Here is a 72089-nt window from a genome sequence, read left to right as displayed (position 1 = left end):
GAACTGCATCTAGTAACCCACACCTTGATTCAAGAGCTAGGGAAGCCTCAGTTGTAAGGAAGCATAATACAGGGACAGACTTTAGTAATAGTTCCATTAAAATAGAGCCTTCTGTATTCACAGCTGCTCCTAGTAACAGTGAGCTTATTCGAATAGCTCCTGGAGTAGTTACAATGAGAGACAGCAGGCAGCTTGATCCTGATTTGGTTGAGGCCCAGAGAAAAAAATTGCAGGAAATGGTTTCTTCTATCCAGGCTTCGATGGACAAGCATTTGCGGGATCAAAGTACAGAGCAGTCACCATCTGATCTTCCTCAAAGGAAAGGAGAAGTTGTGAGTTCTTCTGTGAAGTCTGGGAGTCTTCAGACTGGCTTACCTGAATCTTTTTCTTTAACTGGTGGCACTGAAAATTTGAGTACAGAAACAACTGATAGCTGTGTGACAGAGGCCCTGGGAACAGCATTTGCCACAAGGTCAAAAGCACAAAAGGGAAATTCAGTGGAGGAGCCTGAAGAGATGGATAGTCAAGATGCTGAGATGACAAACACAACTGAGCCAATGGATCACTCTTGATTTAATTAGAGGCTAATAAAGGCAGAATGTTTATTGTGAATATGTAACATTTGTTGGCTGGGCCACATAACTTGATTAGTCATAAAAATCTTGTACGTATATAATTCAAAGATTCTATCTTGTTATTCAGTGCATGACAGCAAGTGTGTGACTGGCAATAGCTTTTAATATACTGCTGCCCAGGCTGGCTCTGAATTCCTATAAATTAGTTATTAGATCTGCTGAGATGAGTTTCTTCCATATATGTGGTTCATTGGAAGTTTTTTGTAATTTTAATTCCATGAAAGTCTTAAATGTTTCAAACATGAAAATTTTCTTGCTAATGTTTGTTTTTCTGAAAAGGCTAGAACTGGGGGGGAATGAGATTTTGCTAACATTGATATCATCAAGTCAAAAGACTTATGTAAATTTGAAGGTTATCAGAACTAAATTATATCTTAAAATTCATCGACGGATTTATTAGATACTGGGATCCTGATGTTTCCGTGAACGTAAACACATTCATAGAGATACGTATTCTTGGTGAAAATACCTAGAGAATAGAGTGTAATGATATAACATTTTGCTGATTTGAGCAAGGCTAGGGGGAAAATATCTATTCTAAAATGATAAAGTCAATGTGATTCAGTAATGTTGCTGTCTGAGCCAACACAGCCAATTGTGTGCTCTGTTGTTGATAATATGTTACCATTATTTTTTTAATCCTGGCCTGGTCAAGTACCACTGAATTTTTTTTTTTCTTTAATCTTGCAGAAAAGTTGATTGTAAAGTGTGGTAGAAAATTTAAAAATAATGGTAGCAGTAGTTAATCTCTAATTTTCAGAGTCTGTCAGATTCACAGAGAATTTATATGTAAGAATTTATCTTTATGAATGAGTTACATTGTTCTACAATTTTGATCAATGGTATTTAAGCTTGTATATGCTAAGTGTCTTTGAGCCCCTTTGAACCAAAAATGTTTCCTTTTTTCCTTAGCATCCATAAGATTTTCTTTATCTGTTGGCTTCACTTGGATTTGGATGCAAATGTTACTGCATCAGACCCTGATCTACTGGGCATTTGCTTAAATAGTGTATTCATCAAACCTTTAGTGCCAGTTTCCTCAAAAAGCAGCTCTCATGCTTATTATCTTAAAGACAAAGAATGTTAACCTGAGATTGGTATTGCACTATTTTATCCTGTTCTGCAAATCTGTATTCTGAAATGTACAATTCAATCCATCTTTTTCCTTTGTTCACTGAAATTAAGTTGAATTTGAATGGATGAAAGACAAAATGTATGTTAATACAATCTCTTATCTAGAGCATTTAAAGCCTGGCTGTCTCTGTTTGCACATGTAACAGATGCAGAACTGTGTTTGCAGTCTAAGAAAATGTACATCAGAGAGTATATTATCAGGTTTCAAAATTTCAGTCTGTTGATTCATAACGAATATTAGACAGTACTTTGACTTGTGTTTCCAAAGGAGGGAGGTTTTGGATTTCTTTCTAAGAAAGTCTCTCTGACTTAATCCACTTACTAAATGAAGTACTCCATTTGAGTAAGGAAAGAATGGAGAATCTAGACACTCTGCAGGTGATACCTGAGCAAGATAGATATTTAGGTTAATTTTATCACATCACATTTTAAACCATATTTTATTTCAATTCTTCTAAATTTACTTTCAATTATCTTAATATCTAAAGAGCAGGAAAATTTAGGACTTTAATATTGTGTGTTTTGCATAAAGAACTGCAGCTACCAAATAATAGTTCCCATTTAGTTAGTATAGGTGGCTTCTGTGTATTAAACTAAAAATTACAAATACCACTAACCACTATAATTATTTTTGGCTTTTTCAGCCACTGAAACTGACTTTTCTTATTAAATTAAATACAGGAAAACTGTTTAACAAGCAAATGTGCTGCTTTCAGATAAATGATATAATCACCTTTTCTTTAACAAGTATTTTCTTCACCTGTGGCTTGGCATGTTTTGTTAATAACAGACAACTATACTCATAGCATATAGAAAAATATCAGAAATTTTATCTTCCTATTATATTAATACTTACATTTAGTCAAATTAGAGTGCACCTGTGAACATTAGGAGAAGGGCTTAAATCTCTGATAACACTATTTCTCTTGCCACAGCAATGCTATTTAGAAGCTGGTTAGGTGTGAATATTATAATAATAATTTGGGTTCTCCCTTGATAAAGAATAAAAGGCTTGATTTTGAGAATGGTCAGATTTCTTGAAATTATTTTAAATCTGCTGAAATTTGGTTGGAGTAATTAGTAGTTTTTGAGAAGTGAGCCAGGTATCATCTTCACAAAGAAGTTTTAGAAACAATTTAAGTTCTTAATTTTCATCCTTTATTGTTTCATATGGTTATCATAATCAGATAGATGACTGTAGAATTCTTATTTTTCAGTACTGCCATTTGTGATCACCACAACTTTGAGTTCAAGCTAGAGATCATAAATCAGTTAAAATATTATTTTAGCCTTAGATGTAACATAAATATAGCTCAATCTTATTATTCTGTTTGTGATGTTTCACTGAAACTTGAAGTAAAATTGTAAATTTTTTTCTTCAGTAATCCACTTTGTTAGGTAATCATACCAAGTTTGAATTGATGACCCAAAGTCTAGGTAGAGTTTGAAGGTGGTGTATGTCTAGAATATTAGTCATGAGAAACTGGCTGAAATTGAAGAACACAAGACACTGCCAAATATTATGAGCTAGAATTTAATGAACGCCAAGGGAATGGTTACTCAGGAACTAGTTAAAGAGCAAGCCCAACACCTATTTTTTTCCCCTTTCACTATGTTTCAAGTATTTTATTGGAAAATGTTAGGATAAAGACTGAGAAATTTAGCAAATGCTATTGACTGTGAAATTTGCTTTATATCTTCTGATGATTTTTAGTTTGATTTTTACAATCAAGCCTACTGCTTGCAATTAAGATACCAATCTGAAATGCATCTGTGAATCCCAGCCACAGGTCCTTATTGCCATTATTTTTAAGTATCTAATTTGGTTTGAAATGAGCAGACTTTTGCATATGGTCTCTTACCTCAGGGAAGATCACTTGCTAGCAACTCATATATTACTAATGACAGGTTTTTGAGAATTGTACTGACATCACATGTTAGCAACTAAATGCAAAATTTATAACAGTATTATTTTATGTAGTTGCCTACTAATACTGGCTGCTAGTGAACATTTCTTTAAATATTTAGGACTCCCGAATAACTAGTGTTTAGGTATGAAGTAAACTCACAATTTCTGTCATTAATTATGCTTTGGTCAATATAATGACAATATCATACTATGTTTGTTTTAGAATATCAGTACAGTTTTGTCCTCATTTTTCTATAGGAATTTCAGTTGGCCCACACTTAAAATACTGCAGAGTAGATTTTGAGAGTTTCATGGTTCCCAAAACAAGGTCTCCATATTAGGATTTTCATAAAAAGCCTTTGCAAAATTGAATTAAACTCCACTCAGTATGAATTTTAAATGACCTTTTATCAAAGCAGTAGTGAGATACATACTCCATATAAGTTGGGTAGCTATATCCTGCAGTTCAAGGTTATCATATAATTTAACAAAATTGTACATCCTCAGAGCTCTTCATAATTAATATAAGAAATTAATTTTCAAGTCAGAACTACTCACTTGAAAACATGCCATAGTAGAATGCTTACTGAAATAAAGTAACAAAGAGGAGCTACTGTAAGATTTATAGTTAACTGTTAAGTTCTGCCATTCTTAATAATTCTTTGAGATGCTAAGTGTTTCAATTCATATTTAATGATAATTAAATCGTGGAAATTTTAACGTTTGTTCCAAAATAGCAGAAATTGTAAAAATTGTGAATTATTGGAGAAAATGCCATTACTTGTATATCTGACATTTAATTTTTTAAATTATGGAGTCTACATGCTTTTGTAGTATAATATTAATACAATGATTATTCTCTTGTAAAAGAAAAGGAAAACTAGTAAAAAAAAGTTCTAGTTGATGTTACCTGCTTGTGAGTATCAATTACTTAGTATTAAAATTTGAAGGTATTGCGTACTTTTCTTTAGAATGCACAAGTCCCTTCCTGAGCCTTTATGCCTGTGGTGGGGCAATAAAAGACTGAAAAGGTTATCAATATTTTCAGGTTTATTGGACTTTAAGAGTTAGTGCCAAGAGCTGGAGAGTCTACTTTTTTGGAGGGAAATGCTCTTTAGAAAATATAAAAATAAGTGGTAATGTAAATATTTAGAAAAATTACATAGCAAGTGCTTTAACTGCTCAGTTAAGTAGTATAAATGTTCCATTATCCCTAAGGCACTGGCTGTTACCCATTATTTTCTGATTTTGTTGTTGCTGTATATATTACATTTGAGTAATAAATAATTGATAATAGTGTATTATAACTATATAGTGTTCTACAGCACACCTCACTGTACAGTATTTGAAGTTTTCTTTTATATTAATAAAACTATAAGTTAATACATACTGATTTTCCCCTCGACTTCTCCACAATAGCTTTTAAAAATAATTTTTATTCTTGAGTTTCCTGGAATTATACTTCAATATAATGCATGAAAATATAGATTAGTTTTATAAGGGAATTCTTAACTCCAATAAAGGTCTTTTTTAAACTTCCGTTAGTGGGACGTCATATAGGAACAGGAATTTCTCCTCTTTACTGTGATCTCAGTGTAAATGAAATTGACTCAATTAGAAAAGAATTAGCAAAATTCCTTTAGATGTTTTATGTAATTGGGTTATGTAATGCTTACTGAATTTTTTTTTTAAAGATTTTATTTATTTATTTGACAGAGAGAAATCACAAGTAGATGGAGAGGCAGGCAGAGAGAGAGAGAGAGAGGGAAGCAGGCTCCCTGCTGAGCAGAGAGCCCGATGCGGGACTCGATCCCAGTACCCTGAGATCATGACCTGAGCTGAAGGCAGCGACTTAACCCACTGAGCCACCCAGGCGCCCATGCTTACTGAATTTTTAAAGACGAAACAGACGTTCTAATAAAGAGAGAACTTAGTTTTGTGCTGATTTTTCAAAAATACTGGTTAGAGATGAGGGGATGAAGGGAAATACAGAAATAGTAACCACTTCTATGGCTTAGCAATCAATATGACATATTTGCTTTTACGTTTTAATGTGTATGCTTAATATCTATTCTGTTAGAATAGACTTGTTTAACTTAGAGCAGAGTCTCAGACACTAGACTCCTAGAACTGAATCTTGGCACACTGCTTACTGTGTGATCTGTCTGTGCTTCAGTTTCTTCTTTAGTAGGATGATGGAGGCATCTCCTGGGGTGGTTGTGAGGATTAAATGAGTTAACACATATTTGATTATTAAAACAGTGCCTGACATAGAGTAAACACTTGAATGTTTATTGTTACTTACATATCAAAATATTCAAGAGTTCAGTTGACATTAAAATGGATAAATCCTCATACATAGGGCACACATTATTTAATTTGTTTTATTAGGTTAAAACCTGCTTTATTTGTGATAGTTAATAGCTAAAAAACAATGGTTTCTGTGTTCACATATTCATGCAACAGCTTTATGACCACATGCAATACTGAAAATCCAGAGAACTAATATTCTGTGCTTTGTGACTAACTTGTTCTGTGACCTAAGCAAGTCATGGAGCTTTTCAAGGCCTCAGTTTCTACTATAACCTTTTGGTTCTTTAGTTACCCCCTTGTTCTGCCGATCATGTCATCATGGGCTCACTTGCTCTTGGCATAGTGCTGATGGGACAAATGACATTGGTGTGGGCTCCAAGTAAACTAAACATAACTAGCTTTGCTGTATGCTTTGGCTGGTTATATTTGTCCCAAACTTGGACTCAAGGTCTTGTACATGAGTCTCACTGGTCATATACCATATAGTTTGGAGCTCTCAAAAACTTCAGTGACTAAAATAAGACAAACATCCTACTAATTGACAGTTCAGTATGGATTTTGTTTTTATTGACTGGCTTTATCAGACCCCAGTAACTGCATTTATGAGCGCATAGCTGATTGTTTCTAATCATTAAAAATGTATACAGAAAAATTGAAGTCTTTAATTGATTTTCTAAACTATATACAGTATACAAAGGTGAAAAACTTACAGGCTCTTTAAACTTGTGCTCTTTCCTAGTTGGAACTAAACCTGTCTTTGGTCCACTTGTCATACCACATGGAACAGAAGCTGGGCTTTTGATCAGTGCTTAACAAACACTGAATGATTCAAGCATAATATTGATTCGGTCACATACTAGGATTCACAGATCTTCACCTGTAACCCCAACCCCTTTCCTGAGGGGAAACAAAACAAAACAAAAACAAAAAACCTCCCAAAATTCAACATATCTCCTGTTCTAGGAACGGGGGAAATAGTTCTAAATGAGACAAATTCCATGTAGCTTTTAGAGCTACATCCCAATAATGAAGACAAGCAATAAACACCTTCATAATAACTCATTTAGTGACCATTTTCCTATATCCAGATACCTATGTGAAACAACATGCAATAATTAGTTTAACCCTCAAAACAACTCTTTGTGGTTGGGTAACATCATTGTTTTCATCTTTCAGGAAGCAGGCTCAGGTTGGTAAGTTACCCAAATTCTGGACTTAATAGATGGAACTCCATAGCTAGAAACAGATACCAGTGGGCTTTATTTCTGTCATAAAATCTTGAGCTGAGTAACCCTCAGTGATGTGATTTTTCTAAAATGGAGAATGAAATAATCATGGAGAAAAAACTCTTGGTTAAGTCTGAACAAAATAAAATACAGTCTTCCCCTGGTTTACATACGATGTATTTCTGGAGATAGTGTATATTTTTAACAGAGGACTTATTTGAGAGAGGGAGAGAGAGATCACAAGCACAGGGGAAGGGTAGAGGGAGAAGCAGACTTCTTACTGAGCAGGAAGACCACTGTGGGGCTCCATGTGGGTCTCAATCCAGAGACTATGGAATCATGCCCTGAGCTCAAGGCAGATGCTAAACTAAGCCATCCAGGCACCCTGCAAATAATGCATTTTAAATTGCAAAACAAAAACAGCCCCAACATTTGTGCACTTGTGTTTACAAACTACAAGTTTACACGTTAAAGTGATTTGAGACTTAGCATTTTTTTCACTTACATTACTGTCTGATTGAATGTTGGATGGAACACCGGATAATTCTTCCTTGTGCAGGACTGTTTCAAACTTTACAAGAGTCTTCTGTTCTAGAAATGGCACTTCAAATGCCAGTACTGACCTTCAATAACCACAAATTCCCCTAAAATCTTGCAAATTCATTGTGCCCTTTGGGAGTGCCTGGATGTACTAGGCCAGGAGAGAAGGGGAGGCTGGGGGAAAAAAAAAAAAAAAAAGACAAGATACTATTCCTGATAATGTAGAAGGTGATAAAATTGAAAGTAAAGGTAGAAGGCTTAGAATTAAAAAGAAGCACATACCTTCATATCTTGGCACAAATTGTGTTTCCCACAGATGAGTGAGTCCTGCTTTAGGGATTTTGTGGTATTCTGTAAATTATTTCTTTTGTTTAATGCCCTGAGTGCCCACCCTCTCCCTTAATGTGGAGTTCCTATCCTTCATTTTGAATCTTCAGTTGGTAGGCTTATTTGTTGTAAAGAGGTGCTAAAATTTGAACACTATAGAAGATCACCTTTAGAAGAGAAAGCACTTCTTTTATCATCACAGGCCAAAAATACTGAAAATTTCAGAGAAGGCTGTTACCTATTGTTGCTGTAGCAAATTACCACAAACTCTGGCTTAAAACAATACAAACTTAATATCCTAAAGTTCTGGAAGTCAGAAGTTCAAAGAGAATCTCCCTGAGCTAAAATCTGAGAGGAGAATCTGTTTTCTTGATTTATTTAATAGCTTCTACAGGCTGCCTGCATTCCTTGGTTCATGACCCTTTTCTCCATTTTCGATACTAACAGTATAGCGTCTCCAAATCTGTCAGGCTCCCCTGCTACTCTCTTCCATTCTTAAGGACTTTTGTGATTACATTGGGTCCTCCTGGATAACCCAAACTAACATCCCCATGTCAAGATCCTTAATTTAATTATAACTGCAAAGTCCCTTTTGCCATTAAAATATTATATTCATCGGTTCTGGGAATTAGGACATGGATATCTTTGGGGTGGGCCATTATTCTATCTACTACAAAAGAGTAGAGCAAAGAATATTGGTTTGAATTAGGGACACTTTCTTTTTTAAAAAAAGTTTTTATTTAAATTCCAGTCAGTTAACATGCAGTGTGATATTAGTTTCAGTTGTGCAATATAGTGATTCAACACTTCCATATGACACCTGGTGCTCATCACAAGTGCACTCCTTAATACCCATCACCTATATAGCCCATACTCCCCACCTGTGTCCTGAAATAGGGAGACTTTAAAACATTTTTGTCTCTTACAGTTTTTGTTTTTCCTGGCAGATCAACCACTCATTTTTACCTTTAAAAGCCAAAGTAAGAATTTTATAACTGCTTATGACAGTATGATTTCTATTTATAATTTCCATCAAACTTAAAATAATATCCTAAATGTAGAGATTACCAAAATACATTGGTGGTGGGGAGAGGCTGAAACAGATATTTATGTATCCAAGATATAATTCTAAATCTGATTTTTATTCTCAGATTGAGCACATAATATATGGTTTCACCATTTCTGCCAAAGCATATTTATTTAGCATTATCAATGCTGGGGCAAGTTTTATATAACATGCTATTTCTTTCTATTTCCAGCTCATTTAAAAAATTTTATTTCATTTTTAATTTCTTTAAGATTTTACTTATTTATTTGAGAAAGAGAGAGCATGAGCAAAAATAGGGAGGGAGAGAGGGAGAAGGAGATCCCTTGCTGAGCAGGGATGACACCCCAACATGAACTTGATCCCAGGACCCTGAGATCATGACCTGAGCTGTAGGCAGACAACTGACTGAGCCATCCAGATGCCCTTGCAGTTCATTTTTTTTCAAATTAAAAAAATAAACAAGAATTTATGCTTTAAAATATTAAATAATACAAAAATACACAGGATAAAAAGTTAAAGCCAGCCCTGCTCCCATCTCATCTCTCCCTCCAAAGTAAAACACTGCTAAACAGTTTGGTGTGCAGTCCATAGACCATTTTCTATAATGTTAGACACATACCCACATATACATATACCTGAGACCTTACGTACATAAACAACATATTAAGCATACAGTTCTGCTACTAGCTCTTTGCTCTACACCGTCCTATAGTACATCTATACTATACTGATAGTTGAATGTTCATGGATATTAGGGTAGTAAAGTGAATGTGAATGTGAATGTTCCACTGAGTGTGGAACCCAATGTGGGGCTCCATTCCTGGACCCCAAGATTATGACCCAAGCTGAAACCAAGAGTCAGACACTCAAACAACTGTACCACATAGGTGTTCCAAATTACAGTATATTGTGATAAGATGTCCATCACAGGCTATGCACATCTTTACAGCTTTTGCTTGGTGTTGCTTTCCAAAGGGATCATACCGGTTTCAGTGCTAACATCGAGGAATTATTCAAACTTTTGACAGAGTTCAGAAATATTTTGCTACCTTAGTAGTCATAAAATGGTACTTACACTTTAAAAAAATTTTTTTTTAGATTTTTTAAATTTATCTGACACAGAGACACAGAGGGAGTGAGCACAAGCAGGGGGAGCTGCAAGCAGAGGAAGAGGGAGAAGCAGGCCCCAGTGAGTGTGAAACCCAACGTGGGACTCCATCCTAGGACCCCGGGATCATGATCAAAGCCAAAGGCAGATGTCCTACCGACTGAGCCACCCAGGCCCCCTAATTTATACTTTTTATGAACATATTTTTTCATGTGCTTATTATTTGCCTTTGTTTATTCATTGTACAGTGATTGTATTTGAGCATATTGATGTATTACTATTCTAGGGACTGGGATTCTAGCAATAAACAGAACAAACAAAAATCTATGGGAATGATAGATATGGCTCTATTAAAAGTATAGCCTCTCAGGTACTATATTAAGCCAGCAAAAGCTTTTCAAACAACATAAGCAAACCTTGGGAGTATTTGGCCTTTGTGGGAGAATAAGTTGGTATAGCCATGGGAAGGATGAGCACGGTGCACTTTACCGCTCATTTGTTTAATAATAGTGAAGCAATTTATTTAAAGATTCGGAGTAAGAAACTAAATTAGTACATACTTTTAAAATAATTTTAAAATCATTTTTATAGGGGTACCTGGCTGGCTCAGTAGGAAGAGAATGTGACACTCTTGATCTCAGAGTTGTGAGTTTGAGCCCCACGTTGGGTTTAGAGATTACTTAAAAAAAAATTTAAAAATATTTTAAAAATAATTTTTATAATTAAAAATAGGAATATATTTGTCATGGAGTAGAAAGAAAACTTTATGAGTCCTTAAAGGTAAAATAGTTTTTAAAGAAATTTCCAGCACTTGTCCCCAATCATTTTCCCCTTGGTATTCATTCAAGTTCTTCTCAGGAAGAACTTGAGAAGCTTTAACAGGCTATTTAAAACCAACTCTTAGGGAGTGAGAAGTGTGGTAATGAGAAGAACATTCTTTTGAGTGTTTTCAGTTTTGGGTGATTACAAATAAAGCCACTATAAACATTTGTTCTCCAAAGTGTCCGTCCATCTGCATTTCTACCATCAATGCACGGAAGTTGTGTTTGCTTAGCATCTTCACCTTTACCAACACTTGTATATCAGTCTCCCCCCTCCCCATCCTAATTACTGTGTGGTGGTATCTCACTGTGGTTTTGATTTGCATTTCTCTAATGATCAAAGATGTGGAACGTCTTTTCATGTGGCTTATTTGCTATTTGTCTATCTTTTTTTGGTGAAATGTCTGCTCTAACCTTTTGCCCATTTTTTCATTGCTCCCCCCACATAGTTGTTTTAAGAGTTCCTTATAATACTCTGAATAAAAACTCTTTTGAAATGTATGTTTTGCTTTAAGGAAAAAAAAAAAAGCCCAGCTCTCAATTACATTCGAGTGTGTATTCAAATAACTGTGAAGCACTTTCATGGCACACTTTGTCTCTTTATAAGCGATTTATATGAATTTACAATGTGCTCTTTCTGGGGAATTATGTTTTTCTCTGTCTCTAAAATGAGGGGTATTTAGTGTAGTGTCAAAGTCTAAAATATCTGCTTTCAAGCTCTAAATAAGTATTCTGTATAAAAAGCCTAATATAGAGGAGAAACTCTGCTTCCTGCTTCCTGTTAGAATATAAGTAAGTAGAGTAATGTATGACCCAGGAGTAAATCAGAAATCAGTTTTCAAATGACATTACTTTCTCAATTAGGTTAAAAAAAAAAAAAGTGAACGAGCAACACAATAAGGAATGAAATAAAAAGTGTTTCACCTTCCCAGAACCCATTTCTTGAGAAAAAGGAACTATAAAAAGGCGTTTTTTTTTTTTAAAGATTTTATTTATTTATTTGACAGAGAGAAATCACAAGTAGATGGAGAAGCAGGCAGAGAGAGAGAGGGAAGCAGGCTCCCCGCTGAGCAGAGAGCCCGATGCGGGACTCGATCCCAGGACCCTGGGATCATGACCTGAGCCGAAGGCAGCGGCTTAACCCACTGAGCCACCCAGGCGCCCCTAAAAAGGCGTTTTAAGTTTTGAAACTAGAGCATGCAAAACCCTCTTCAATTCACATTTGCACCTGCATCTCTGATTTGCAAAAATTGACGCGTAAAACTTCAAAATAGCAAAATATAAGTTTGTTATAATATTAACATGTGGTTTTAGTGCTCTATGCAGTAGAGCATGTTACCTTGCAAATTTGGATTCTTTACCATTTGTAATTGTTACTGTAAACTACTTCAATGTTATTTGATCCCAGCAGTTCGTAGTTTTCACACTTGAAGCTTCTAGAGTAGTTACAACAACTGGAAGCTCCTTCCGTGCAATTCTCCCTTCCTCTCGTCTCTCCTGCGAAGGAAGGTCACCTTCTACAGTTGACTACCATACTGATTCATCTAGGCAAAATTTCCAGTCCGCTCCTGTCTTCGTACATTGTTCTCCTGCATCACGGTTCAATTATTTCCCGTAGAGCGAGCCCAGGGATGATCAGACCGACACTTGGGCTTGTTTCCTTTTTCTGTGCCAAACACGACTCTAGCTAAAAACTTTTTCACCTGTCAGTCCCGCTCATTCTTGATATTCGTTTTCCTACCACAGTCTTCGCTATTACAGTAGCTCTGATGTCTGGGCAAAATAAAGCTCACATTTTTCTTAAACAATAACGGCCGCACAAATTTTATGGTTAGATTTGTCCCAAGACCGAAGACCGCGTCTCCTAACTAATGAGGCGGGATACACACGAGGAATTAGGAGTGGAGGAGCGGTAGCTGAAAGGAGGCTGCGGGGACGCGCCTCGGCGCAGCCGCCCAACCCCCAAAGACCGTGTCCGCGAACCCCGGGAAGTTTGGACTCGCGCCGCAGCTTCCGGACCCACCTCTAGGCGACCACCGGAACTCGTTTTCCCGGCAGGCCCCGCGCGGTGCGGCGCTCGGCGCGCTCCGGGTCCTGTCAAGGCAATACCCGCGAGCCCGCCCTGCGGCCCCACCCCCTGACTCCTAGCTCCTTCCCCGACTCCCGCGAGTTCCAGTCCCGACTTCCAGCTCCCCAGCCCCGCCCATAGTCGCGCGCGCTCTCTCCGCCCCGCCCTCGTCCCCCCGCGTGCGGCCGCTACAGCCAATGAGATTCCGGGCCGCGTGCGCAGATTCAAACGGCGGCTCTTGAGGGAGGCTGGGCGCGAGATTCGGCGGTGCGGACAAAACCCTGCAGGAGGCTGCGAGCCCTGCAGAGCTGCTCGCTGCGGGTTGAGGGCGGGGGTCGGCACCCGCCGCGGAGCTGAGCAGGGACCACTGCGTAGAGGCTGAGAGGCGGCGGGAGGGGCCGGCGGAGGGCGGGAGCGCGCCTGCTGACATGTTGGGGGCATCCCTGACCGGGCCGGGCCGGGGCTAGGAGCTGCACTGCGAGCCGGGGGAGGGTCGCGGTCCGCCCCTCCATCCTGCCCTGCCGGGGACGTGCGTTCCACTCTCGGTCGCCTCGGAGAGGGAGCGAGGGGGAGCGGCTGGAGGGTCGGGGACAAGGAACATTCGCTTGAGGCTGGAGGAGGCTGAACTGCGTCCCCGCCCAGCCCGCGCCTATGCGGTACTTGAAGGATGGCGAAGAGGTCGCGCAGGTGGGTGACATCTCTTTGACTTAGGCCTGTTGGCAGTGTCTCGGCTCACATTCTTTCCCCTTTCCCAATGCTTCCCCGTCAGGCCCTCCCCAGCGGGGGCCAAGGTTTTCCTTCCCGCTGCCCCGCAGCCCTCTCCGGCCCGGCTGGCCCCATCGCAGCCGTGACGTGTGGAGAGTTGGGGACCCATGTGTTTAAGGCGCAAAAAGTGAGTAACAAATGCCCAGATTGCTGTAAGGAGTTGATTCTCCCCACAGCGCACATCCAGACTTCAGCCTCTCACAATCCCCTCTTGGTCGGAGTTTCTTGCCAGGTAAGTCCGCGCTTTCAGGGAGTACTCCACGCACATAAAAGTGCTCGTGGACAGCCCCGAGGAGTCGAAAATGGTGTTCAAAGAGATTCTTTTTTTCTGAATTACGGAATCAGTTAAAGTAGGAACTCTGTGATAAACCTGCGCTGGGACCCCTCTGCCATCTTTGCTGCCTTGACAGGTATGGAAAATCCTCTGAGGGATAGCTGAAGAGAGAGAGGACCTTTTTGATGCTTTCTGTAATTACCATTCCCTTGTTCTCAGCTGTATGTGTGTATTTTTTGTATCTTATGCTGGGAGTTGTTACACTGTTACTACCAGTAGCTTGATCTTAAAACAATGTTTGATTCACTGAATATTTTTAGTGCCCGTGTTTGGCTGTGTCTGTAACTAAGTCTTGCCCAGAGAGGTAGGGCATAATATTTGTTGGAAAACTTGCTAGGAGGAATTTACTCATCTAATTTTTATTTACACGTTACTATAGTAGCTACACCTAAATTGTGTGTAGTAACCCCTTAGATGACAAAAAATGAGGTTGTCTTTTGTTAGTAGTATTAAATAAACCTGAAAAGCTGTTTGGCAGGATTTCCAAGTAGTTTTGTTTATCTAGGTTCACAGCCTTAAAGTCTTGACTAGAGAGGTATTTCTCAAGTTGAAATTTAGTACTAAGATTCATTCACTGCGGATTCCTGTTAAAAATTGGCAATAATTACACATAACATTTGTTGCTTTATTAATTTATTAATCATCTTCTGTATGTAAGGTATTTTTGCAGAAAGCAGCATAAAACAAGTCCTTTTTAGACTTATTTTGTGGCAACTGCAGTATAGGTCAGACTCCTCAGATGTAACAAATACACACGTACACTCCTGTAGACCCACCTCTCTACAACAGGGTTTTCAACATTGTTACTACTGATATAATGGATTAGATAATTCCTTGTAGTGGGGGGCTGCCCTATGCTTTGTAGTATGTTTAACAGCATTCCTGGCCTCTGTCTAGTAGATGCCAATAACACCATTTCCCTGAGTTATGACAATCAAATGTCTCCAGACATTACCAAATGTGTGTTGGAGGGGCGGGGCAGAATCACTCAGGTGAGAATAATTGTTCTAATTAACTCCCTAATCTTCAGAAAAGATAGATATTAAAAGCCCCTATAATTATAATTAGTGAGGTACTGATTTAGGCCTTTTCTTGTGCATTTTTAAATATACAGAATTTTTAAAATAAAATAACTTCATTAAGCAAAGTGACAAATGACTTTGTCAACTCAAAAACAAGTTTGTTTATATTCATTGTGTGGCATTATCTATCAGTATTGATGTTAATCTTATTTGAAAGAATGTCTTACCTAATGTGATCATCATTTAGTTATGATTAGACATGGATGCTTGAATGTCAGAACCCTTTCTTCCAATTGATTTTTTCTGCTCATTTTATAGTTTTTGATTGCTTCATAATAATAGACTAAGAAAGGAGAAGTGATTTAATGACGAACTTGCCTGTGTACATTATTTTCTTTTATTCACAATACTGTGAGCATTGAGATTTAAATATTAATTGTACTGTTCATTTTTGTTCCTTGTCAGCTGTATGAATTAAAATATATTATATAATGATTTAAAAGGCTGGAGTAATTAAATGCGGTGGGGATGAAACTATGCTCCGAATAGAGGTAGAGGATGTGGTGAGAAATTATCATCTCTAAATGCTGTATTACATAGGGTCTTTACACTTAAATGTGTTTCAGGCTCTAAATTATATTTCTTGTATATGAAAATATGTTATATTTATCTTAGAATGTAATAGAATGTGAAATGTTTTGAGGGTGAAGTTATTGGGCAAAGTCTGGTCTCATGCCTATTGACTAAATGGCTTAATAATAAATATGAACCTAATTTATAGTTGAGAAAGGAAATAATTTAGTCAATTTAATATCTCTGCTATACAACTAAGTATTTGAGTGAAAACTGTAGTTTGCTGTATAAAAGTTTTGCATAAGACTATGAGCATAAATCCTGTAATATACTTTTTTCTATATGATATGGAAAAAAAAAAGTAAAAAAACTCTGATACCTCAGGTTGAAACAACTGGAGGATGTTGGCTCTTTTGATTTTTAAGATAGCTGTAGTATCTCTGACCTAGATTTACATAAAGGAAAAGGCTCATTTAGTGTTGTCACTTTAAATAGTTTAAGATCTCACTGGGGGTTTTAATGATATAATTTACAGGTAGTATCAAAATTGGTATATGTTATTAACGTGTATTTGATTTTTAAGCATATTTATGTATTGAGTAATTAATTTTAGTTTTTAAAAGCTAGATCTACCCTTAAAAATAAACTTTGAAAAATGTCATTTAGAAACTAGAAGACCTGTTTTAAGTTGTAACAGATTCAGGTATTTACACTTGGCATCTGGTGACTACACTAAATTGGAAAGCTAAAAGCCAGCTTTTTCATTGGAAAATGTTTTACAGTGGGTTATATGTGTGTATGGGAAGCAATTTTACTATGTTATTTCCAGCAAAATGAGTGTTACGGGTGAAAGAATACTGAAAATGAGAACTGACTTTTTTAGTCAGCTTTGTCATTAACTAGCAACATTGTTTTGGAAAAGCAAGTAAATTCTATATCCCAGTTTTTAAGTCTGTTAATCTAGGCATTTGGATTTTAGGATCTGTAAATTAATGTCTAGATTTAATATCCATTTCCCGTTTTGAACCTTTTTGTAATCATCTTTGCTCATTTAAATATATATCTACAAATGGAATGAAATAGAAAAGTTCAGTGATCATTTTTGTTTACGAGTAGGTAGGTAGAATTCCTTAAGTATTTATTTCAGTATTGCTATTCATACTGGTCAAATGAAGTAAAATTTGTCTTACTGTAATGTTGCTAGTTTGCAGTCCAGGTTTGGAAATAAAATATTCATGTATGCAGTACATAATATTAACCACCGGGTGGCCTGATTTCACTTTTTTAAATCAACCTGGTAAATTTTCATACCTTGATTTTGAATGAACTTTAAAAAAAAATAGAATTACCCTATCAAAACAGGTAAAATTAAAGATGTAATTTTGGATTTTGATAAAAATTTCAGATTTGATAATAGTTTCTGAGTTAAAATATGATCATATTGAAGTGATTAGTAGAGCAGATTTGATAGAACTGTTGATATGTCTTTAATTTTGAACCAGTGATTCTTTTCAAATAAAAGTAAATTTAAAAAAATTCTCAAATTTTTCCTTTCAGTACCCCATATTACTCTTTTTACATGGAATAGTTAGTATCCTTTAAAATTGAACTTCTTAAATGTTTTATCTTAATATAGTCAAGTATGAATTGTTTGTGTATTATTTCACAGGGTAAATTATGACTGTAATATCCTATTAGCTTTCACCCAGTGTAAAGTTTCTTTTAACTATTTTCCTGGCCTAATGAGTCATAATATTTGTGTGTGTGTGCATGTGCGCGCGTGCGCACGCACTTCATTTTGCTGTTTCATAATCACCCTAATCACTTTGTTCGTTCATAATCTTTAGAAAAAAACCTTTTCATTTGAAAGTAGTGCTTAGTTTATATATGAGACAGTTATATTCTTTGACTTAGATAAAACTGGCAGAGGTATTCTAGTAACCAAGTTCTGAATGAAGATTCAGAAACCAAATTCCTTTATATTTTCACTTTGTGACTGGCAAAATAATTTCACCTAACTGCTGTCTTCTAGATCAGTCATCCTAGATTAAAAATAACTTATTTATGTAGTAAGGAGTTGATTTTATTTAGTTATTATATATTATCATCACTGATTGCTACAATATAAAAATGCTAAAAGATGATATGAAAAAGCAGATTTGTTTTGATGGTGCCTAACCATTATTAAGCAGTGGTGAAAGTGGAATATTGGTGAGATTACTGTGGGGTTTTATCCCTTCTCTTTTTTCTTGGCAAATTGTTCACATTCTCAGGCATCTTTCTGTTACTAAGGATACTGATAATTTTCTAGGATCTTATTCTGTCACACGTATTTCCAAGTTACATCATTCTTTCAACAATTACTTAACCAATATAGAAATAACTTCTGCTAAAACTAAGAAGTAGCTAGGTGGATAGACTCCAGGAAAGTCCCAGTGGTAGATGATTCTAAGAATTCTACTTTAATCCTCCCTCATACTCACCCACTCAAAACACCCAGCTTCCTGAACATTGACTGGGCTGTATAACTCTCTGAAACTGATGACCATGCTGATGCAAAACAGAGAATGAAACCTCATGTAGAAATAGAAATTTCTCACACATCAAGTATGAGGTTAAAAAATAAAGCTGAATTTTAAAGTTGAACAAGTTTTCAGGAAAATTGCTCCTTGGAAACTAGTCTTTTGGCCAAAGTGACATCTTTGGACTCATATCCTTAACTTAAAATAATTTGATAAGAATCTACAGTGAATTTTATACAGATTAGATGTGATATAGATATTTTTTTTGAACACTCAAGATTTATATAGGTAAGTCCCCAAATTAAACATTGTTTTGAACTGGAAATAACCTAATTTTTAAAAAAAGATTTTATTTATTTATTTGACAGAGAGAGATCACAAGTAGGCAGAGAGGCATACAGAGAGAGGGAAGCAGGCTCCCTGCTGAGCAGAGACCCTGATGTGGGGCTTGATCCCAGGACAGGGATGATGACCTGAGCTGAAGGCAGAGGCTTAACCCACTGAGCCACTCAGCTGCCCCATAATAACCTAACTTTTTAAAAGCAGTCTCAACTATGCTGTGAAAGTTGTTGGGATCTGAGGGGAGGGAATAAGAAGGGAACTTGTGAAAACCACAACTGAGGGATGTTTGGGATGGCAGAAAGTGGTAATGTTGCTGGGGACTGTTCTAGGAAAAGCTAGGCAATATTAGTAGACACACCAAAGAACCTCTTCTGTACTGAATATTTTGTTTGTTTGTTTCAGCAGGTTATGCTTCTTAAAATTCTACCATTTGGAGGTGCATTTGGATTTTGAAAGTCCTTTTTAATAAATGAGAATGTCTTTCCCCTTCTCCTAGAGGTATTTTCATTTGTTAAAAAAATGTTTTCTCTCATATCCACTTGAGAACAGCTGTATTGAGGGAGGTGGACATTTCATTGGGTTGGAAGAGAGGGTAATATTTTGGAATACAGAGTACTTGGAGGAGGTAATAAAAGAGTAAGGAAGATAATTCACTGATCATTAATTTTACAAATATTATAGGTACTGTGCTTGGTGCTGAGAGCTGAATGTGTCAGATATGTTCTTTGCATTCCTGAACTTACTATTTGCTTGGGAAGGTTGGTATGTGTGATGAGCATTAAAAGGGAATGATAGACGCCATGAGTACATACAGATTGGGCAGGAAGCCTCAGTATGGTGTTTTTTCTGATTTGGTAGCCTTCTTAGAAATTTATTAAGTTGGGGCATCTGTGTGGCTCAGTCAGTTAAACATCTGCCTTTGGGTCAGGTCATGATTCTAGGGTCCTGGGATTGAGCCCCGAGTCAGGCTCCCTGCTCAGTGGAAAGCTTACTGCTCCCTCTTCCTCTTCCTGATACTCTTCTTGCTTCTGCTCGCTCGCTGTCAAGGAAATAAATAAAATCTTTAAAAAAAGGAAATGAAAAATTTATTAAGTCATTGGATCATGAACCATCTCCATTTTAACTATTTAATCTTGGGTAATCAGGTGGATATTTCTGGTAGCTGAAGATGGCAGCAAATTACAGGTGTTTATTTATTTAAACTTGTGTCTTTATTTCCAGATTAGTTCAACAAAACAAGCATAGGACTGGCAGATTATTGTTTTAGGGAGCGAGCATTGGAATGTTAAAATGCACTGAACTGAAGCAGATAGATAGTTTATATAGGTAGGGGAGTTGGGGATCTTTGTGTCTTGCTTGGTTAGATATGAAGAACTTTGGTCCCAGGGGATGCCAGTCTGGCTCAGTTGGTAGAACATGTGACTCTTAATCTCAGGGTCATGAGTTCAATCCCCACATTGTGTATGGAGACTTCTTAAAAAAAAAAAAAATTGTTCCTATAGAATTGACGAATCAAGGGAAATCAGAAGTTCCCGTAAAGGATCTATAGAGAGTATTAAATCTAGACCTTCATTTTTCAGTTTTGTAAGAAACTATATGTAGGTATTGGGAACTCTCCACATGTTCCAAATATATTACATTAGAGGTTAATCATCAAACTTGAGCTGCTTGAAATCAGAGCGTATTTTTAGAAAAGAGTTGGATATAATAAAGCAGAAATAATCTTGAATGTTGGACAGTCAGCCTATGCATATAATACTAATATTGAGCTACCTCTTTGTGCTATGTGCTATATGAGGTGTTTTATATGTTTTTTCATTGAATTTTATCCTTAAAGATGCACTATAAGATAGGTAGTATTAGTATATTATCCTTATTTCACAAACAGGTAAACTAAAGCCCTAAGAGGTTAATATGTACAGGGATGCAAAATAAGTAGTTAAGTTATAACTAAATCTTGTTCTGATTTCAAAATGTACTTCAGGTTTATCTTTGGTATCTTCCAGCTTCTTGGTATCCTCTTCCCTATTTCTCTAGTATGTGGCAGTATACTGGTTAATTAGTGCATTTTGGAGTTCAGTCATGATACATTTGGTATAACTGTGGGCAAGAAGTTACTTTTCTAAGTCAAAGTCTTCCTTTTCTGTAAAGTGGGAATAGTAATATTTCCCTCTTGGGGATGTTGTGGGGTTTTAAGACAGAAATTTCAGAGACTACCTAATGTCTGGTACTTAGAAAGTTTAAATAAGTATTAGCTCTTATTATTTTCAGATTTTCATGACTGTCTTCAGTCTAACTACTCAAAATCCTCTATTCCAGTTTATCATAAAGACCTGCCCTCTTTTATGGGGTTTCAGAATGTTCTTATGGCTTTAACTGTTTTCTGTATGCTGGTGATTGCCAAAACTGTGTGTCTATCCGAGGCCTCTTACCTGAGCAGAAGATCCATGTGCCAGATCTGCTCTGCCCAACAGAATAGCCATTCCCCGACAAGCTGCTATTGAGCTGTTGAAATGTGGTTAGTCTGAATTGCAATGTGCTCTAACTATAAAATACACACTAGATTTTTTGAGACTTTAGTAAGTAAAAAAGAAATGTAAACTAATTCATGATTATGTTGAGTATGTGTTGAAGTGGTAATTTTTTAATATTTTGGATTAAATAATTAACATTATTTTGAACTGTTTCTATTTTTAAAATGTGGCTACCAGGAAATTAGATATGTGACTGTGTTATATTTCTTTCTTTAAATTTTTTTCATTTTTTATTAACACATAATGTTATTTGCTTCAGGGGTACAGGTCTGTGAATCATCAGTCTTGCATAATTCACAGTACTTTCAATAGCACATATCCTCCCCAATGTCCATATGTGTTATATTTCTATCGGACAGTGCTGTTCAAGATGTATTCACTTGTATATTCCTCAAGTGCTTGAAATCAGCTAGTCCAAAACTGCCTACCCTCCCCATTCTCTTCTCCCTTTCAGAGTTCTGTTTTTCCTTCTATTCTTTTTTTTTTTTTTTTAAGGTTTTGTTTATTTGTTTGACAGAAAGAAAGAGCACAGCAGGGGGAGCAGCAGAAAGAGGGAGAGGGAGAAGCAGGCTCCCTACTGAGTAAGGAGCCTGATGCAGGGCTGATCCCAGGATCTTGGAATCATGACCTGAGCCAAAGGCAGATGCTTAACTGACTGAGCAACCCAGGCACCCCTTCCTTCTATTCTTTATCTCAGTGGATAGCTCTGTTTATGCTCCCAAAGTCAGAAGTTTTGGAGGTATCCTTACTCCTTGCAAAATCCTCTTATTTCCACCTTTCTTTTCTTTTAACATCCTAGTTTTATTTTACTTTTTTCAGTGTTCCAAGATTCATTGTTTATGCACCACACCCTGTGCTCCATGCGATACGTGCCCTCCTTAATACCCACCACTAGGGTCACCCATCCTCCCACCCCCTCCCTTCTAGAACCCTCAGTTTGTTTCTCAGAGTCCACAGTCTCTCATGGTTCGTCTCCCTCTCTGATTTCTCCCAACTCACTTCTCCTCTCCAACTCCCAGTGTCCTCCGTGTTATTCTTTATGCTCCACAAATAAGTGAAACCGTATGATAATTGACTTTCTCTGCTTGACTTACTTCACTCAGTATAATCTCCTCCATGTTGATACAAAGGTTGGGTATTCATCCTTCTGATGGCTGTAATATTCCATTGTATATATGGACCACATCTTCTTTTTCTTTTTCTTTTTCTTTTTTTTTTAAAGATTTTATTTATTTATTTGACACAGAGAGAGATCACAAGTAGGCAGAGAGGCAGGCAGAGAGAGAGAGAGAAGGAAGCAGGCTCCCTGCTCAGCAGAGAGCCCGATGCGGGGCTCCATCCCAGAACCCTGGGATCATGACATGAGCCAAAGGCAGAGGCTTAACCCACTGAGCCACCCAGGTGCCCCTGGACACATCTTCTTTATCCATTCATCTGTTGAAGGGCATCTCATTTCTTTCCACAGTTTGGCGATTGTGGACATTGCTGCTATGAACATTGGGGTTCCTATGGCCCTTCTTTTCACTATATCTGTATCTTTGGGGTAAATACCCAGTAGTGTAATTGCAGGGTCATAAGGTAGCTCAATTTTAATTTTTTGAGGAATCTCCATACTGTTTTCCAAAATTGCTGCACCAACTTGAATTCCTGCCCACCAACAATGTTAGAGGATCCCCCTTTCTCCACATCCTCTCCAACACATGTTGTTTCCTGTCCTGTTGATTTTTGACATTCTAACTGGTGTAAGGTGGAATCTCAATGTGGTTTTGATTTGAATTTCCCTGATGGCTAGTGATGATGAACATTTTTTCATGTGTCTATTAGCCATTTATATATCTTCTTTGAAGAAGTGTCTGTTCATTTCTTCTGCGTATTTTTTGACATAATTATTTGGTTTTGGGGCATGGAGTTTGAGGAGTATCTTTATAGATAATTGTTATAGATAATAACAATTCTTCCATTTTTTGTTTTAACTAGATGTGACTTTGTTTTGTATTTTACTTTAACATTGTCAGGCTCTAATAATTTCTTACTTGGGTTATTGTAAAAGATTAGTAATTGGTCTTCCTTCCTCCATTTCTCCACATTCCTGCCAGTGATTTTTCTGAAACACAACATATTTGTCTTTCTCTTACTTGAAGTCCTTTAACTCTTAAGGATAAAGGTCAAATAAAGAATAAAAGTCAAACTCTTTAGCATACATAGAGGTTATCAATTGACCCCTGGTGGCTTATCATTTCTCTTGTGTCAGTAAGAACTATAGCTATTACCAATTGTAGGACTCTTAATTTTTTATATTTTCAATAATCTAACTTGATGTATGTCTGTCAGTCTGAGTGGCTGCTTCAGTCATACCTGTATACATAGTTTCAAAGATTGAATTCACAAGTTTACATGTAATTTTTGATTTCACAATTGTGGCTTTTAATTTATTCTTTTAGCGAGGATGAGGATGATGACCTTCAGTATGCTGATCATGATTATGAAGTACCACAACAAAAAGGATTGAAGAAACTCTGGAACAGAGTAAAATGGACAAGAGATGAGGTAATTATGTGATAACGCTTAATAATTTCATACTTGTATATACTTGTTAATAATAATATTTAATAAAGATAGAAAGATACTGAAAAGCAAAACATGAGAAAAGTTATTCATCAACTAATGTGCACCTATTTTTCTTCCACCGGGGGTGTGAATAGCAGTTTGATGTTGAGACTGACAGAAAGAGTAGAGTAAGTGGGAAAGCTTGTATTATAGTGGTTTGTCCTTCTACAGATGGCTGTCAGATATGACATGAAAGAATTGGAGAGTTATTATTGGTGGGGGAAGAAAGCTTTCTAATTTTCATTCTTGTTTTAATAGGATGATAAGTTAAAGAAGTTGGTTGAACAACATGGAACTGATGATTGGACTCTAATTGCTAGTCATCTTCAAGTAAGTCAACTATTATCTTATATTTATAACATGGATGATATAGGTCATTGGATTAAATTTGCTCTTTTTCAGAAATGTGTCTTTATTATTTTAGACTTAGGTTTCCTTTCTAAAAACATCTCTGTTGTTCTGATCTTCCTACAGTGTGGCCAAAGATCAGAAAATCTGATTTTCTAATAATTAGTTTACATAGGAGCCTAAAAAGATTACTAATCTAAAATGAAAATGTTGATAAGTTTGGTTAGGGCTTTATAAATATTTGTTGATAAACGTTAAAACACTTAAAAGAAGTTAAATGCATTGAAATCTTTTGGCAGCTGATCAATAAAATCAGAAAAAGATCTTTTGAAAAGTTTGTTATCTAATGTTTGCATTTTAAGGTGTTATTGATTTTTTAAAGAATTATACTTAATTGTTCATCATACTATTCACATACTATTCATTAGTATGTAATTTTATAATTTACAAAATGTTTTCACATATATTCCTTTTGTTCCTTATTACATTAAAGGCAAAATATTCATATTTGAATTTCTGTTTTGACTACCGTGGGTTTCAGAAACCAGGTCACCTATGTTCTTTCTAAATTCTTATGATGCTTTTCAACATAACCTGAAAATTGAGAACAGATAATGAAAAGAGCATAATTTTTGTTATCAGTCTAAACTATATTTAAGTGTCAGCTCTGTTAGCTGTTTGGTCTTAGAAAAATTATTTAACTTTGATTTTCAGCTTCTTTATCTACAATATGGAAGTAATAGTACTGTTTTTGTAGTATTGTTGTGAGAATTAGAAATAACATATATAGGATTTTGGCACATTTCCTGCCATTTAGCAGGTATTCAGTAAATGCAAACTAAATTAGAAGTTATTTGTATTAGGTTTATCAGTTTATCTTCAATGATATAGCAGCAAATGAAGGAAATAGAGAAATACACAGGACATGCAGAAACTGCCTAATTATTTTGAAGAAAATGATAGCCTTAAAGTGGATCAGCATTGATGTTTAGAAGCCATAAATGAAGAAAAACAGCTTAAATAAACATAATTTGAGATCCACTAGGCACAGAGACAGCCACTGGTAATCAACATTATCCAGAATCCTGTATATGAACTAGTATTTTTGTAAACTCTGAATCAGTCATGAAGTTAAGTGTTTTGTTATTATTATTATGTAATTATATGTAAGAGTTACTAAGTCATGAATTGACTACTTCATTTGTTAATGATTTTTGGAATTTGGAATGTTTCCACATAAGGCTTTTATATCCTGGTAAATTCATTTTCCTTTTAAGCCTCAACATTTAAATAATTGAACTGATATGTTACATAATCTTTCATATAGCTGTATTCTTATTTCTTGATAACTTGGAGGTCATCTTTTATAAAAATCCTTTAAATACCATGCAGTGGCCTAGTAATGCCTTTAGGGGTTTTTAAATTGTAAAAAGTTAGATTTAAGTACTGCTGTACTGTATCAATTCAGATTGCCATGCTATTTGAGTTCATATGTCCGCTTGTATAGTTTTCTGTCTACTCCCTTTTATTCCTCAATATTGGATACATTTCTTTATGGTAACATCTGTGTTAAATAACTTTGCATTTTGCTATGTTATAAGGCATACTGTAGAGATACATACTTATAAATTAAAATAATATATATAGTCTAAGCTCTGCCAAAGGGTCTAATTTAAAAATGAATCAAGATATAGGCATGTAAGATAAATATTACAATTTAAGCTTCTTTTTTTTTTTTTTTAAATTTGAGAGTGAGAGCATATATGAGTTTGGGGAGGGTCAGAGAGATAGGAAGAAGCAGACTGCTTGTTAAGCAGGTAGCCCTAGGACAGGGGCCGCTTCCAGGATTCTGAGATCATGACCTGAGCAGAAGACAGACGCTTAACTGACTAATCCACCCAGGTGCCCTGAGAAATACTATAGTTCAAATAATTTTTTTTTTTAAGATTTTATTTCTTTATTTGAGAGAGAGAGTGCACCCAGGTAATGACACTCAGCCAAATGTACCACAGGGACATGAGGGCCTGGGAGGGGTCTGTAGTGAGTGAGTCCAGAATAAGAGCCCAGCAGAGGGGTGAAGGGAGAAGGAGCTCCACAGGGATTCCAAAATCCACTTCTGACAGGTTTGCTCTTGGCCAACCTGCTTGAATCCACCTTCTGACCTAACCTGACATTTCTTTTTTTTTTTTTTTTTTTGAAGATTTTATTTATTTATTTGAAAGAGAGTGAGAGGGACAGCAAGCAGGGGAACGGGCAAAGAGAGAGGGAGAAGCAGAAGCAGGCTCCCCACTGAGCAGGGAGCCCGATGTGGGTCTTGATCCCAGGATGCTGGGATCATGACCTGAACCAAAGGCAGATGGTTAACTGACTGAGTCACCCAGGGACCCCCAGATTACAGAATGTTATTGAATACATTATTCTTGAAGACTTTCTTCTTGAATTTAGGCTGACTTGCTTTCTGGAAGACAATTGTTCAATAACAAAATCATCAATTCTTTCAGAATCGTTCAGATTTTCAGTGCCAGCATCGATGGCAGAAAGTTTTAAATCCAGAATTGATAAAGGGTCCCTGGACTAAAGAAGAAGATCAGAGGGTAATGTGTTCATATTCTTTATTCTGACTGTGTAGGTGGACTGGCTTTATTTTCTTCTTAATACATTGTTTTGTCACAAAGAATATGTTTAAATCATGTTGATTTTGATCTTTGGGTGCTGCTTGTAGAAGAATTGAAAGTTGAGTGTCCTGAAATATAGTTTTTCTGAATCATGTCAAAACAAGTATAATATATATAGCTTTTTCTTTCTAAGAGTTTGGTTTACAGAAGGAAAAAGGCCATTAGCTTACTCTTATTTAGAGCTTAAGTTAGCAACATTTAGGGTGTAGCTTCTTGTTGAAAATAGAGTCAACATTTTTGAAACAATTTATATTTTATTTTTATTTTATCTGATAACATGATATGTAAGAAAGTCATTCTTAGCTATCCCTCTTGACCTATAATGAGCCCCCAAATAAGAGAGATAGCAGAGCATCGTGTTTCTAAAGGGTTGGATGACTTAAAAACTAAGGTAATTCCTTGTCTTATAAAAATCTGAGAAGAATAGGGATCTTGCTGCCCTCTACTAGGAATTGCCCTTTAGTTCATGTTCTTTATTGCAGAAACATTAATGTAATCGGAGAATTAGGGCATGTTTCCTACTCTGCCCCCACAACAACAACAACAACAAAATTCGCCAGGCTCAGAATTGATCTGGTTTAATTGATGGCCAGTGATAGGTTTTACAATGTGTGATCTGTATCCTTTTAGGGTGAGAAAGGAAGAAATGAAGATGGTAAATTTCTAGATCCTTCTTTCTTCCAAACTGATTTATTTGGCTTTCAGGTGAAGCTTTTAAGAAAAAAGATACAAAAGTAGAAAATCTATAAGTCTCAGCATCTTTACTGTTGTCTTAAGTTAATTTTCATTGAAAACAGTTTAACTTAGAACTTGCTTTAATTAGCACCTTGTATTTTAGATAAGTTTGTATTTCTATACTTGGCAAATGATGAATGAGTATTAGAAAATTTGTTGTGGTTTGGATTTAATGTATTAAAAAGATAGTATTCTTGAGTTACATTTTAAAATTCTGTCAAGGTAATAATTTTTTTAATTGGGGTATCATTGACATGTAACACTATATTAGTTTCAAGTGTACCACATCATGATTTGCTATTTGTATATATTCCTAAATGATCACAACAATGAGTCTGGTTATCTGTCACCATATAAAAATTTTTTCTTGTGATGAGAATTTTTAAGATCTCTTTAGCAGCTTTCAGATGTGCATTACGATATAGTCACCACACTGTACATTACATCCCTACGAGGTATTTATTTTTTAAATAATAGTTTTTTAAACTTTGTTTTTCTGTTTCTTAGGTTATTGAATTAGTTCAGAAATACGGGCCAAAAAGATGGTCTTTAATTGCAAAACACTTGAAAGGAAGAATAGGCAAGCAGTGTAGAGAAAGGTGGCATAATCATCTGAATCCTGAGGTAAAGAAATCTTCCTGGACAGAAGAGGAGGACAGGATCATCTATGAAGCACATAAGCGGTTGGGAAATCGTTGGGCAGAAATTGCCAAACTACTTCCTGGAAGGTGCTTGTATAAGTGTATTTACATTTCCCTGTACTTAAACTTAATCTTTATTAAGTTACTATTGAATATGTTTACAAGGATCCCCATGACTTTTATTTATAATTGAAATTTAAACAGGGAATCTTTGGACCTATTTGTAATAAATTCTGTGTAAGGGATAGAATTACTTTTTTAATATTTTATAGCAGTAATTTGTGCAGTAAAATAATGGGCCTTTAGATTATGTGAACAGTTAATATACTCCCCAGATTATTTACATATCATTGCCAGTCGGACAGACCTTTTTTGTACAAACCTGGTTGGAACGGAATCTAAATGGAAGAGATTTCTTTCATATTGTATTCTATGCATACGACCAGAGAATAGCAAATACATTGGCTGAAATAAGCTATGGCAGTTCATTAGAGAAAATTCAGTTCTTTTTTTTTTTTTTTTTTTTTTTTTTAGAGAAAATTCAGTTCTTAATAATGGTATGATTCAAATCATGGGAGTAGTATATATATCCATGTGGCTAAAATACAAAATTTCCGTAAGGGAAGGTGATATGCCCCTGTATACATTGCACTGTTTCAAATGTTTCCTGATTGTAGTACAGTAGACCAGCAATCTTAGGAAAATCCATACCTCATTCGAAGGTATGCATTTTTTTTTATTGTTGTAGTCTCTGTATGGTACTTCATAGTTCATAAAATGCTTTTACCTATATCCTTAATTTTCATATAGTAATGAAATATGCAAAGCAAACAATGCTATCTTTTTTTGTGAGTAAGAAAATTAAAACATCATGTTTTTTACCAAACCAGGCTTAGGAACTTCTGATGTTTTCAGTCTTTTATATATCTTTTTACTGTCCATTGAAGCTAGCCTTAATATAAAGTGTCTTAACACTTAGATTTTCAGTAAATGTTTGTATATTTTATGGAGGATGGAATTTATACTACAAGTAACTATAGGTTGAAAGTTTCCACTTTATAAAGGTGAGTTTAGTTAAAAAGGGAACCAGTGAACTCTTTCCAACCTAGGTATTGTAGTGAAAACATATTGGGATTCTCTAATTTGTGGTTTGTTTTTCTTGACCATGTTTGTTCCTGGCTTCTAGGACTTTGCCCTCTCGATGTCGTTATAAGGAGCGCTCTTTTTTTCTCTTCTTGTATGGCAGGTTCATTCTTGTCATTCAGTCTTAGCTTTACCGTCACCTCACAGAGGCTTTCCTGGACCACCTATCAAATTACCCTATTTACTCACTTTTCTTATCCTACTTTAATGATCTGCATTGTGCTGATGTTTTTCTTTGCTTTTTTCCAAGTGAAGTGTTTTGGACATGTAATATTATATTATTTTCAGGTATACAACGTGGTAATTTAACTTTTATATACATTTTTAAGTGATCATCAAGCTAAATGTAGCTACCATCTGTCACCATACAAAATTGTTATGTATTATTAATTATATTCCCTATGCTGTACATTGTATCCTCATGTCTTATTTGTTTTATAGCTAGAAGTTTTTACTTTTAATCTCCCCCTATTCCCTGCTCTCTGCTCAACCTCCGCTCCCCCTGGCAGCCACCACCTTGTTCTTAGTATCCATGAGTCTGTTTCTGTTCTGTTCTGTTTGTTTTGTTCTTTAGATTCTACAGATAAGTGAAATTCTATGGTATATATCTTTATCTGACTTTTCTCACTTAGCATAGTACCCTCTAGGTCCCTCCATGTTGTGAATGACAAGATTTCATTTTTTATGCCTGAATAATATTTCCTTGCATGCATACACTACATCTTCTTTTTCTGTTCATCTTTCAGTGGCCACTTGGGTGGATTCCATATCTTGGCTGTAAATAATGCTGCAGTGAACATGGGTGTGCATATATTTTTGTATTAGTGTTTTTGTTTTTTCACATAAATTTCCAGAAATGGAATTACTGGATCATGTGTAGTTTTACTTTTAATTTTTTGTGGAATCTTCATACTGTTTTCCATGTTGGCTGTATCTTTTTGCATTCCTACCAAGAGTTCATGAAGGTTCTTTTTCCCACATCCCTGCCAACACTTGTTTTCTCTTGTCATTTTTAAAAAAAGATTTTATTTATTCATTTGACAGAGAGATCACAAGTAGGCAGAGAGTCAGGCAGAGAGAGAAGGGGAAGCAGGCTCTCTGCTCAGCAGGGATGCTGAGGCAGATGCGGGGCTCGATCCCAGGACCCTGAGATCATGACCTGAGCCGAAGGCAGCAGCTTAATCCACTGAGCCACCCAGGCGCCCCTCTTGTCATTTTTGATAGTAGCTATTCTGACCTGCATAAGGTGACAGGTCGTTTTGTTTTGTTTTGTTTATTTGACAGAGAGATAGAGAGTACAAGTAGACAGAGTGGCACACAGAGGGAGAGGGAGAAGTAGGCTCTCTGCTGAGCAGGAAGCCTGATGTGGGGACCCCGGAGATCATGACTTGAGCCAAAGGCAGCCGCTTAACTGACTGAGCCACCCAGGCGCCCTGAATCATTGTGGTTTTGATCTGCATTTCCCTGATGATTAGTGAGCATCTTTTTAAGTCTATTAGCCATTTGTATGCCTTCTTTGGAGAAATATCTGTTCATGTTCTCTCCCAATTAAAAAAAATTTTTTTATATTGAGTTGTATGAGTTCTTTATGTATTTGGATGTTAACTCCTATTGGTTATATCATTTGCAAATATCTCCTCTCATTCAGTAGGTTGCCTTTTTGTTTTATGGATGATTTCCTTCACTGTGTAAAAGCTTTTTAGTTTGATGTAGTGCTTTTTGTTTTTGTTGCCCTTGAAAAAACTATTTAAACCAATGTGCAAGAGCTAACTGCCTGTTTACTTTGAGTAGTTTTGTGGTCTCTGGTCTTATATTTAAGTATTTAATCTGTTTTGAGTTTATTTTTGTATATTGTTTATGAAAGTTGTCCAGTTTCATCCTTTCATATAGTTCTGTTTTCCTAGCACCATTTATTGATAAGACTGTTTTATTCACCTTTATATGGTCTTGCCTCATTTGTTGAAGATTAATTGACTGTATAAACGTGGGTTTGTTTCTGGATTCTATTCTGTTCCTTTGACTTATGTTTCTGTTTCTGTTTTACCATACTGTTTTGATTACTATCACTTTGTAGTGTTGTTTGAAATCTGGGAGTGAGATACTTCCAGCTTTGTTCTTCTCTCTAAAGATTGCGTTGGTTAGTAGGGGCCTTTTGTGGTTCTGTACAAATTTTAGGATTATTTGTTCTAGCTCTATGAAAATGCTACTGGTATTTTGGTAGGTATTGCATTGAATCTGTAGATTGCTTTTTGTGGTATGCACATTTTAATAATTCTTTCAGTCTATAAGTGTAGTCTATCTTTCCTTTTATTTGTGCCATCTTAAGTTTCTTTCATCAGTGTCTTACAGTTTTCAGAGTACAGAGCTTTAACTTCCTTGATCAGTTTTTTCCTAGGTATTATATTCTATTTGATGCAGCTGTGACTGGTATTGTTTTCTTAATTTCTTTTCGATAGTTTGTTATTAGTGTATTAGAAACACAACAGATTTCTGTGTACTGATTTTGCATCCTGCAACTTTTCTGAATTCACTTATTAGTTCTAATTTTTTTTGGTGGATTCTTTACGTGGGTTTTTTTTTTTTAATATTATATATATAGTCATGTCATCAGCAAATAGTGACAGTTTTACTTCTTTTCAAATTTGGATGCCTTTTCTTTCTTTTTCGTGTTTGGTTGCCATGGCTAGGACTTCCAAAACTATGTTGAATGAAAGTGGCAAGAATGGGCATACTTGTCTTGTTCCTTATCTTAGAGGAAGAGCTTTCAGCTTTTCACCATAGACTTTGATATTAGCTGTGCATTTGTCCTGTATGGCTTTTATTATGTTGAGATATGTTTCCTCTGTTGTACCCACTTTGTTGAGAGTTTTTATCATAAATGGATGTTGAATTTTATCACATACTTTTTCTGCATCTATTGAGATGATATGACTTTTATCCTTTGTTAATATGGTATTGATTGATTTTACAGATACTGAACCATCCTTGTATCCTTAGAATAAATCCAATTGGTTATGGTATATGATCTTTTTATGTATTGTTGAATTTAGTTTGCACTGATGTTTTTCTTCTTATTTAAATTTTTGTTTTTCTATTCTTCTCTCCTTCCATGCTGCCACGCTTTCAAATGTGAGCCTCATGAAAGCAGGGACTTTCTCATCACTGCTTTATCTCCAGTTTAGAACTGTGCCTGCCTGACAGTTTATTTTTGAATCGAGAAAGTATCTAGTTTCATTATTTGTAAAAATTTGTTTTAAGCACTTTGTACACTTTATACAGTGTTAAAATTTGTGGAATCCTTTTTTTCCTTTTTAAATTATTCACTTTCATTTCTTAGGACTGATAATTCTATCAAAAACCATTGGAATTCTACCATGCGAAGAAAAGTGGAACAGGAGGGCTACTTACAAGATGGAATAAAATCAGAACGATCTTCATCGAAACTTCAACACAAACCTTGTGCGACTATGGACCATTTGCAAACCCAGAATCAGTTTTACATACCTGTTCAGGCACATATTTTTAATACCTTTATTATTTAAAAGATTTCTTTAGTTGTTATTTGGGAGGATGTTTGGTTTCTTAATACAACAGATTCAACATATATTAAGGGGAATAGACAATTAAATTTCCAAACTGCAAAAAAATTGCCATAACTAGCTGTTAAACCCTTAGTGGAGGTTTATCTCTACTTACTTTGATTGATAAATATTTTGGAAACAGACTCATTAAAATGTTTCCCTGTTTTGGTAATTTTTATATTATCCAGTTAAGAAACTTAGTATGTACATTTCCTAATGCTTCATTTATGATTCAAAGCTTATGATCATCTGTGCTTTAACATCCATTGTAGTTTCCATTTAAAAAATATTTTGTGTAATTGTAGTATTGCTTATCTCTAATAGGTAAGTGTGTATAAATTGGTTTTAAGGAGAAAATAGTCAAAATCCATTCATCATTTTGGGAGGTATGGTAGATAATTAATTGGTTCTTTGATGGCACTCAACTTTGCTTTTCTCCCTAGTAACCAATCAATTAAGTGATGTCAGTCTTTGTTTAGACAGGTTCATTAGAGTAGAGATTTCCCAAGCTCCTGATAGGGGAAGTGCATTTTCTTCTCTGCAAGAAATTAGTTTAGGAGTTTTCATAAGGTTTGTTTTATATTTTTCTGTCTGCCTATCTGTCATACCATTTTTTGTGTTGAACAATTCTTGGTTTTTATCGCATAAAATGTAAAGATTAAGTCAGGACTTAATAATAGTTTCTACCAAAAGATAAAATTTGTCTGAGTGTTAAAAATCTTGTGGTCAGTATGCACAGATTTGATTTGAATTTATCTCATTAAACGGACTTTATTTTTTGGACATAAGTTTAAAAGAATCCTTTTAAAAAAGTAATGACATCTTAGTTTACAAATAGGAAAACATGTGAAGACAGTATAGTTACCTGCTGATACTCAGTACCTGAAGGTTTTTATTGTCTGTTTCTTTACATTTTTCTTTAGAGTCCTAGATTTCAGCAGCATAAACTGAAACATTCTGCTTCTGTCTTAGAAAGGTTATTTAAATTTATTTTTTAACTCATAGAAACATAGTTTTAAAAATTATTTGGGGTCAAGGGAGTGTTTAACAGTCTCAATCAAAATATGTTGGAAAATAAGGATATTTCTCGTACTTTAAGAATTGTTTATTGTACTTTTATAATTCTTGAAAAATTTGTGCATTCATAATTCAACTCATTTAAGCTACTAAAAAAATCATTCCAATTTTGACTTGAGAGAAAAAAAGGTGTGAAATACTGTCACAGATTTAAATGAAAAGATTGAGAAAAATAAGTTTCTAATTCATTGAAAGTTTAATAAGAACATACAAAGCAGGTATTGTGAAAGTTAAGTTCTATATTAGTAGTAGTTTGTGATTCTGCGTCAGATAGTGATTTAGGTAGGCATTATGGAAAATAAACAATTTCTTACTTATATTAGATTTTTAGGTTTTTGAAAATACCTTCTCATGCTTCTTTCTACCATTACACACTAAATTTGCATGCAACCAAAATTCTTATTACAGATGCTTTGGAAAAGAAAGAAAATAATTCTTGGTCTGTTGTCAGAGTATTAAAAAGCACAAATGATTCTGACCGTTTTTCTAAGACAAGTAATAGAAGAAGCCTCTGTTTTCATATCTTTTTACACAGAGATTGGCATGGGGTGGTGGTAGGAGTAGGAGGTATGAATATTGAAAAACTTTCTTTAGTCACTATCTTTGTGAATGCTTCATATGGACCAAGCCCTTCCTCTGAAAGATAAGAGCAATTACTTTGTCTTCTTCCAGAAATAGAGCAATCCTTCTAATAGCACATTAAAAAAATAATTTGGTGGATATTGTAGATAATAGACTGATTTGCTGATAAATATTTGCCAAGTAATTCTTGTATTTCATCCAGGAGAAGATAGGTCTTTCTTAAGAGTTACTTTTCATTAATAGAGTCTAAGAACAAAGATGTAGTTATTAGAAACTATTATATAAATGAATTTTCAAAGTTAACAGAGATACTTTATGAGTTTTTAATGCTGTTATTTTGTCAAGAGTTTTCATGCTTTACCTCAGATTTTAAAAAATTATATAGTGCTGTATGTATGATACTAATATTTTAATTACTTTTTAGATCCCAGGCTATCAGTATGTGTCACCCGAAGGCAATTGTGTAGAACATGTTCAGACTTCTGCGTTTATTCAGGTAACTTTTTATTTATAACCAAAAAAAAACCCACTTTCAAACATATATTTGAAAGTCTAATAGTTCTATTTCCTCATTCATAAAACTAGGACAAAAACAATGCTATCTGTTATGCTTATTTTGAATATTCTAACGCTAAAGGAGAAAGTTTATAAATGGGTTTGAGAAATATAAATGTACAAATGTTAGGTGGTTGACAACACCAGTAGGGTGGTCCTTTCATTTTTCCAGTGTAAAGCATTCAGGTTGTATTTTTCTTAAATTGGATAAATTGTGCATACATGTGATTTAATAAAACAGACTCCAGACATTAATTTCTAAATTAATATAGATGATACAGTATAAGTTTTTTTTATCCATTTGTTTATTTATTTAGTTTTTTATGCATTTGAATTTCCTAATTCTGGGGGCATCTGGCTAGCTTAGTCGTTAGAGCATGTGGCTCCTGATCTCGGGCTCATGAGTTTGAACCCCATGTTGAGGGTAGAGATTACTTAAAAATAAATAAATAAATAACATAAATTTCCCAAATCTTTTCTGTTAAGTTGAAAATATTTAGATACCAGAGAGATTGTGATATTGAACATTTGGTATTTAGTTGTATTAACCTTTATCAGAGAAAATAGATTCTATGTTGCATAGAAGATAAAAATTAGAGCAGTAATAATAATAGTAGTAATAATAAAACAGTTGTTTAAGTAGCATGTCTTTCTCTTTTATTTAACTTATTTTAGCCACCCTTCATTGATGAAGATCCTGATAAGGAAAAAAAAATAAAGGAACTTGAGTTGCTTCTTATGTCAGCTGAGAATGAAGTTAGAAGAAAGCGAGTTTCATCGGTAAGAAATAAGCTTTAGTGTTTAGATTTTGTTAGAATCCTTTATGTGTTTTTATAGTTTTCATTAGCATTGACTTTCATGTACTAATATACTATTCAGTATGACTTCAGATTTTAATGTGGATGAAAAACAGTTTTTCTATTTTGCAGTGTTGAGATTGCCTGATTTTGATATACAAAACTTTAAACATATTTTACAGTGTTCTGTATTAAGATGTTTCTTGAGTTGTAAATGTCAAGCAGACTTAAAGTGTGATCTTCAATATGTATATACATATTTGTGAAAATGATGTGCAATTTAGAATAGACTTTGCTTTTATTATGATTTTTGGCTCTTTATTTTAGACATTCCTGGTAATGATAGCTTTAATAGAAAAAAATGTTTGAAAAATAAAGAATTTAATAGATGTGTAGAGGTTTATGTGCTTCTAAATTGCTTTTATTCTGTCCTTGAGCATTTTTTCCTATTTACTATATTATGAATACAAATTTGGTAAATTGGAAAAAAAAATAACTTAAGAAATTATAGGGAAAGGGCACATTTAAATTTGTTTTTTTTTTTAAGATTTTGTTTATTTATTTGACAGACAGAGATCACAGGTAGGCAGAGAGGCAGGCAAAGAAGAGAAGCAGGCTCCCTGCTGAGCAGAGAGCCCGATGTGGTGCTGGATCCTAGGACCCTGGGATCATGACCTGAGCCAAAGGCAGAGGCTTTAACCCACTGAGCCACCCAGGCACTCCTCTTTAAAGAAATTTTTATATGAATATTGGTTGATGGGAACAATTAAGAGTATTAAATTAGGATAAATGGTATTCATTCTAGCCAAGTTGGGCTATGTTAGATGAATTAAAAGAAAGAAAGTTTATACTTAAATGACAATTTTAAGTTTTTGCATTTAGGAAAAGGTTATTTTTGGTTTGGGAGTTAATGAGGGGACTGTCCATTCACAGTGACTGGGAACTAATACAAAATTACTAAATAGAATAACTGAGTTCTTGAAATAGTGTTACGAGGCAACTGGTGATGACTTTATACCATTTCAAAGTGTTAATAAAAACATTTGTTAACTGTAACAGACAAGATGCATGCCACAGGAAGCATAGTTTTTGTTTTGCAATTGCAAAAAGAATTGACAAATAGACATGAAGTGCACTTATTTTAAAATTAATTTTGATTTTATTAAATAAACAGTTATGGTTGGAGAGTCCACATTTCTGGATAATTATATCATGTTTAAACCATTTTTAATTTTTTTGATAGTTTCTGTCATTTTTAGGAATGACAGGAATGATAAGAAGATATAACTAGCTAAAAGATACGGCATTTTGCTTTAAAATGAAGAGAGCTATTAATTTTTTCTTTTTAGAACTTATTTATCTAAAATCCACTCTTGTAAATATCTGGTTAGAGATTCTAGATTTTAGAGGGAAGTTGCTATACCCAGCGGAGTAGAGTCCATATACATATAAAGTATTCTTAAAAGTATTTGATAGTAATTATTGTCATTTTACTGAGTATCCATTATGTTCGACCATTATAGATGTGTTTTATGTATTCTCAGTAATCTTTATGTTAATTCTGCAGAGTAGGTAGTTTGTTGTTAGAAATTTCTATTCAGGTGAGTCTGAATGCAACCCTGTGGTTTTTCCATTGGGCCTAGTCATCTTTTTGGATCTTTTTCCCACCTCCAAATTTAATTGAAATGCATATGGCTTGCAACCTATCTCCGGAAAGTGACTGCAAACTCAGAAGTTGTCTATGCTAATAAGAGTACTTTAGTTTCTTTTATTTTGGAGAAACTTTGAAACAGGTGGAACTTATTTTACAACAATATTGGAAATTTTTTCACCTTACTTGAAACTTAACATTTTGCTATTGTTACTATCTAGCACATTCTAGTAATTTTTATTTTTAAAAATGATAGGGACTGGGATGCCTGGGTGGCTCAGTTGGTTAAGCAGCTGCCTTCGGCTCAGGTCACGATCCCAGCATCCTGGGATAGAGTCCCACATCGGGCTCCTTGCTCAGCAGGGAGCCTGCTTCTCCCTCTGCCTCTGCCTGCCATTCTGTCTGCCTGTGCTCGTTCTCTCCCCCTCTCTCTCTCTGATAAATAAATAAAATCTTAAAAAAAAAAAAAGATAGGGACCACTTATTGAGTACTTCCTATGGATAGGACAATGGGCTTTCTAAAATATGGTAGTTACTAGCCCCATTTAATTTTAAATGAAATTTAAAAATTCAGTTCCTCAGGTGCACCAGTCACATTTTGGTTGCTCTTACAGCTAGTGCCTCTCATAATGAGAAGTTTCAGATACAAGAACATTTTCAGCATCTCTGAGAGTTCTATTGGATAGAGCTATATACTTTACATATTTTTCCCAAGTTTTATTGAGATAGGACTTATAGCACTGTATGTTTAAGGTATATAGCATAATAAATTGACTTATATATATTGTGAAATGATTACCACAATAAGTTTAGTTAACATCTGTCATCCAATATAGGTACAAAACAGAAAAAGAAAAGAAAAAGGGAAAAATACTTTCTCCTTATAATGAGAACTCTTAGGATTCACTCTTAACAACTTTTGAATTACATATTGTTTCTTAACCATGACCCTTCAAGGTCTCCTTTCTTGCTTTTTATTATAAGACAGTAGGAAGCTAAGCTCAAAAGATAAGTAAATTGCCCACTGTACCTCTTCAGAGAGATAAAAATGACACAGTCTCTGACTTCAAAGGATTTATTCTGCAATGAAGACACAGACAAGAAATAGGAAGAAGTGTGAGAAAATAAGTCACAAAGTTTTATGGGGGCACATATGAGAGTTATCCAAGGTTTAGGTAGTCAGAGAAGGGTTCCTAGAAGAAATCCTATTTGAGCTCATTCTTGAAAGGCAATAATTATATTCTAGCAAAGTAGATGAACTGGACATTATTGTAAGTGGAAGGTAAAAGTGGATGATGAGATGGAGCACTTTCCAATATTTGAAGTGTATCTTAAATGAAGAATAAAAGTTTTCCCTGGTCAATGTTGGAGAGCATTCTAGATAAAAGGAGCAGTAGTATGTGCAAAGGCATTTTAGGATCAAAGAATAACCCCTGTGGGAATTGCAACAACAATAGTTGGGTATTTGGTATTCCCTGAAAGGAGGACAAATGAATGAAAGTGTTGGGAGATGAAGGGTAAAAGGTAGAGAAAGACCACATTCTGGGAGTTTGAACTTTATGTTGTATACATGTGCTAGTTTTATCTTACCATGACTTTGTAAATTAAAAACAATTTAGTCAGAAAAATAGAGACAAGAGATTTAATGAAAAAAAAGTTTACATCCATTTTGAGGCAAGACAATGTATTTGCTGTTATATTTTTTAGCTGAAATGTTGTGAAGTATGTTATCCTAGAAAAAACTCTTACTTAAAAGCCAAATTTATGCCTAGGTTGAGAATGACAAATAATACTCACATTTCTTTTGTACTTTTAGCAACCTGGAAGCTTTTCTAGCTGGTCTGGTAGTTTCCTCATGGATGATAGCATGTCTAATACTCTAAATAGCCTCGAAGAGCACACTAGTGAGTTTTACAGTATGGATGAAAATCAAACTCTGTCTGCTCAGCAGAATTCACCCACAAAGTTCCTGGCCGTAGAGGCAAATGCTGTGCTGTCCTCTCTACAGACCATCCCAGAATTTGCAGAGACTCTAGAACTTATTGAATCTGTAAGTTTGAAATTGTGAGATTATCAAAAGCTCAATTTTAGTTACATGGTTTCATGTTCAGAAACTTAGTTTAAGGGACACTGACCAGTTTTATTTTAAGCATTCCTTTATATGTCATGCTTAATTTTATTCTGATTTTTTGCAATGGCTTTTGGGAAAAACAAAAAAACTTTATATCTATCTCAATATGTACTTGGTCTAAAATTTTTTTAAAGAATAAATTTAATAATTTGTTTTTTATTATACAAGTTGTACAGATATATTAGAGAGAGTTGGAAATTAGACAAAACTGTAAAGAAGAAAAATCCTCCAGAAGCCCAGAGTTAATAATTTGAAGTATTTTCTTTCAGGCTGTGTATTATACATATAAAATATATATACGTGCATATATTTTTAAACCAAAAGATACTTTTATGTATTGTTTGTGGATTTTTTTTCCTACATTATATCATAAACATGTACTTGGTTTCTTAACTGTTTTTTTTTTCTTAACTGTTTTTTAACTTCAGTTTTAATGACTTCATACTATTCTATCATATGAATGTAACAAACTTTATTTACTCAGTTTTTCAGTATTAAAAATTACAGAATATATTATGTAAACCCTTGTGTAAAATCATGATTATTTCCTTAGGTTAGACTGAATTTCTGGATCCAAGTGTATGACCATTTTGGAGATGTTCCATATACATTACCATATTATATCAAATTTGATAGTATTTTTCTGATGTGGAATAGAGTGAAGCTTTATGAATGATATTCTTTGATAATAACTTAAAATAATTTGTTCTTTTTACTTAAGATATTTTGACAGTAAGCTTCAGCTATTGAATTAGATGAAATATTATTTCAGAATGTTCCAAATTGGAATTGTAGTAAAACCATAATTTGTTCCTCTCAAATAGTCTTTCTTTAAAAAAAAAAAAGTTGAGTAAGAAAAGAAAAAATGAGTAGTTAACTTTGTAAAAGTCGTCTTTCTATGTTCAAAATCACATTTGACTAGTTTTAAGCATTAGCTTTAGTTAAGGATTTATTTTATTGCAGGATCCTGTAGCATGGAGTGATGTTACCAGTTTTGATCTTTCTGATACTGCTGCTTCTCCTGCCAAGTCTACCCCAGTCAAACTAATGAGAATTCAACACAACGATGGAGCCATGGAATGTCAATTTAATGTCAGCCTTGTACTTGAAGGGAAAAAAAACAGTTGTAATGGTGCAGACAGTGAGGCTGTTCCTGTAACATCCCCAAATGTGGCCAAGTTTAGCACTCCACCAACCATTCTCAGAAAGAAGAGAAGAATGCGAGTGGGTCAGTCCCCCAGCAGCGAACATAGCGATGGCTCTTTCACTGATGGCAGTAATACAGCACTAAAACACACACCAGTGAAAACACTACCATTTTCTCCTTCACAGGTAGTGGGTTGTTTTTGTTTGTTTCCAAATGTTGGTGAGCTCAACTACATTAGATCCTTAATATCCTTACTAGCAGTTTGTTGCTTTGATAACACATAAAAATGGATAAGGTATTTAAATGTATACACGAGAGTGCTAAGCTCTGGTAGATCAGAAGCTGTCTCATAAGGTGTAGTAGTTACATTATAGTATCTTAAAAATTTTAGAGCTAAAAGGGATATTTTAGATAAGTAGTTGTACATCTTTATAGGACTCATCAGGAAAGAAGCCCAGAAAGGTAAAATGGTTTGTCCACAGTTATCTGTCAGAGTTGAGACTGAGATCCAGTTTCCTGATTAACTGTTCAACAGATATCAGGTATACATCCATAGACAACTGCTCACTGTAAGAATTTCATGTGTCTGAAGGTTTTCTAAGGATGTCAAGAACAGATGCCCACTTTCTCTTGGAGTTATGTCCTTGGGCAGTAGATATTTACCAGAGATACAAGGCAAACTATATCTGTTATTTTATAATACTATTTTTCTTAATGAATACTGTATTCCAGGTTGTATGCCAAACACTCTTCTTATAGCATCTCAGTTAATCCTCTTCCAAAACACCTCAGCAGTTAGATGGAACAACTTCGGAAGTTAAGTAATTTGTCCACAGTCTGTTAGTAAGAGAAGGAAGCTGATGTTTGCTGAAAGTGTCTTGGTAGAAGTTAAAAAGTTTTATGGAAAAAGAAGGAAGTTTAATGGTCAAATAAACTTGGAAGATGCTGGGATATTATTGGAGATGTCCTTTGATGCTAAGAAGTTGGAGAATCTAACTGTACATAAACACTTGTTCTCTGAAAATTATTTCCCCTGTGCTTCAAGGGATGCCATTTACACAGACTACAGTTAGTTGCATTTTCTGATACCACCCCAGCTCTCAGAGTTACAAAGCATCTGAGGAGGTTTTGAGAGCATTTGACTACTAATTTTATGGCTAAATGTATTGTAAATATTAGGAGCTGGAAGTGTTAGAGCTAGGATTCATTCCAGTTACAAGTAGCCTTAACGTGGTAGGCCTGGGTAGCTCAGAGGTTTAAGCCTCTGCCTTTGGCTCATGTCATTGTCTCAGCATCCTGGGATCAGCCAAGCATCAGGTTCTCTGCTTGGTGGGGAGCCTGCTTCCTCCTCTCTTTCTGCCTGCCTCTCTGCCTACTTGTGATCCCTCTCGTTCTTTAGATAAATAACTAAAAACAAAAACATAAACAAAAAAACCCCCAAGTAGCCTTAACGTAATTTCCACTTCTTCCTACCAGTGTTTCTATTCCATTGGCTACAAAAGTCAATTGGTATTTCATGATTATATGTAAGTTAAGATTCAGTGAGTAAATTGTGTCCTTTAGAAACTGGAATCTTTTTTTTTTTTTTTAAGATTTATTTATTTATTTATTTGACAGAGAGAGAGAGAGAGAGTGGGAACACAAGCAGGGGGAGTGGGAGAGGGAGAAGCAGGTGCCTCGCTGAGTAGGCAGCCTGATATGGGACTTGATCCCAGAACCCTGGGATCATGACCTGAGCTGAAGGCAGACGCTTAACGACTGAGCCACCAGGCGCCCCTAGAAAATGGAATCTTGCTAGCAATTCTGTAGTAGATTTTTGGGACAGCTATATTATCAGCAAAGCATTATTATTTTCAGAATTCAAAGAATTCTCAAGAAAAAGATACCTAAAATATTAATAACCATGCATATTAATAAAATAATAAAAATTTTCCAGTTACACTGTTATGTGAAACTGTTAAATTTAACATAGCAGCTATTTATGGTTTCTATAGATTTTTATTTGATAATACAGTTATAAAATTATTTTACTGTGTTTTGTAACTTTCGAATATTTGTTAAGCAACTATTTATTGAATGCCTATTATATGCTAAACACTTAAAAGAGCTGGGGAAGCAGTGATAAACAACATTAAAATTTCTGCCCTCATGGAGCTTAATTTTCCTGAAGTGGAATGTAAATGAAATGTTTTTAATTCTTTTCTAGAAGGAATGGAGAAATATCTTCTATTTGAAAATATCTTTGAAAATCCTATCAGTTTAATGTTTCTGTAGGGATTTTAACATTCTAGAAATTGTCTTTAAATGCTCTTTTTTAGTTTTTCAACACATGCCCTGGAAATGAACAAATTAATATAGAAAATCCTTCATTTACATCAACCCCTATTTGTGGGCAGAAAGTTCTCATTACAACTCCTCTTCACAAGGAAACAACCCCCAAAGATCAAAAGGAAAATGCAGGGTAAGTGAGAAAATGGGAAGCACAATTTTAGATTAATGAGGTGTTTGGATGGCTCAGTCAGTGGAGCATGAGAGTCTTGATCTTGGGGTTGTCACTAGACGCCCCACATTGAGCATAGGGTTACCTATAAATAATAATAAAAATGACTTTAAAAAAAGCTTTTCATCTATTTATCCTAATCCTGATTCATATAGGACTTAGAATTGAAAAAAAAGATCATAACCTTATGTTTCATTCCCACTGACTGAAAATCAGCTACAGGTAATGGAAAACTTTGATATGAAGCAAAATAACATTTTTAGTACTTTTTTTCTACATTTGTCTTTTTCTATTTTAAGATGATTGATTGGAGTAAGAATTAGTTTAGGCAAGCTACTTATAAAATAGTCCTGGAATGTTTAAATAAAATGTGTATGCTAGAAAAGTTTAGTGTATGCTTTTATCATGGGTTTGCCTTCCTTAACTCTTATAGAATCAAATTTTGACTGTAATACAAATATCTAAATGATTGGCTAGGTTTAGAACACCTACTATTAGAAGATCTATATTGGGTACCACACCAAGAACTCCTACGCCTTTTAAGAATGCGCTTGCTGCTCAAGAGAAAAAATATGGACCTCTTAAAATTGTGGTATGTATATTCTTCTTATTTTTAAGAAATATCCTGATCTTAATAAAAATTTTTTTGATCTTTATCTTTGATTTTTTTATATTTTGAAAAGATGTTCACTGAAATTAGTAAAAAGTTTATTTCTTGATTTATAAATTTGAATTTGTTGTATGAATCTTTTCCCTTGACTTGTAAATAAACCTTTGCTTGGCTTGTTTGGAATTCATACTTTTTTACATTAAGCCATATAGAGAAAGCAAATCAAGTGTCAGTTGGACCCTTTCCTTAATATTAAAACCCACCTTTTAGTAGTTTCTGTGGTGGATACCTGCAGTAGAATAAAGTAATTTTAATATTTTGATATACATAAGCACTTTCCTAATAATATTTATGACTGATTGATCAGGATACCTCTTTAAAGTTCAGTTTACTCTTCTATTCAATGGAGATCATAAAACACATCCCAGAGGGTTATTTCTGGAGATTAAAAAGATAGGTGAAATAAAGGGGTTGGTGCTAAGTTTCATAGAGCATGTACTTACTTGCTGCGATGATTAATCATGGTAGCAATAGTAGTTCATAAATGGAGGTAGAAAGTGTTATCTGTGCTTTTAGATATATAGTCAACTTTGAAATATGTTAGATGAAAACGATGGGCATTCTAATTCTAGGTAGATACAGGTCTCTGACAAGTTAGGTTCATTAAAACTAAAATATTTTAAAAATATTGGTCACTTCTAGGCGAGGTTAGTTATATTCCTCTATTTTTAGTCATATTTTGACAAGATTCATTCATTCTAATTTGCTTGATTTAATCAGTTTTCTACCAAAAGGAATGTCATACCCTCAAATCTTCTGCTCTTTTCCTTCTTTTGAAAATATTGGTTAGAGGGTACGTAGTAGGACTGATGAAATTTTTTTGTCCCCTAGCACCTTAGACTGCTGTGAACAATTATATTCTTTTTAGCTGTCTGGACTTTTATTTGTGCATGTACACATAACAAAAGTGAGATCACACTTTATGTACTACCTTGTAATTTTTTTAAGTTAATGTGTATATATGTATCTCATAATTTTTAATATTTGTATTATATTCCACTATATGGAATTACCTAATTGATTAGACTAATCTGTTTCAGTGTTTTGCCATTCATTTAAAATGCATCATTATTTCAACAAGCTAATAGGTACCAGGCACTGCGCTAGGCTTCGGGGATGTAATGTTGAACCTGTCAGATATGTTGTCTGTTTTCTTAGGAGTGTGTACCTAATTGGGAGATAGACAAACAGTGATTTAAAGGCATGTAAGAATTCTACAGTGCCTCAGGGTCATTTGTTCAGCATATAAATTGAATAAAAATTGTTACTTTAATAATAGCACATGAGAAATCAGGTTTTTAAGTGACCTCAAGTCCTTGGCAGTTTGTTCTCATTTGGAAGAATTTATCCATTGCCAAAACAGATTATTTTCATCAGCAATTTAAGATAAAAAGAAAATAATGATTTAATAATTTTCTAAAATATCTATATGTTCATACATCTGTTTGCAGGAAGCTCACTTTTCACTTTTCATTCCTCCTATTCCTTCTCCAGTTATTATTTACTGAGTACCTACAATATGCTAACTATTTAGTTTGCTTTTCTATTTCTTTATTTGTCAGAGAGAGAGAGAGAGCACAGGCAGAGGGAGAAGCAGGCTCCCCACTGAGCAAAGGATTCCCCATGCAGAACTTGATCCCAGAACCCTGGAATTGTGACCTGAGCCAAAGACAGACACTTAACCAACTGAGCCACCCACGTATCCCTAACCATTTAGTTTTCTCATGTATCTTACTATGAGTCACATGCATTTCTTACAGAGGGTTACGGAATTTTTATTTTCTTTCTTTTTTTTTTTTTTAATTTATTTATTCAACAGAGAGAGACACACAGAGAGAGGGAACACAAGTAGGGGGAGCAGGAAAGGGGGAAGCAGGCTTCCCAGTGAGCAGGGAGCCTGATGTGGGCCTCGATCCCAGGACCCTGGGGTCATGACCTGAGCAGAAGGCAGCCGCTTAATGACTGAGCCACTCAAGCGCCCAAGTACCTGTTGTTTTCTTAATAAACATTGATTTTTCTAATGTTTGCTGAAGATCATTCAAAAGACTAAAAACTCTGGAAATTCTTTAAATATAAATCTAAATGTTGGTAGTATCAAACACAAGTATTAAGTATAGTAGTTCTTTTCTTTCACATTAGGACAATTAAGAGAATAATTCTTGGATGCCTGGGTGGCTCAGTCAGTTAAGCACCTGCCTTCGGCTCAGGTCATGATCCCGGGGTCCTGGGATCAAGTCCTGCATTGGGCTCCCTGCCCAGTGGAGAACTGCTTCTCCCTCTCCCTCTGCCTGCTGTACTGCCTACTTGCGCTTTCTATCTCTTTAAAATAAATAAAATTTTAAGAAAAAAAAAAAGAATAATTCTTGGCAGTGAATGAATTCATCTGTGTCTTGGGCACTTCTCTAGGACATTTGTATTCTTATGAGGGAGAAACAAATCATAGATTTTTTTTTGTTTTAAAGAGTACCTAATCAATGTTCTTTGTGAAATATAATCCTTAAAACAAAAGCTCTTGGAGCATTACATGGAAATACTGATATAATTCCTGCATGTCTCAGGCTATAGATGCAAGCACTTGAGAAATTCTCTTTCCATTATTAAAGCTTTTGTAAGTGCTGTGAAATCTCATTTATACATAAATGTTATTCTCCCTAGTTTTGTTGACTGGTAATATAAGCTGCTGATCGTTCTATGCAGTCAGTTTGTTCTTTAGTGATTACTTTTTATTTTTTTTTAAAGCAAATCTGAGGTATGGTAGGTGTCATTTGATATAATTAAAAACATTTTTCCCGGGGCGCCTGGGTGGCTCAGTGGGTTAAGCCGCTGCCTTGTGCTCGGGTCATGATCTCAGGGTCCTGGGATCGAGTCCCGCATCGGGCTCTCTGCTTAGCGGGGAGCCTGCTTCCTCCTCTCTCTCTCTCTCTGCCTGCCTCTCTGCCTACTTGTGATCTCTCTCTGTCAAATAAATAAATAAAATCTTTAAAAAAAAAACCAAAACAAACATTTTTCCCGGGGGCGCCTGGGTGGCTCAGTCAGCTGGGCATTCAGCTCTTGATTTCGGCTTAGGTCATGGTTTCAGGATCCTGAGGTTGAACCCCAAGTGGGTCTGTGCATGAAGCCTGCTTATGGTTCTTTCTCTCCCTTTCCCAATGCTCCATGCCCCACATGTGTGTGCTCTCTCTTTCTAAAACAAACCAACCATTTTTCTGACTTAAATGGTAGACCTAGATATTTGATTGGAAGCTAGGTAAATAATATTTTGAGACTATTTCACTATTCAGCCCATACTCAAGTTTCGTAAATAGACACACCATACATAGACACACCACACACTACTTCTTGAACACTATCTCAGCTCCAAGCTTGAGGCTAGATAAACAGAGATATACACAAAAATGAAAAAGATGTGCTCACTGCTCTTAAGTAGCTCACACATTTAATGGTAAGAGAAATGTGTTAACTAGTAATTATAATATAATAAGTGTAATAAAAGTAGAATAAGGAGAACTAGTATAGTCCCAATTTGTTCTTTGCTTCTTATTTTTCCTATTTTTATATAAAAATATTTGGGAAATAATTTCTTATCTGTTTAATTCTGAGGCTCCTGATTGAAGCAGGAGCTACAGTAGGTTCCCCAGGAGGAGGAAGCTAGAATGAAGCCTAGAGTGAACAAAGTGTCACACTACATTCAGTGCTTGCAATGTACAGTATTATTTGTGCCATAAAACTGATTAGTTAATTCATTCAACTTAGGTATCTACAGGGACTGGGAGAAAATTATGCCAATAATGAAAAAGTATTAAAGATGTATACATGGGGGAAAAGGAAATTTCTATAAAAGACTCTTTAATAACTCTTAAAAACAATTTAGTCACAGCCACTTGCCTTCTTGGAAGAAGATATTCGGGAAGTTTTAAAAGAAGAAACTGGAACAGATATATTCCTCAAAGAGGAAGATGAACCTGCTTACAAAAGCTGCAAACAGGAGGTAATCTTTCAATATTATTGTTAATAAAAGTCTTTATTTTAAAAATAAAAGTGACTTTAACATAATGTTTCTATAATGTTTCTATTGTAAATTATTCATTCTAGCATACAGCTTCTGTAAAGAAAGTCAGAAAATCACTAGTCTTAGATAATTGGGAAAAAGAAGAACCAGGTACTCAACTATTGACTGAAGACATTTCAGACATGCAGGTTTGTGAAGAATTTTTTTGTTGTTAAGATGATTGCTTTAAGTCCTGCGTTCTGGTTTCTTACTCATTGTGTGGTTAGTTCATTAGAGATTGATAAAGAGTTTTCTTTAGTATTTATATTGCTTACTTCAGAAAGATCCTACTAACTGTAGAGAATATTGTATTTACTTTCTTGCTTTTTATATTTGTTTTGTTTTGAGAGGAGTTCACACTCTTATGTATGATGTCAAAAAATGGTAGTTCTCAAAACTTTAAATTTCAATATTTATCTTTGGTTAATTTCTGAAATATTTAATTTTACTACATTACTAGAAATTTCATTGGAGCCAAAAGCTTTCTTGGAGGGAAATGAACAGGGCTTCCACCACCACTTACTCAGTAGTCCCTCTATTTGCCTCCATTTTTGAATTGGTTATTTTCCTCTTTCTTTTTTCTCTCTTAGTCAGAAAATATATTTACAACATCTTTATTAATGATACCATTATTGGAAATACATGACAATAGGTGCAACTTGACTCCTGAAAAACAAGATATAAACTCAACCAACAAAACATATACACTTAATAAAAAGAAACCAAACCCTAACACTTCTAAAGTTGTCACATTGGAAAAGAACCTTCAGGTATGAATTTATAAGTTTCTTTCAGTGATTTTTGTTGTTGTTTATTCAGTTATCATTTTGGACTTACTGATCACAAATTATACCTTTTCTTTTTAGATTCAAAACTGACTATAACAGTAACTAAACATTCATCATTATTCTGTCACTCAAACTAAATTTGGGTTTTTGAGAGACTCATTCATCAGCACATATAAATTAAACAATTGAAGTTGTAGCCAGAGTCTCTTCTGGTGATTTCTTAAGCACGATTTCATTTTTAAACTAAAGATACCTAAGTCTCCTTCTGGCATCTCTTCTGTAACAAATATGTGTAGCCCTAATTGCTATCTCGAAAGGGTAAGTGGTTGGAAGCAGTTTCAGCTTGATTTTGTTGGTACAGTTGTTTCCAGTGAACTTTTTGGCTCAGAAGTTATAAAACAAAATTCTTTTTTTTCTGTTGCTATGCAGCCATTATGTCGCTGTAAATGAAGACTGGAAGATTTTTTACTACATTATCTTAAGAATTCAACCCAGCTAGTTTGAGAGTTCATTGAGGAAGAAGTTATCTTCTTTATACCCCAGTGACTGCAGCACTAGCGTTCTTGACATTTAAGCAGTCCTTGAAAACATCTTTGGCAATCAGATGTTGCCACCTCATCTCTGTCTTTAGCTGCTGCCCTTCAAAGAGCCATGTAGCACATTCTCTTAGTCCATTTTAAATGGTTTGATTTCCTAGTGTTCAACACAGAACTTTTCAGGAAAGTATATTATGTAGCAGGTCATATACCTATAATGTAGTAATCTTTATAATAAAGGAAGAAAACCAAGGAAGCAAACACAAACTTGATCTTGTATTATGAATATATTTCCTAATTTGCAAAACATAAAGCATTCTTGGCTCATTTTTTGACATTACATCCTCTCTTTAAATCCTTAGCAAAATTTTGAAGCAATAAAGACTTGACATTTCTTTCTGTGTTAAGACTGATTTGAATTGTGGGGGTTGTGGGTAGAGAATTTTTAATTGCCTCCACAGGTCTATGAACAATGTAGGTAGTTAAAAAAGATGGACCTTTAAAAATAAAAATTATTTAATTAAAAAAAGAGAAAAAGATGGACTTAAAAAAATTGACCATAAATATTTCAGTATGTATTTTTAAAACATTGTTTAATAAGAAATATCACAGTGCCATCATCAAAACTGTTTACAGTGATTATTTATCATTAAATATCCATTTGGTTGAAATAATTGACTTAAAAGTGTAATGAATTATAAAGTGGAATGGAGAGTTATTTTAGTAATCTTCACATCACTATTAATGTTTCCTTCATAGTCAAACTGTGAATGGGAAACAGTGGTTTATGGGAAGACGGAAGACCAACTTATCATGACTGAACAAGCAAGAAGATATTTGAGCACCTACACAGCTACCAGCAGTACTTCAAGAGCTCTCATACTGTAATTGTTATTAAAATTTATGAAATGCCCTACTTTTACTGTATTCTGTACTAAATTAGGTTGCAATGAAATTTTTGTCAATTAATTGTTTTTAAAGTTTTAATGTAACCCTAAAACGGTTTGCATCTTTTTTCATATTGGGCAGGCACGATGCCCAGCCACTTAAGTAAGGGGTTGGTAATTTCATAGTTAATTTTTTAAGAGATGAGATTTTAAAAAATCGTTTCTAAAAGAACAAGATGGGAAGACTGTGTTAGAATGTTATAAATATCCTAAAAGTAAATTCTCACATATTTTCTTCAGAAGATGTATGTTCCTACTCTCTTGATGCTGCAGTTTTGTAACAAATAGGTTATGAGTATGTGTGATTTCTGTAATTAGTCTATGTATGGGAAGCACACATGGTTTTATGAAGTACTTTTGCCTACGTGCTGACTGACTTAGGCTACCATTTACAAAGAAATACAGTGGAAAGAAATTGAAAAGAAGGAGAGAAAGTTGCACTACTAATTTTTGGTATTTTTCAAAAACTATAAAATTAACTACAGTGTTAAATGTATTTATTTGAGCATAGTACTAAAAACAAAAAGCATTGATAAAGGTTTTTTTCCTTATTAGTAAAGAGTCAGTATTTTCTTCATAAATCTCAGAAGAGCTGAGAGTTTTGTTGAATGTATTGTACAGTATGTAGGAGCAAGAAGACTTTGTAAATTGGAAAGTCTTTTTATAATTTATTTTCATTTTTAAAGCTTAAATGTAGATATTTATACCTATACAGGGTGTCTAGAAGCCAGTGTTGTTTCCTGTTATTTACAGCTAACATAAAGAACAATTTTGATGTTTAAGTATGAAATATGAAACAGTAGTAAGTTATAGCTGCAAAGAAATACAGTATCTACACTGTATGTCACATCTACCTAAATATTGCACTATGCCCTTTAAATCATGTTGGTTATAAAGTAGTTCTAAAAAGTACTAAATAATAATTTAATATTTTCTTTTTAAATTATATGGGGGGTCATATAAATTAATCTGGTGATTTGTATATGTGTTTGAAATTTTTGCATTTTGTTTAAACAAATAATATGGTACTTGGGTCCCTAAAAACAGTCTGCACTTAGAAGTTTATTGTATTTACTCAGTGTTTCAGAAGTAGAGAACATTATTTTTTATTTATAAAAATATTTTGTCCTTTTATAAATGTTTTGTGTTTCTCTACAGGTTACAACAGTTGCTTCAGTTGCCTGTTTTAGGTGTTTGCACTTATTTCTTTTTGAAAGAATGTCTTTATTTGCTTTTGTGTAGAGATTTTATGTACTTTTTTTTTGAGACATATAATGGTGTGCTGTCAACTTAAACACTGACAGGCAAATAGAATTGTACACTGTAGTTGTAATTATTTATAATTGACACACTCTCTCCCTCTCCACTCCTGAAGTATGCTGCTATATAGAAAATAGCAGAATCGGCTTGCTGCTATGAGAGAAGGAAAGAGCCACCACGACTTGCACTGTGTGAAAAGGTAAAAAGCAAATGATGGCAAGTTCTCAAGTTAACTTAATGGAATCAACCATTACCAGGCAAATTCTTGCAAATGCCAAAATACTATGCCTTAAAACAAAGACAGCTTAAGATTTTCTGATGTTTTTACGTTAATAGAAATGGTAATACTAAGTATTTTAATGCCTAGCTCTTGAACAGTAGACCTAAAAGGGTTTTAAGCTATTTAAATCCACTTGCTCATTTTTACATATTATATGTAGTGAGAAGTGAAGAAAATGTATGGTACCAAGATTATGCCTTGTTGATAACAAATAGATGAGCCAATATGAATCTTCTTCACGTGTTTGTTAAGTCTGTTGATTGCTTCCTAATTAGTGAACTTCTCACAGGAATATCACTTTATAAAACCAATGATTGTAGCAAAATCATACTGGATCATTTCAATTTCAGTTACTTTGAACTAATAGCACATAATGGTTTTTGTTTGTTTGTTTGTTTGTTTGTTTTAATGTAGCCCAAAGCCCTTAGCTGGTTTGGATGTACATAGTTTCCAGTCACCAAAGTATATCTTGGAAGAGCTATATTTTTTTAAAGCATAATTTTTCTTGAGCATTAAATTATCCCAAGTATAATATATTGCAGATAAGCCTGGGCTTATTGGACATAGTACATATTTGGGTTGGTATTGGTTGAATCCTTTAGTTAACTGCTTTGTTGCTTTTTGCAAGAAGATTTTTAATCTTAAACATGTCAGGCATCTTAAATCACCTTTATACTGTTGTGTTCATTTGAATTTCTTTCAGTATGTTATAAAAATGCCAGACATACATGTAGCAGCCATACTTGCATGGAAACTGACTACACATATATAATACTGCATTTTGTTGTAAGGTTTTCACATTAATACAGCAATTACCCAGACTAAACTGAGTTTTTTGATGTATGGGAAAACTTTCCATTGTAAGAGAATCTTGCATACAATTTTGACTATTAACATCCGTAATAAAGCATCTGTGTACAAGCTGACATGGCATTCCTTCTTTCATTTTGGTTTTGTTTTATGGTATTGATTGGACTATTAAGGACTTAACCCAACATTCTGTTCTTAAGCTTTTTTTTCCCCCTTTCGTTCTACATATACAGGTGATTTTATCTGTTAACACAACCTGACCTCCTTATCAAGAAGTAGAAATACTTACACAGTCTCTTTCAGAGTCATATTTTCAACTGCTTTTAAATATTTCCATATGACTCTTCTTTTTTTAAAAAAATGTATTTATTAATTATTGTTATTAACATAAAATGTATTATTTGCCCGAGGGGTACAGGTCTGTGAATTGTCAGGCTTACACACTTCGAAGCACTCACCATTTCACATACCTTCCCCAGTGTCCATAACCCAGTCACCCTCTCCATACACCCCCTTACCCCGGCAACCCTCAGTTTGTTTCATGAGATTAAGAGTCTCTTATGGTTTGTCTCCTCCCGATCCCATCTTGTTTCATTTTTTCCTTCCCTACCTCCCCAAGCCCCCAACTCTGCCTCTCAAATTCCTCATATCAGGGAGATCATATGATAATTGTCTTTCACTGATTGACTTATTTTGCTCAGCATAATACCCTCTAGTTCCATCCACGTCGTTGCAAATGGCAAGAGTTCATTTCTTTTGATGGCTGCATAATATTCCATTATATATACACACCACATCTTTATCCATTCATCTGTTGATGGACATCTAGGTTCTTCCCATAGTAATTGCTGCTATAAACATTTGGGTGCACCTGCCCCTTCAGATCACTACATTTGTATCTTTAGGGTAAATACCCAGTAGTGTGATTGCTGGGTCATAGGGTAGCTCTATTTTCAACTTTTTGAGGAACCTTCATACTGTTTTTCAGAGTGGCTGCACTAGCTTGCATTTCCACCAACAGTGTAGGAGGATTCCCCTTTCTCCACATCCTCTCCAACATCTGTCATTTCCTGACTTGTTAATTTTAGCCATTCTGACTGGTGTGAGGTGGTATCTCATTGTGGTTTTGATTTGTATTTCCCTGATGCTGAGTGATGTGGAGCACTTTTTCATGTGTCTGTTGGCCATCTGGATATCTTCTTTGGAGAACTATCTGTTAATGTCTTCTGCCCATTTCTTGATTAGATTATTTGTTCTTTGAACAGGGGTTTATCAATCTTACTAATTCTTTCAAAGAACAAGCTCCAAGATTTGTTAATTTGTTCTACTGTTCTTTTTGTTTCTATTTCATTGATTTCTGCTCTGATCTTTATGATTTCTCTTCTTCTGCTGGGTTTAGGCTTTCTTTGCTGTTCTTTCTCCAGCTCCTTCAGGGGTAGGGTTAGGTGTGTACTTGAGACCTTTCTTGTTTCTTGAGAAAAGCTTGTATGGCTATACACTTTCCTCTCAGGACTGCCTTTGCTGTGTCCCACAGATTTTGAACAATTGTGTTTTCATTATCATTTGTTTCCATGAAATTTTAAAAAAAAATATTTTATTTATTTGACAGACAGAGATGACAAGTAGGCAGAGAGGCAGACAGGGGAGGGGGGAGCAGGCTCCCTGCTGAGCAGAGAGCCTGATGCGGGGCTCGATCCCAGGACCCTGAGATCATGGCCTGAGCTGAAGGCAGAGGCTTAACCCACTGAGCCACCCAGGTGCCCCCCGCATGAATTTTTTTCAATTCTCTTTAATTTCCTGGTCAACCCATTCATTCTTTAGTAGGATGCTCTTTAGCCTCCATGTCTTTAGTTCTTTCCAAATTTCCTCTTGTAATTAAGTTCTAGCTTCAGAGCATTGTGGTCTGAAAATATGCAGGGAATGATCCCAATTTTTTGGTACTAGTTGAGACCTGATTTGTGACCCAGGATGTAATCTATTCTGGAGAACGTTCTATGTGCATTTGAGAAGAATGTGTATTCTGTTACTTTGGGATGGAATGTTCCAAATATAGCTGTGATGTCCATCTGGTCCGGTGTATCATTTAAGGCCTTTATTTCCTTGTTGATCTTTTGCTTGGATGATCCATCCATTTTAGTGAGGGGGTGTTAAAGTCCCCTACTATTATTGTATTATTGTCAATGTGTTTCTTTGATTTTGTTATTAATTGGTTTATATAGTTGGCTGCTCCCATGTTAAGGGTATAGATATTTAAAATTGTTAGATTTTAAACAATCCTTCTTGTTGGGCCAACCCTTTGAGTATGATATAGTGTCCTTCCTCATCTCTTATTATAGTCTTTGGCTTAAAATCTAATTTATCTGACATAAGAACTGTCACCCCAGCTGTCTTTTGCGGTCCATTAACATGGTAAGTTGTTTTCCACCCCCTCACTTTAAATCTGGAAGTGTCTTTGGGTCTAAAATGAGTTTCTTGTAGACAGCATATTAATGGGTTTTGGTTTTTTAGCCATTCTGATACCCTGTGTCTTTTGATTGGGGCATTTAGCCCATTTACATTCAGGGTAACTATTGAAAGATATGAATTTAGTGCCATTGTATTGCCTGTAAGGTGACTGTTACTGTATACTGCCTCTGTTCTTTTCTGGTCTACTATTTTCAGGCTCTCTCCCTGCTCAGAGGAGCCCTTTCAATATTTCCTGTAGGGCTTGTTTGGTGTTTGCAAATTCTTCTAGTTTTTGTTGGTTCTGGAAGTTTTTATCTCTCTATTTTCAATGATAGTCTAGCTGGATATAGTATTGTAGCCTGCATGTTTTTCTCATCAGGGTGTTACCGGCAAGGCCAAATGGTCACCCATTTGGTCTGTGCAGTATTATATTACCTCAGTGAATTCATCACCATTTAGATTTTACCTTTAGCTTTCTAGGCTTAGAAATCTGATAGATTAACTCACCAAAAATAAGTTTACCCTTCAGTAGAATGCTTATTTCAAATGTGCAAGACTGACACATGAAACTGAAATGTCGGTCTATGAATTTATAGTATGAAATACAACTGCTAAAAGGACGAGGTACATTCTCTTCTGTGAAAGCATAAGGAAACAGATATAAAAACCACATAGATTGATCACATCTCTTCTGTTCAAAGACCTTCTGTAGTTGTCTGTTGCCTAAATAAAAATAATTCTACTTCACTTCCTAACTTAGACCTGGTGACTTGGCTCTTCAAGAACACAGATGTGCATGCTTCTACCTCCGTGCCTGTGTTTGTAGTGTTTCCTCTGCATGATTGTTTTGCTTTTGTCTCCTTAGCCTGTTAAAATTTTACTCATCCTTGATGGCACAGATCTGTGAATCATTGCCTGATTACCCTAGTGCTTCCATAAAACTTTCCCACTAGACTTGTTTTGAAGAGTGGGGACTGCTATTTATAGCTCCTTGTCTAGCATGGTGCTTAGAGAATCTCAATACATACTGAAAGAATTTTTAAAAATTCATTGTGACTATGAGAATAATAGTCATAATTTACACAACAGATTGATTAGAAATAGCTTTGGCTTCTTAGTTATCCATATGAAATGAGTTTTACCTTATAGTCAATAAACTATTACTGTGTTAAAGTCTTTCATCTCCTTTTTTAACCATGTAATTTCCTGCTTGGTTTATGAAGCTATAGAGTGATAGACTTGCCAGCCAATCAGACCCTTAATCATATTGAAAAACAGATGGTAGTTTTTGAAGAGGTACTTACTTACCACTCTGTGAGAAATGAAAATTTAATTAAGTAGTGTAAGGTAAAATGAATCAAGTGAAATTCCATTGGAACTTTATTTCCCCTTCCCTGGCTTTTTTTTTTTTTTTAATAGTTAGCTACAGTCAATAATATGTGAAATATTATCAGTAGAAAACCAAGATAAAGTGTACCAGGAAAAAAATTACTCATGGCTGACATATGTTGTCAAGAGAATGTTTCTGAAAACTTTTTAGTGTGTTGACATCAGTATGCTTTTTTTTTTTTAAAGATTTTATTTATTTATTTGACAAAGAGAAATTACAAGTACACTGAGAGGCAGGCAGAGAGAGAGAAGGAAGCAGGCTCCCTGCTAAGCAGAGAGCCCGATGCGGGACTCGATCCCAGGACCCTGAGATCATGACCTGAGCCGAAGGCAGCGGCTTAACCCACTGAGCCCCTATGATTTCATTTCTATAAAAGTACAAAACCAGGCAAAAATAGTGTATGCTATTAGAAGGTAGTGGTTGTGCTGGGTGGGAGGGTCTTCGAAGGAGCCTTGAAGAAGGCGGCTTCTGGGATACTACAGTGCTTCATTTCTTGCCTTGGGTGCTAATTTTATGGATGTGTTTAGGTTCATGTAAATCCAAGCTCTCTTTGTGCACTCTCCTGTATGTATGTATGGTATGCTTCAATAACAAATTTTCTAAAAATTAAGCTTAGATTGGATAGTAGAGGGAAATAAAAGTGCTCTGCCAGGTGAAAATGTAACAAATGTCCCTTGCAGGGTTCCACTCCTATGCTTACAAGTCTGCAAGAACTATCCATTCAGTTATGAGCTTCTCACTGTTCTTCTCCAGCATATGTTGAACCCATTTCTCCTGTTAAAGTAAATGTATACAAGATCGCTATGGGAAGTAAGAGAGTAGTTTCTTGGGCTGTATGTGCCAAACATACCAAAGTTTTATATGTAAGAGCTTACTCCACTCCATCACATGAACTCTTAAGTCAAACCAAACTCAACAGTCACAGTTTCCCCCATAAATATTCCACAATTACATTTCTCAGCTCTGCTCAGTCTCTTGCTTTCACTCCTATCCCACTGGAATATCTACATTCATCAAGTTTCTAGTAAGCAAATATTCATCTATCTCATGGGGTCCACTAGTACTTTGCACCTTTACCAACTGTATTTCTTTGTAGCACAATGTATTACTGTCTTTTCAATGTGGTGTTCTCTTAATCGACATTCACTTAATTCACTCATCTGATTAACCCACATTCCTCATTCCCAAGTTCCCAAGTTTCCTGTCACCCAGGGCTAGTAGGCTAGTAGACTAATAGACTTTCTCTAGTTAGCAACACTTTTTGCTTAACAATGAGTGCAAATCATGATAGATGAGAGGGTTTCTACATTTTTTTTTTTTAGGTTTACTATATTTTACCAGGATGTCCAAAATACTATGTTAACATTTAATATATATTATCAGTAAGGTATTTTTATATTCTTTCTACCCCTTTTCCCCCACCACATCCTAAGTCTTTGAAATCCAAAGTGCATTTTACACTTATAACACGTCTCAAGTCAGATCAGCCACATTTGAAGGGCTTGATAGCCTCATGTAGCAAGTGGCTAGTGCACTGGGCAATATTTTTAATCTCTAATAATTTTAATATTTAATTAAAACTAAGTTTAATTAAATTAATATTTTAATATTTTAAATCACTAGGAAATTACAGAGACAAAGTTTTGTAATTCAGAGGAAATGCTATCTATTTCAGGCCACAGACCAACTTAGTAAATTACAATTATTGGAATCTTTCATCCCCACTTCCCTTTTACCCTAAGTCTTTTGGAGTTCATTAATTTAATCCCAATTCTTCTCCTTGCTGAACTTGGGATCACACCTGTCACAAGCTTCAGTTTCTTCAGGAGTAAGATGGAGGTCTACCACATTGTTAATCTTCATATTACGGTCTCATTTTTTTTTTTTTTAAGATTTTATTTGACAGAGAGAAGGAGAGAGCACAAGCAGGGAGAGCAGCAGGCAGAGGGAGAAGCAGGCTCCCTGATGAGCAGGAAGCTCGATGTGGGTCTCCATACCAAGACCCCAGGATCATGATAGCTGAAGGCAGACGCTTAACAGACTGTGCCACGCAGGTGCCCCTATATTACTGTCTCTTTAAGTGGACTGTAAGTTCCCCAAGGGAATGTGTCCAGTGTTTAACACACCACCTGGATCTATGCAAAACACAAAGGATATAATAGCAAAACCAAGCAGCCCTGCTAATGCGCTTAAATTCTGAGAGGGGAGGTAGAACTTCAAATGCTATCAAGGAGAGAAATACAGTCCCATGAGAGGTTATGACAGGTGTGTGAAGTGAGATATGGCAGATGGAGAGGCAATGAGGTAAGGAGAGTAAGGTCCTTGGAGGGAACAGTCATTCCATATTCAAAAACCCCAAAGCCAGAGTGAAGGGGTGAGATTGGTGGAGGACCGTGCAACAAGGCCCCTGAAGAAACAGGCAAGCCCTGGTAGACCATGTCTTCCCTGGGAAACAGTCTGATGGAGATGAACATGCAGGATTTTGCAACATGTTAGAGCTCTTGTAATCAACACCTGAGGAAGAGAAAGGAGCAGGATTGGGCAGACAGAGAAGTTGGCCACAATGCTGACTCAGTGAAGAACTTGGCTAACTGGGGCGCCTGGGTGGCTCAGTGGGTTAGGCCACTGCCTTTGGCTCAGGTTATGATCCCAGGGTCCTGGGATCGAGCCCCACATCGGGCTCTGCTCAGCGGGGAGCCTGCTTCCCTCTCTCTCTCTGCCTGCCTCTCTGCCTGCTTGTGATCTCTCTCTGTCAAATGAATAATAAAAAAAAAAATCTTTAAAAGAACTTGGCTAACTCCATGGGGAGCTCTGAGGCTCAGGGGGCCCTTGAAGATGTCCCAAGTCAGGCGAGGAGACCTGGGTTTCTTTTTGGAAGTGGGCCACTCCAGGGGGGGGGGCCTGCCCCTGGGTGAGGACTCTCCTCAGAGAGCAACTCATTGACTTCAGTTTCTTTTATAGAGTAAGAAGCAGGGTCATCTCCTGAGAAAGACAGGAGGAACTGATATTGTGGGAGGCACTATCAAGAGATCGGAGGACAGTAAAGAATTTTTAAATGATTGTTGAGGAAAACAAGGAAGGAATTTGATCAGGGAAACACAGGAGAGCTGCCAAGGAACACTGAGGACTCGTTTTGGCAAGCACGAGTTCAGGCCCTCTGCTAGGTGCATCATGATGTTTGGTGTTAATTTAGCCTCACTTTTTCCCTCAGCTGGGGAGCATGACCAGAGGCGGGGACCCTGCATTGATACATAGTGGTACACATCTGTCTCACCCTTGGCCTCCATTGCTGGAGCTGGATGACCCAGGGCCGCAGCAGAAGAAGCAGACAGCATTTCCATTTGCCAAATGGACAGGGGGAAAGGACTGAGGAGCAAAGGAATGTGGAATATTATCAAGAAAGGTGGTTCATGGAATAAGGCAGATCATCTCAACTGGAGGTCCCTTTGCCTCTTCTGAATTTCCATTGTACTTTATGTCATTTGTCGTCATCATTACTTCTGTCCTTAGAGTTTTTTGGGTATGCCTTGGCTCCTCTCTAGATTTGTGGCCCTTTAAAGAGCTCCAGCTCCAAGTGGGCCCTCAACAAATATTTTCTAAATGTTCTAGAGTGTTGTCTTCTGGTGTTTGGCTCATCTGCAGTGACTCGATTTATAGCTTAGCCAAGAATATGTTAATGGTGAAGGAAGGGAGCCTGGATACACACCTTAGGTTCCTCGTTCCTTCTTTCACTCAGCCAGTACTGATCATGTCCGACCATAAACTAGTAAGGATAAACCAGAGTGGGTTCTAATCACGGGATTTAATGTTTGGTGGTATAGGAAAGAGGAAAAATTCTTCCTCTGCCTTTCAAGGTCTTCCAGCTGGAATAAGAATTAAATTTACCCAAGACAGATTAATGGGGAAAAAACCCCAAAGTTTTATTATGTGTGCACTGAGGCCCAATAATGAAATCTGAGACCTAAAGAAATGAAAATGAAAATCTGAGACCCGAAGAAATCTATAAATAGATTTATAAAAAAGGAAGTTTTTATAAATTTTAGACAAAGAGACAATAAATCTGTAAGGAAATGACAGGATAAAGAAAACAGGTGTTTGGGAACTTTAATTAGTAAGGAATTCTAAGCAGAATTAAAGCTGAGGTAGTTGATTAGAAACAAACAAACAAACAAACAAAAAACAAACAGATTTGTTTCCATAGCTTCCTTGGTTTTGTGAAGTCCCTGTCTCTGATGATAAAGATGTCTTTTTACTTTTTAGTACAGGAAAGGTAGTTTTCATATGGAAGATTTGTTTCCTGCTTTTAGGAGGACAGAGGAGGGGCTGGGTGTTTTTTCTTTAGTTTTTTCTTAAGTAACTTTTAATAAGAATAATCAAGATGTCAAAGGGGCACATTTTGTGGTGTCCTGCCATTGGCCCCTATGGTGGGGAGAGAGACACACACTAAACAAATAACCACCCTAATGAATATATGACTACAAACCAACCACAATAGGCATTCTGAAGGAAAGGAATACAGTGTTTTATGGAGGTCTATAACAAAGGGCTCCAGCTAGTTGGATAGTTGGACAGGAAAGGTTTTTCTCGGGAAATGGTGCTTGACTAGAATCCTCAGCTGTAGACGGGGTCAAGAGGAAGCGAGTGAAAATATAAGAATATGAACAGAATGCGGATAAAATTATTTACTGGTTGGCTTTGGCTATCCATGCTCTACACAGCCTTTCAAGAAGACAGGCTTTCTTGGCTTCTACTGTATCTGCTGAAACATGCATTCCAACATAAGCAGCCACAGCTGGAGGGGGCAAAGTTGCATTTCTGGACTTAACCTCTGTGTCTTTCAAGGTTTCAAGAGGACACAAGAACTATGGCAACACTTTGGGGAGTGTTGGAAGAAGGAATGCCAGCTCTTAGGGAGGCGAGAATTCTACCACTGAACCACCAATGCCTCACTGCCAGCTCTTAGGACAAACCCTTTGATCTGGTCCTCACTGCCTACCTATAGCTACTTCTGGCAGAATCTTCCTTTACAAATGTGTATAATCTGTTTGTATGGACTCTAGAAAAATCAAACTCAACACATACAATTAGGACCTTATCAGTTATTGTAATTATCAGTATTATAATTGTGCTTACTATGAAGTCCTACAGGTCTCTGGAGTTTATTGAAATAGTATTTTTAAAAAACTTGAAATAACTTAAAGGCATATCAAGGAAGTTATTGGGAAAATTCTTTAAAAACAATGCAGTAATAAAGGGTCTACTGGATTTTTGTTAGGTAGTTTTTTAACTTCAAGTTTGGTTGATTGGTTTCTTATCACCCAGTTAGCTCTTGCCCATAATTTTGTCATTTCAGCTCAAGGACTATCAACTCATCCTATTCAAGTCACTGTGATCAATTATTTTGGATCATAGAAGTTTGAAAGAGAAAGATCTTAGATATCTCTATGAAAAATGAAATTATTACACTGCACTCTTTTCTATTAGTTTCCTATTGCTGCTCTAATGAACGACCACCCTTTAGTGGCTTAAAACAACACATCTTTATTATCTTATAGTCTGAAAGTCAGAAATTTGACAGGAGAATCCATTTCCTTGAATGATCTCAACCCCTAGAGGCTGGCTGTGTTTCAGGTTCATGGTCCCTTCCTCCATCTTCAAAGCCAGAACACTTGGTGGTGGCTTCCTCATGACAAATCCCTCTGACGTTCCTCTTTCTAGTCAAATCTCCCTCTGTCTCCTTTGTGATTACACTAGGTCCATGTGGAAAATCCAGGCTAATCTCCCCATGTCATGACGCTTAATTTAATCACATCTGCCAACTCCTTTTTAGCATGTAAGATAACATGCTTAGGAGTTTTGGGAATTCACACATTGACATTTTTGGAGGTCATTATTCAGCCTCCCATATTAGGCTACCATTGCAATGTTTAGCAGAGGTTTGTTCCTGGGCAAATTTTCATTAATGGGCTCAACGTAACAAGCTCAGAAATTGTAGTCAATGAAAAGAAGCTGTCCAGAAAGCCCCTTATAAGGTGGACTTTATCTTAAATACTCCTTTCCCCCCCTCTTACATTATTTTAGTTTTATTCTCATTTTTCAATAACTTTTTTTAAAGCATGGAGTAGGGTTTCTCTACTATTCATTTATCCAGTAAATATATACTCATGTATGTGTATGTGGGAAGCGTTATTCCCAGGCATGGGATTGGGCACACCTTTCTTAATAGGAATAACCATCTATCAAGCTACATTGATGTTAACAGAAAAAAGCCAAATCAGCTCAGCCTAATGTTTGAAGACTATAGGAGCCAAAATTCAAGATATAGAGAAGAAACTTGTGTTGAAGCTTTGGGGAGAAGAATAGTAGGAATTAGTACAAATTTCTCATGCCTTTGGGTTGGAATGTAAACAGGTGGGCCAAGTTTCTTGAAAGTGGTGGAAGAATGAAGCTTACCATAGAAACAAAAGTTGATTAAGCAGACATATTTTTTCCCATTTTTATAAATTTAATTTAAAATTTGAGGTCAATTATAGCTCTTAAAGATGCACAATTACTAGACATTTACTTTCAATATTTAAGGAAATCTTATAAGTATTCAATTATCTGTGTGTGCGTGTGCATGTGTGTATTTTTATTTTATTTTATTATTATTTTTTAGGTAGGCTTACTACTCAGCATAGAGCCCAATGCGAGGCTTGAACTCATGACCCCAAGATCAAGACCTGAGCTGGGATCAAGAGTCAGATGCTTAACTGACTGAGTTATCCAAGTGCCCTCTCTACATGTATTTTATTTTATTTTATTTTTTTAAAGATTTTATTTGTTTATTTGGCAGGCAGAGAGAGAGAGAGAGAGGGAAGCAGGCTCCCTGCTGAGCAGAGAGCCCGATGTGGGGCTCGATCCCAGGATCCTGAGATCATGACCTGAGCCGAAGGCAGCGGCTTAACCCACTGAGCCACCCAGGCGCCCCTCTACATGTATTTTAAACATAAACTCTTTTTAAATACAAAAGAGCATTTTAGTAAAAGAAATCCTGTTAGCAACAGCTATACCTCACAACCCACTCTTTAAAATTAGTGAACTGCAGGCACCTGGGTAGCTCAGTCGGTTAAGTGGTTAAGCATCTGCCTTTGGCTCAGGTCATGACCCCAGAGTCCTGGGATCAAGTCCCACATGAGTGAGCCCCGTAGGTGCTCCCAGCTCAGCGGAGAGTCTGCTTCTCTGCCCCTCCGCTGGCTCGTGCTCTCTCTCTCAAATAAACAAATAAAATCTTAAAAAATAAAATAAAATTAGTTAACTGGTAACTTGTGTCCTCTCTCCAGTACCCAGAGGTGGTATGCAGCCCATTTTCCTGCTCCTTTGTCCCGGAACTGCTTGTGAGATGTACCAAGCCTCCTTTTTAAGTTTGTTTCTCTGACCCACAGAAGTTGTTTCTGCTCATCTTTTCTTCCATTATTGTATGAGAGAAGGTAGCTGAACTGCGGTTGCAGTAGCTGTAATTGTAAAAGCATTTCTTTCACAAAGACAGGACTACAACCCAAGGTCAAATTGTTTAAAATGGAATGAGACACTCGGTATCTCTTGCCTGTTGGCGTATTAGCACCTTTCCCCAGGCTGTGTATTATCTGACAGGTACCTCATTTGTTCCTGTTTGCCAGAGCCTGTAGGATATCCAGTAAAACCCAGCCATATGAAAATGGCTTTTAGAGGTAAACTGTTGTAAACTGTGGTAAAAATGACTTAGGGACAACTTCCAAACTTTTCGAAGCATTTTGGGAAAGTTGCCCCAGCAAAGGGAACCTTTCCTCGTGAGGAAGCAATAACAGGAAATAGTTCATTGAAAACCGTTAGGGGTTACTTACAAGATAAAAACGACGGTGGCAGAGTACCCGTGGTCTGAAGGAAAGCATGTTTGTGTTGTCTACACTGGATTTCCCTGTAGTGATTTGTAAAAGCCAGATTGCAGAGGGCGGTGAGTTCCTCGGATGAATACAGGCCACCAAAGAGGCAGGCCCTGAGCAGTGTGCACGGCCAATGGGGCGTGAAACAAACACATCTCCAGGCTTTTGTTCCATAAGTAGACCAGCTTGGGCAGGAAATTCATCGGAGGCTGCTCCAAATTGGAAATTACAAAGTTATGAATGGCCCGTCTGCTCACAGGCCAGAGCGGTTGAATCTCCTGAGTCCTCTAACTTTTTGTAGTTGCTTCAGTACCTCCAAAAACAACCAAAACAAACAAACAAACACACAAACAAAAAACAAAGGAAACAAACCTCTAAAAGCAAAACCCTAAATCAGATTTTATTAGGCATTGTTTTCAGAAGAAATAATTAAGGAGAAGGCCTGGATAAAGAGTTGCTTTATTTAATTCCTATTTTGAACTATAGATTGCTGGAGAAGTTTGTAAAAAACTAACAAAATCTATTAGTTTAAAAATCCATTAAAACTAACATAAGAAAGGGATAGATTGTTGAAAAATGACAATAATCTAACTGGAAGGGAAATAGTCTCTGTAAGGCGGGGAACAGCATATGGTGTCCCAAAAGCAGCCTCCACTTCCGGATCCTTGGGGTTAGGGGAGCAAAAACCAGCCTGTGTGGTGCTGCATGGGTTCCAGCACTGAATTCTGCATTATTTCATTTGGTTCTCATAGAAACCTCTGAAGGTAGCTATTACCCATTTTATAGTAGCAAATTGAGGACCAGAGAGGTCATGCAATCTGCCCCAGGTCATAATGGCAGGTGTGGATTTACTGTAAAGCAGTAAATGAAGCTTAAGCTTCATTTCAAGGGGACCACTTGCAAGTCCCCTCTGAGTTCAGGAATCACACAGTGTGGAAGGGAGGAGGGGAAATAAGATTATAATCAGGGAGCACTTCTGTATAAACATTTCTGATAGATTACCCCAAGAGAGCTCAGAAGATCAAAATCTCCAAATCTCCAGCATGTGTTGTGATTTCTTTTTTCACTCCAAAAAAGTATTTAATCCTACTCTGAATTTTGTATTCTTCAAGAACCCCCCCATCCCCAAATTGTAAAAGGTTTGAGCCCCGTAAGATCTACATCTGTCCTTGTAGATAAGAGGTAAGTATAGAGCTGCACTTTGAATTTGGTTCTTCTGATTCCAAGACCTGTTCTATTTTTAGACTATGTAGAAACACAGAAAAGTATGAATAGACTATCTGGTGAAAAAATAAAAGCAGAGTATGAGAACTATAATTGTGGTAATATAAAATTTTTGTGTCTGGTGAAAAACAAAAGGAAACACTTTCAAGCTAGCAGTGGAATGTCAGAATTTGTGGATTTTGAGGTTTTTTTTCTCTAAATTTTCTGAAATGCTAAGTTACTTTAATAGTATAAAACAAGACTGGAACTATAGAAGAATTATTTGCGGGGCGCCTGGGTGGCTCAGTGGGTTAAGCCGCTGCCTTCGGCTCAGGTCATGATCTCAGGGTCCTGGGATCGAGTCCCGCATCGGGCTCTCTGCTCAGCAGGGAGCCTGCTTCTCTCTCTCTCTCTCTCTCTCTCTCTCTCTCTCTCTGCCTGCCTCTCCGTCTACTTGTGATTTCTCTCTGTCAAATTAATAAATAAAATCTTTAAAAAAAAAAAAAAGAAGAATTATTTGCATTTGAATTTTTTTACTGGGTTGGTGAATTACAGGGTTAGTTGTTGATAAAGCAAGGCCAGTTCACTGACAATTGAACTTATGAATTCAAATAAATTGCAGCAAGTGGTTTATTTTTTCTCAAGGCTTTGGTATATGATTGATGTTATCTTGGTGGAAGAAGTGAAATTGAATTTGATTTCCAAATACCACTAAGGTTGTATTTCTTTTGCAGCATATGCTGACATCCACTGGCTTAAATGAACTTTCTCATTTATGAAGTTGGGCTAGTATTGCTTGTCCCTCCTCCACATCTGGTTTCTGGAGGTGGTAAAACTGGACAGGGGGTCAGAAGGCCAGGATTCTCGTCTATATCTGACATCAGCCTTGGTCAGCTAACTTAACCTTTCCGAATTTCGGTATCCTCTTTCACGGAAGGGGAACCTTTGAGGTAGCATTAAATGAGATAATGAATGGGTATGTCTATCAACCATTGGATTGCCTACAAAAATGAGACATTCTTGCTGGCCAGATGATGAGATATTCTATTATCTTATCAGGAAAACAAGTCATTCTAAATAGAAATCCTGCTCAAATTCTCAGAATACATTGTCCAACTAGCAGAGGCAAGGATGATTAGGAGGGCAGGAAACTCTCTCTCTCTCATTCACTACTGTAGTTTGAGCATGTAGTGCTGTACTTGGCATATGGTAAGTGCTCAATAAATTTTTGTGGAATAAATGCAGATATGTGTATATGGAAGAACAATTCAATTTTGCTTGAATCCAATGGGCTCAATGCTAGAGGGTAATTTTGATCAATGATGGATGGAGGAATTACATTTTAGGCAGAGAGAATACGAATGAGTAAAGGGTGGAGAATGGAAAGTTAAGAACATTCTTAAGGAGTGACAAGTGGCCCATTTTGGTTTGAATGTGGAGAGCAGAGTAAGTAATAATACAATGGAAATGCACATTAGGTTCAGATCCTGAAGGATGTTTATAATCCTGGAAAGAGGTTGAACTTTATCCTGAAGGAATTTGGGAGTTTATCCAACTCTGAGCATGATCAAAGAATCTTTTTTACATCATTTATTTGTTTATCAGAGAGAAAGAGAGAGAGAGAAAGAGAGAGTGCATAAACAGGAGGAGCATCAGACGGTGGGAGAAGCAGGCTTTGGACTCTGAAATCATGACCTGAGCCGAAAGCAGATGCTTAACCGACTGAGCCATCCAGGCGTCCCACCAAAGAATTATTTTTTATAAACTAGAGCATCTGTGTAAATAAGATATGGTATGTATTATTCCCATGTAACAACAGGAAAATTTGTTCTGGCAACAAAATGAGAGGCCACTGAGGTGTGGTTCATTTAATGACCATTGGCTCTAAGCCATAATGCAGCTAGTGATTAAAATGTATTCCCATTCAATTAACTGACAAATATTCATGAATACCTCCTGTGTGCAGGCCCCTGTGGAGGCTGTGGGTAGCAGTCACAGACGTGCAAGACAAAAGCAAAGATTCACATTGCTTAAAGCTTCCCCAGAGAGATGAACACATACATGTGGAAAGTTCAGCGAAAACAAATGACAGTTTCCTAAGTAAAGGAAGGGCTAGAAATAAAGGGCTTTAAGAGTTCTGGGAAGAATTGGCTGCTGGGCAAGAAAAAGACATTGCTATGAAGTTCATTTAGAACATTAGTGTGCTATTCTCCTTACGCTGCTATAACATACGGTGGGAGGCTTGAACAAAAGAAGTTTATTTTGTTAATTTTGGAGGCTGCAAAATCCAAGATTAACGTGTTTGCAAATTCATTTTTCTAGTGAGGGTCCTCTACCTTGCTTGTAGAGGACCCCTTCCCTCATCTCCTCACATGACCTTTCCTCTGTGCTTGAGCTCAGATAGAGAGAGCGAGCACTCTGGTGTTTGTTCTTATAGGGATCAGGGCCCCACCCTTATGAAGTCATTTAACCCTAATTGCTTCTGAGGATGCCCCATCTCTCATATAGTTACAATTGGGGGTTAGAACTGCAACATATGAATTTTGGGTAGATACATTCAGTCTATAACAATTAGCAACACTTGAATAAAATTCATAGATTAGAAAAGAGTATGGTACCCGTGTCAAGTTTCATGATTTTGATTATTGTACTATGTTGTATAAATGAATTATTTTTTGAAATTTTAAAAACACATTATTTATTGTTTAATTTTTTAAAGTTTTGAATTAAAATATAATGTATTATTGGCTTCAGGGGTACAGGTCTGTGAATCATCAGTCTTATACAATTCACAGTACATGACCTCCCCAATGTACATCACCCAGCCACCCTATCTCTCCCCCCAACCCCTTAACAATCCTGAGTTTGTTTCCTGAGATTAAGAATCTTTTGTGGTTTGTCTCCCTCCTGAATCCCATTTTGTTTCCATTTTTCTCTCATTTCCTCCCACAGCCCCTTGCCTTGCCTCTCAAATTCCTCACATCAGAGAGATTATGTGATAATTATCTTTCTGATTGGCTTATTTCACTTAGCATAATACCCTCTATTCCATCCATGTTGATGCAAATGGCAAGATTTTGCTTCTTTTTGAAGGCTGCATAGTATTCCATTGTAGATTATATACCACCTGTTCTTTATCCATTCATCTGTTTATGGACATAGTTTGGCTACTGTGGAAATTGCTGCTATAAACATTGGGGTGCTCATGCCCCTTTGGATCACTTCATTTGTATCTTTAGGGTAAGTACCTAGTGTGATTGCTGGGTTTTTGGGTAGCTCTATTTTCAACTTTTTGAGGAACCTCCATACTATTTTCCAGAGTGGCTGCACCAACTTGCATTCCTACCAATGGTGTAGGAGTGTTCCCCTTTCTCTGCATCCTCACCAACATTTGTCGTTTCCTGACTTGTTAATTTTAGCCATTCTGACTGGTGTGAGGTGGTACCTCACTGTGGTTTTGACTGGTATTTCCTTGATACTGAGTGATGTTGAAGCACTTTTTCATGTACTGTTGGCCATTTGGATGTCTTCTTTGCAGAAATATCTGTTCATGTCCTCTGCCCATTTCTTGATTGGATTATTTGTTCTTTGGGTGTTGAGTTTGATAAGTTCTTTTTAGATTTTGGATACTAGCCCTTTATCTAATATGTCATTTGTGAATATCTTCTTTCATTCTGTCAGTTGTCTTTTGCTTTTGTTGACTGTTTCCTTTAGTGTGCAAAAGCTTTTGATCTTGATGAAGTCCCAATAGTTCATTTTTGCCCTTGCTTCCCTTGCCTTTGGTGATGTTTCTAAGAAGAAGTTGTTGCTGCAGAGGTGGAAGAGGTTGCTGCCTGTGTTCTCTTCAAGGATTTTGATGGATTCCTGTCTCACATTGAGGTCTTTCATCTATTTTGAGTCTATTTTTGTGTGTGGTGTAAAAAAATGGTCCAATTTCATTCTTCTGCATGTGGATGTCCAATTTTTCCATCACCATTTGTTGAAGAGACTCTTTTTTCCATTGGAATTTCTTTCCTGCTTTGTAGAAGATTAGTTGACCATAGAGTTGAGGGTCCATTTCTGGGCTCTCTATTCTATTCCATTGATCTATATGTCTGTTTTTGTGCCAGTACCATACTGTCTTGATGATGACAGCTTTGTAATAGAGCTTGAAGTCTGGAATTGAGATGCCATCAACTTTGGTTTTCTATCTCAACATTCCTCTGGCTATTTGGTGTCTTTTCTGGTTCCATGTAAGTTTTAAGATTATTTGTTCCAATTCCTTGAAAAAAAATTGATGGCATTTTGATAGGGATTGTGTTAAATGTGTAGATTACTTTAGGTAGCATAGACCTATCACAATATCTGTTCTTCCAATCCATGAGCATGGAATGTTTTTCCATTTCTTTGTGTCTTCCTCCATTTCTTTCATGAGTACTTTACAGTTTTCTGGGTATAGATTCTTTGCCTCTTTGGTTAGGTTTTTCCCTAGGTATCTTTTTGTTTTGGGCGCAATGTAAATGGGACCGACTCCTTAATTTCTCTTTCTTCTGTCTTGCTGTTGGTGTATAGAAATGCAACTGATTTCTGTGCATTGATTTTATATCCTGACAATTTACTAAATTCCTGTATGAGTTCTAGCAGTTTTGGAGTGGAGTCTTTTGGGTTTTCCACATAAAGTATCATCTGCAAAGAGTGTTAGTTTGACTTCTTCTTTGCCAATTTGGATGCCTTTAATTTCTTTTTGTTGTCTGATTGTTGAGGCTGGGACTTGTAGTACTATGTTGAATAGTGGTGGTGATAGTGGACAGCCCTGACCTTGGAGAAAAGCTCTCAGTTTTTCCTTATTAAGAATGATATTTGCTGTGGGTTTTTCATAGATGGCTTTGATGATATTGAAGTATGTAGCCTCTATCCCTACACTCTGAAGAGTTTTGATCAAGAAAAGTTGCTGTACTTTGTCAAATGCTTTTTCATCATTTATTGAGAGTATCATATGTTCTTGTTCTTACTGTTTTTAATGTATTGTATCACATTGATTGATTTATGGATGTTGAACCAACCTTGCAGCCCTGGAATAAATCCCATTGGGTCATGGTGAATAATCCTTTTAATGTACTGTTGGATCCTATTGGCTAGTATTTTGGTGAGAATTTTTGCATCCGTGTTCTTCAAGGCTATTGGTCTATAATTCTCCTTTTTGATAGGGTCTTTGTCTGGTTTTGGGATCAAGGTAATGCTGGCCTCATAAAATGAGTTTGGAAGTTTTCCCTCCATTTTTATTTTTTGAAACATTTCAGGAGAATAGGTATTAATTCTTCTTTAAATGTTTTGTAGAATTCCTCTGGGAAGCCGCCTGGCCCTGGGCGCTTGTTTTTGTTTTTGTTTTGGAGATTTTTAATGACTACTTCAGTTTCCTTACTGGTTATGGGTCTGTTCAGGTTTTCTATTTCTTTCTGATCCAGTTATGGTAGTTTATATGCCTCTAAGAACGCATCCATTCCTTCTAGATTGTCAAATTTGCTGGTGTATAGTTGCTCATAATATATTTTTATAATTGTACTTTTTTGGTGTTGGTTGTGATCTCTCTTCTTTCATTCATGATTTTATTAACTTGCCTCCTTTCTCTTTTCTTTTTGATAAGTTTGGCCAGGGGCTTATTAATCTTATTAATTCTTTCAAAGAACACGTTCCTAGATTTGTTCTAGATTTGTCTAGATTGTCCTAGATTTGTTCCTTGATTTGTTCTACTGTTCTTTTGGTTTCTATTTCATTAATTTCTGCTCTGATCCTTATGATTTCTCTTTTCCTGCTGGGTTTAGGGCTTCTTTGCTGTTCTTTCTCCACCTCCTTTAGGTGTAGGGTTAGGTTGTATACTTGAGACTTTTCTTGTTTCTTGAGAAAGGCTTGAATTGCTATATACTTTTCTCTCAGGACTGCCTTTGCTATGTCCCAAAGATTTTGAAATGCTGTGTTTTCATTTTCATTTATTACCATGAATTTTTAAAATTCATCTTTGATTTCCTGGTTGACCCATTCATTCTTTGATAGGATGCTCTTTACTTCTATGTATTTGAGTTCTTTCCAAATTTCTTCTTGTGACTGAGTTCCAGTTTCAAAGCTTTGTGGTCTGAAAATATTTAGGGAAGGATCCCAATCTTTTGGTATCAACTGAGACCCACTTTGTGACCCAGGATGTGATCTATTCTGGAGAATGTTCCATGAGCACTTGAGGAGAATGTGTATTCTTCTGTTTCTTTAGGATGGAATGTTCTGATTATATCAGTAAAGTCCAGTTGGTCCAGTGTGTTATTCAGAGCCCTTCTTTCCTTGTTAATCTTCTGATTAGATGGTTTGTCCATTTCAGTGAGTGGGGTGTTTGTTAGGGGCATAGCTATTTAAAACTTTTAGATCTTCTGGTTGGACAGACCCGTTAAGTAT

At 36.0% G+C, this 72089-nt stretch overlaps 2 protein-coding genes across 3 annotated transcripts in view; both read left to right on the top strand.

Annotated features, from left to right (window-relative positions):
- Positions 1-4587, top strand: part of VCPIP1 (valosin containing protein interacting protein 1) — a 28670-nt gene extending 24083 nt beyond the window's left edge. Inside the window, 1 exon segment of the mRNA XM_059394666.1 lies at positions 1-4587. This exon segment is cut by the window's left edge and continues 88 nt beyond it. Coding sequence (XP_059250649.1) covers positions 1-572 — 572 coding nt within the window. The 3' untranslated portion in view covers positions 573-4587.
- Positions 4588-13603: 9016 nt separating this feature from the next.
- On the top strand, positions 13604-52836 carry MYBL1 (MYB proto-oncogene like 1). 2 transcript variants are annotated; one of them, XM_059394663.1, is made up of 16 exons: positions 13604-13816; positions 23663-23768; positions 24087-24158; positions 26678-26770; positions 28094-28314; positions 32708-32882; positions 35035-35106; positions 35841-35945; positions 39430-39663; positions 40708-41076; positions 43210-43352; positions 43869-43983; positions 47933-48049; positions 48154-48258; positions 48700-48879; positions 50193-52836. In XM_059394663.1, exons 1-16 carry the CDS (start codon positions 13797-13799, stop codon positions 50319-50321), a joined length of 2256 nt encoding a protein of 751 aa, XP_059250646.1. In that variant the 5' UTR covers positions 13604-13796; the 3' UTR covers positions 50322-52836. The 2 variants fall into 2 exon arrangements, with proteins under 2 accessions (XP_059250646.1, XP_059250648.1); XM_059394665.1 differs by lacking the exon at positions 48700-48879.
- The last annotated feature ends 19253 nt before the right edge of the window (positions 52837-72089 follow it).

The sequence above is a fragment of the Mustela nigripes genome, chromosome 3 (genome assembly GCF_022355385.1).
Source record: "Mustela nigripes isolate SB6536 chromosome 3, MUSNIG.SB6536, whole genome shotgun sequence".
In the NCBI taxonomy this organism is placed as follows: domain Eukaryota; kingdom Metazoa; phylum Chordata; class Mammalia; order Carnivora; family Mustelidae; genus Mustela; species Mustela nigripes.
Note: the sequence above shows the minus strand (reverse complement) of the source record. Positions and strands in the feature narration are given on the sequence as shown.

Bases quoted from the DNA above. Each gene is read 5' to 3' on its own strand.
- MYBL1 (XM_059394663.1), top strand. From the start codon at position 13,797: ATGGCGAAGAGGTCGCGCAG. The intron at 32,883-35,034 runs GCACATATTTTT...ATTACTTTTTAG, and splicing joins AGTTTTACATACCTGTTCAG to ATCCCAGGCTATCAGTATGT. The intron at 48,259-48,699 runs GTTTGTGAAGAA...TTTCTCTCTTAG, and splicing joins AAGACATTTCAGACATGCAG to TCAGAAAATATATTTACAAC.